The sequence below is a fragment of the Lacerta agilis genome, chromosome 11, assembly GCF_009819535.1.
Source record: "Lacerta agilis isolate rLacAgi1 chromosome 11, rLacAgi1.pri, whole genome shotgun sequence".
In the NCBI taxonomy this organism is placed as follows: Eukaryota; Metazoa; Chordata; class Lepidosauria; order Squamata; family Lacertidae; genus Lacerta; species Lacerta agilis.
The window spans coordinates 1,188,313-1,259,398 of NC_046322.1; the positions used below are offsets into that span (position 1 = coordinate 1,188,313).

The 71,086-nt window shown below is 50.6% G+C and overlaps 1 protein-coding gene across 1 annotated transcript; it reads right to left on the reverse strand.

Annotated features, from left to right (window-relative positions):
- Positions 1–10,297: 10,297 nt before the first annotated feature.
- Positions 10,298–50,538, reverse strand: PHF24 (PHD finger protein 24). The gene is made up of 8 exons (XM_033164673.1): positions 50,306–50,538; positions 19,401–19,779; positions 17,835–18,020; positions 16,766–16,844; positions 14,373–14,575; positions 13,928–14,094; positions 13,491–13,583; positions 10,298–10,641 (listed from the first exon to the last, which is right to left on the reverse strand). Exons 2-8 carry the CDS (start codon positions 19,773–19,775, stop codon positions 10,542–10,544), a joined length of 1,203 nt encoding a protein of 400 aa, XP_033020564.1. The 5' UTR covers positions 19,776–19,779; positions 50,306–50,538; the 3' UTR covers positions 10,298–10,541.
- Between the last annotated feature and the right edge of the window lie 20,548 nt (positions 50,539–71,086).

Here is a 71,086-nt window from a genome sequence, read left to right on the forward strand (position 1 = left end):
CTCCCACTCCCTCCCCTTTTCGATTCTTCCCCAACCGTGACTCTCCCCAAGTTTCACTGTCCACTAGGATGAATCCCTCAGTGGTTATATGGGAGTTGTCTCTGGGGTACCTCAGTGCTTCACGTTCGAAACACACTCTTGCCACCTTTGGGATCTCCCGCCCTGGGTTCCCAAACTACTGCAGCTTGCCTTCCCTTTTTGGCAACTGCGTGGCACTTTTGGCTTCCCTGCCCAGTCCTCTGTATGCCAGGAAAATAAGCCACCCGTTCCCTCTATCACAGGAAACCCTTAGTGCTTTTCCCCTCAGCCACACCTCTTGAGGCACTGACGCACTGCCACAGTCAGCGAACGTTTTAAGCACTTTTAACTTTATTAAGGTAACTTGAAAACATGGATGTCTTGAGTTAATACTGGTACAAATCTTCTAATATAATTCAGCTCAGTTATAATCTTTCCAGCATCCCGTTAGCAATGGTAATGACCTTTCCTCCCATTCCCCAAAGCCTAACCTCCCAGTTTCTCTTTCTAAACCTCCACACCTAACTGCCAAACCCCCAACTGCCTTTCAAGGTTCTTCCCCCTCCTTTTAGAATGCCAACTAGCTCCGCCTCCCAGGGAACACCCACCTAACATGGGAGCGATAGGTTAACCCATGATGAACCAGGCCTTATTCCGCCACATTCGTCCCACCCCCAAAGTCATTGCATAGGCATAGTTATACATGTATTGCGTCGGAGGAGAGAGAGAGAGAGGCAGGCAAGGGGACTGTTGCCGGCTCCGGCTCTTCCTCGGCGGCTCTCAGGCAGCCGGAACTGCACGCGGCTGCGGCAGCAGCTGCTGTTGCTGCGGCGGGAAGCGAGCCTGGAGTGGAGGGATGTGGGGCTTGGGACGAGGCAGGATCTTCGGCGTCTTCTCCGCTCCGGTCCTGGTGGCCGTGGTCTGCTGCGCCCAGAGTGGAGCCTCGGCATATTTTCCCATTGGCTCCACCCACTTTTGCTTCTGGCTCCGCCCACCAATGCCACGTGACTATCATAGGTGAGGCTGCTGATCCCTTATCCGAAAGTTGACAGCTATGGTGACAAGGATTTTTAAAATTACCACCAATCCCAAGATACAGTTCGGAGAACATCATCAAAACATCACTAAGCATCAGCACTATGTCAATAAAGGGGAGGGTTATACATGATTAACATAGTGGGTAAACAAGATGAACATATGGGGAATGGTTCTGGGCAAGATGTGAACGGGTGTTAAGGGTTGGAAGGAACTTCTTGAGCACCCCACTGGGAGGGAGAACAATAGTATCTTGGTCTGTATAGCTGCCAACTATCAAAGTCCGGAGGAAAACATTTGCCCAGAGAATTCCAATCTCACCCTTTGATGGCCTTACTGGGGTATTTCCGTGTTGAGCTCGTCCTGCAGAGGCTGCAGAGCCAATGCATTTCCCTGATGGATTCCCTTAAGGGCATCGCTCCGTACCCCAACAGTTTACTTGGGAGGAGACTTTGCTTAGGTGCCCCCCTGTAATTTCTGTAACACTATTTTTTAAAAATAATATTTATTAAAGATTTTTACTAAAGACATACAAAAAGAAAAACTCGCTTCGGAACACATATACTAATATTTCCATAACACTAGCCCAGGACTGTCTACACTGCATAGCTGTCAAGTTTTGGATTTGAAAATAAGGGATCGGCAGTCTCACCTATCCCGGGGACAGTCACATGTCAGTGGTGGGCGGAGCCAGAAGCAAAAGTGGGCGGAGCAGCAATGTAAACTCCAAGCGGGCTCGGGCTTGGAACGGAGCAAAGAGGAGGGCAGCCATGTGCTCCGCGCAATGGAGCTCCATTGTCTTCTTGTCTGATCCCATCAAAACAGGACAGGAAGCAGCAGCTGCTCAAAGGCAGCCAGGCTCCGCCCACCAGCTAACCCTATTGGCCGGCTGAGGGGCTCAGCGGCAACAGATAGGGGCTGATGCAGGGGGAGGAATACACCCCCCTGTAAGCACGGGAAACGGCTCCCACTTGCTTTGAGGGCTGAGGCTTTTCTCTCCAAGTAGACAAGGTCTTCCCACCCAGTCCCTGGCCAGCAGGGGAGGAGCTGCTTCCATTAAAAACGGGAAATTTAAGGGAAATAAAAAATAAGGGAGAGCAGCGGGAAACTGCTTGAAATAAGAGAGAATCCCGGGGAAAACGGGATACTTGACAGCACTGCTACACTGACTGGCATCCATGGCTCTCCAGCATTTCAGGCAAGGCGTCTCTTCCTGCCTCTGCCTGGGACATCTCTCATGTATGCTTTAGCTGAGGTTCCTCGTGGCAGGGGGTTTGGCGAGGTGTCCCTCAGGGTCCCTCCCAACCCTACAGTTCTAGGATTCTGCATGCAGAGCAGGAGCTCCCGCCTCTGAGAGGGCAGAGGCGCTTGTTAGATGAATGGGAGGCCTGCGGTGGAGAACAGAGACAAAGCAAGACTAAAGCTTAGCAGTGTTTAAATTCATTAGCATGAAACAATAGCGGGGAAAGGTGAGCGGAACGTACGGAGGTGTAACCAGATGAATGCGCGGAGAATTAAGTGAGAAGACGAGAAGCGATAATCGGTTGGAGCTGAGCAAGAGGAATACGATTAAGCAGGATATTACCATAGTCAACAAGAGAGAGTGATTGTGTAGGACTAGGTAACAAAGGAGATGTTTCAGAAACATGGCACATGGGATGGGTGGGGGGGGAAGGAAGGAAGGAAGGAAGGAAGGAAGGAAGGAAGGAAGGAAGGAGAGAGAGGCATGTTGTTTTTGCAGCAGAAATGACAAAAACGAGGCTCCTGGCGCCTTTAAAACCAGCAAATGCACCATGACATAAGCTGGTTCCCAAATTGGGCAGTACCACCCACTGGGGGGGGGTGAAGTGGGATTACAGGTGTGGGTGGGGCAGGGGGTGTCAGGGGGCACCAGAGGTGTCAATGACCATCGGACTGAAAAGCTGGTATCACTGGGTTGAGTTCATCAGTTTTGTTAAATTAATTAGACTGAATGGTTTTAATTGGATTTTGAATCAATCTGCAATTAATTGTTACTGCTTTGGATTTCATTGCCTTATTCTCTTGCTCAGTGGGTCATGCAAACTGCTCTTCTGAATGATGCTTTTTAATAGGGTACGGTGCGAAGCATGGGGGAGGAATCTATAGACCCATGGGGAGGGGCCCCTGGAAAGGTTTGGGGATCACTGAGCCAGAGGCCGTTTCATCACACCCCCACAGGCCACGAAAGCGTGTGCTGCAATAAGTGAGTTAGTCCTGAAGGTGCCACAAGACGTTTTCTCCTCCTCACACTGTACGTAAGGTAATAGGCATGATATTGCTCTGAAATCAAGCAACTGTTGACATGGGGAACCCTCGCCACTTGAGTGATCTTTTTTCCCAGTCACCAAAGGCAGAGGGGAGACCCCTGCCACTATCCAAAAGGAGAAAGAGGCCCACATCTCGACCAATAACCCCCTTGGCAGGTCAGTTCTCCAAAAACTAATCCCTGGTGTTCTGCATTCCTCTGGGGGGGGGCACTTTCTAACTTGCCAAACCATGCATTCAGGCGCCCACTTAGAATTTATTCAGTACTGCTTCTGCCGGATGTTAATTTTTACGTTCCTTCTCCAGACATCTGCTGCAAAGAGAGACTGGGGGAGCTGCCCTATATTATCCTGCCTCTCTGAAGTGCCTTCTCATGAAGGCCGCTCTTGAAATATTGACGCGTCTTCTGCAGCGCTTGAGGGTCCCTGGCGGGCCGTGATGGAAGAGGCTGCCTTCCTGGTGCCCTCAATGGTTGTGCTTCTTGCCTGAAGGCTTACGGTAGGTGCCGGCTGTCAAACCAGAAACTCCCTTTCAGTCCTGAGCAGTGCTTCCCCCCCCCCCCGGGTACCCATACACTGAAACATTTTGGGAATCTAAGTATGGCCTCATTGAGGGGCGGTATTTCTATACGGTTAGGAAAATGAGAGTACCCCTAAACATTAATTTTTTAAAGAAAAAAAGCACTGGTCCTGAGCACGTGACATGGGATGTCAGGGAAGAAATCTGGTTTCCCGGTGGAAGAAGGGGAGCTGACCGAGCTGTTTCTAGCTCTGGCTGTTCCTGCAGTCAATGTAGCCAGGCAAAAACACCAGATGAGGGTGACTCCCAAGGGCCACATAAGGATGGTCAGAGGGCCGCATTCGAAGTTCTCAGCTTTCCCATGCCTGCTTTGGGTGCTCTCCATCCTTGGAGCAGGAGGTGTAGTGGACCAGTTCCCAGGGCCAGTCGTGCTGTTAGGCAGCTGTCTCAGGTGTGCGTGTGCGTGCGCTAGCAACCCGTCCTGTACCCCCAGCCTGCCCCTCCATGTCCCATCATCCGCCTTGAAGTAATATTCAGCTCAGCCACTTCCAGGACCGTTCCCAGCTCTGTCTGCTGGCAGAGAGGAGAGTGTCAAGTTCTTTGTGGCCCCGGGCTGGCGTTGCACATGCATGTTCCACACCAGAGGATGACAGCGACGACATGAATGTGTGAATGAATCACGACAACGCCGCCGCCGCAGACAGAGCTTCCTCGGCACCCATCATCACCTCAGATGCAAGGAGGCTGCCCCGTGGGGGCCAGTTCACACATTCGGCTGTGAGTCATCAAGAGATGAGCAATGGCGTGGGACGCGCATTGATGCGCTGGTGCAGAGCTGCCTTTGGGAGGATGCTGGCCAGGAGCTGGCAAAAAGCTCTGGAATGAGTCTGAAGATGGGACTCTTTGTGGAAGATCCTTGAGGGTTGAGGTGGGATAACATCAGTCTGGACTGGAGTGGGGTGGGGTGCATATTCTGCTCCCATGGGCAGGGGCCACAATTGCACTGTGTGTCTGTCCATGTCTCAACGTCAGAGTTTCCTAGCACCGGGTGTAAGAATTGCATGTGAGACTCACAGGCCTGCATGCAAACCATACACTTCAGAACAATGGTTATCTATCTCACCCAAATATCAAAGTCCAAAATGTTAGCTTTGAGGTTTACCCTCCAATGCCAAGTTTCTAGGCCTCATGGCAAGGAGACGAGACTGAAAAGATATTGGGCCATGCCGAGTGAAATCCCAGAAGCTGGAGGAGGGAAAGGATTTTTGGTGGTGGGCCAGAGTTTTGGATGGCTCCTACCCCACCAGAATAAATTGTGCAAAACCCCTAAGGCTTAATGGTTCAACCCCCAGAATTGCGAAACTCAGGGAAAACTACGCAAAAACCAAACGTGCTCAATGTACATCATTTATTCAGATCACAGAATTAGGTTTCCTTGGTACAGAACTGAGCAGGAACAGTGGGAGGGCAAAGGAAGAGAGAGGAGTCTAGACTTCCTGCAGTCCTGCTCATGGCCTGACTCATCTTTGCAGAGTTCTCTGAAAAAGGCCCCCTAAAGATCACTGAATGAGTTTAAGAAACAAGTTCTGTGCAACTTGAGAGCTGTACGTCTGCACTGCAAGTGTTGGGCAGGTCCTTTGGCTTTGACCTATATGGCTACCTCTCTGGGATGCATTATTTGCAACATGGCCGATTCCTATCCTAAGGCGAGGCCATCCCCTCCAGTTGGCCTGGCCTTCTCTGGCTCGGGGAGGCTCTGCTGGGCAACCGTGGCAAAGTCCGAGTTGCCACCTTCTGTTCTGCCAAGTGCAGAGGGGCTTCCTCTGCAGCCACTCTCTGTGGGGAGACCTCTCTCCCAATATTGGAACCCAACGGGGGCTCTCCATTCAACAAAACTGGAGGGCGTTGGATTCAGAGCAGACAAGAAAGACTTCTTCACACAACACAAAAGTTAAAACCATGGATTTGGCTACCACAAGATGCAGCAATGGCCACCCACTTGGGTGGCCTTGAAAGCAGGTTGAGCAAATTAATGGAGGATAAGGCAATCGATGGCCACCAGTCCTGATAGTTCCCCGTCCTGTATATAGATCACCTCCAGGATTAGAAGCCATCAGCCTCTGTCCCTTCCGCTGGGCTTCCTGTAATGGGCATCTGGTTGGTCACTATGGGAGGATGATGCGGGACTAGATGGGGCCCCCTTTGGCTTGATCCAGCTGCAGCCAGCCGCTCTTTTGAAGATGGAAGGGAGAGAGGCAGACACCTTGAGGGGATTCATGCCCCCCTGCCATGTCTGGGTGCTGGGGGGATCCAGGGGCAGCCCGAACAAGAGAGGGGCATCACCAAAATACACGGCAGATGCTCATCGCAAAAGGATGGGAAATCCTGGCCACTGTATGTGTGTGTTGGATGAGGAGGGTTCTCTTTCAGTGGGTGCAGTTGCTTTGGCAGAGGGTGGAAGAGGGCTGACAAGCTGTCTTGCTTTCCCCAAGGTACTGTGGGATGTAAAACGCAGGAGCAGTCAAACACAACATTGCTAGAGTGGACATAGAAAGGGAACTCTAGGCCAGCCAGTCGGAACTCGCTGTCTCCCCTGGGCTGGGTTGGATTTCCTCTGTGTAACTGGAGATGGGTGTGGTCTCACCTGGGCAGGTTAACACAAAACCACAGGGACCAGACTCCATCTCTCTCTCTTTTAGACCACGCTCTCAAGAAAGAAGCTGCTTTGCTAAAATGCTGTCTTGGAGAACACAAAGGAGCTGTTTTCCCTATGGAACAGTCTCCTGAGTAAATGTTACTTTTACCAAGTTTAAGTTTGCCGTCTGGGATCCAATTGTGAACAGATGATTTCTCGTGAGTAAACGTTTTATGCTTTTATAGAAGACTGTGTAGTGTCTTATTTCGAGAGGGATTAATGGGGAAAATACCAGGACATTTATTACAGAGGTTTTAACAAACCTGAGCAAGCTATCTGCTGTGTGTGTGTTTAAAAAGGGGAATGAGAACTCTGCTAATTTCTGGGACTTGTAAACACAAGTTGGAATGAGATATCTTAAACAATAGATCCTCTCCTGCATCCCAAAACATTCCCACAGGTATGTCACATTTCTCCAAGTGGGTGGGGAGACTGGGTTGGCTTAAAGCCCTTGCAAGACGGCTCCCTAGAGGGGGGAGGCTTCCCCCAGGGTCCTTCCTGGCACTATTCGGCCATTGCTCTTCCATTGTAATCTACAAGCCGTGTTGTGTTCTTGCTGCATGTCTCTGCCCATGCTAGTAAGCCTGACTTGGCTGCTGTGTGAAGGGGTGGGGAAGGCCAGGTCACTGTCCTGATCAGCCACTGACGCTCAGTGCACGTTGGCTCTCACTTGGCAGGGATCCAGCGGGACCCTTCTTCCGGTGTTGCATGGCCCAGGATTGAGGCCGAGTTATATAGGAACATCCAACAGTGAGTCAATAACGTGGTGCAGCAGCAGAAAAAGCTAGTGCTATTCTAGGCTGCACCTACGGAAGTCTAGTGTCCAGGTCAAGGGAAGACACCGTCCTGTTCTATTCTGCCTTGTCCTGTGTCCAACTCTGGGCACCACAATTTAAGAAGGGTGTTAACAAGCTGGAAGGTGTGTAGAGCAGGGCAACCAGGGTGATCAAGGGTCTGGAAACCAAGCCTGATGAGGAACGGTTGAGGGAGCTGGGTATGTTTACCCAGGGCATCTTGAAGGCATCCTGATCAAGTTTGCAGATGACACCAAATTGGGAGGGGAGGACAGGATCACACTTCAAAATGACCTTAAGAGATTAGAGAACTGGGCCAAAGCAAACAAGATGAATTTTAACAGGGATAAATGTAAAGTACTACACTTGGGCCAAAAAAAAAAAAAATAAATTAAAAAAAATAAAATAAAGGCACAAATACAGGATGGGTGACACCTGGCTTGAGAGCAGTACATGTGAAAAGGATCTAGGAGTCTTGGTAGACCACGAACTTGACATGAGTCAATAGTGTATTGCAGCAGCTAAAAAAGCCAATGCAATTCTGGGCTGCATCAATAGGAGTATAGCATCTAGATCAAGGGAAGTAATAGTACCACTGTCTTCCGCTCTGGTCAGACCTCACCTGGAATACTGTGTCCAGTTCTGGGCACCACAGTTCAAGAAGGATACTGACAAGCTGGAACAAGTCCAAAGGAGGGCAACCAAAATGGTCAAAGGCCTGGAAACGATGCCTTATGAGGAATGGCTTAGGGAGCTGGGTATGTTTAGCCTGGAGAAGAGAAGGTTAAGGGGTGATATGATAGCCATGTTCAAATATAAAAGGATGTCATATAGAGGAGGGAGAAAGGTTGCTTTCTGCTGCTCCAGAGAAGCGGACACGGGGCAATGGATTCAAACTACAAGAAAGAAGATTCCACCTAAACATTAGGAAGAACTTCCTGACAGTGAGAGCTGTTGGACAGTGGAATTTGCTGCCAAGGAGTGTGGTGGAGTCTCCTTCTTTGGAGGTCTTTAAGCGGAAGCTTGACAGCCATCTGTCAGGAATGCTTTGATGGTGTTTCCTGCTTGGCAGGGGGTTGGACTGGATGGCCCTTGTGGACTCTTCCAACTCTAGGATTCTATGAAACAGGATAGTCACCTTCCAATATCTCAAGGGCTGTCATATGGAAGAGGCAACTAGCTTGTTTTCTCCTGGTCTGGAGGGGAGGACCAGAACGGATGGAATCAAGAGACAAGGAAGGAGATTCCGACTAAACATCAGGAAGAACTTTCTGACAGGAAGAACTCCTTGACAGTGGAGTGGGCTTCCTCGGGAGGTGATGGAAGCTCCTTCATTGGAGGTAAAAGCAGAGGTCAGGGCAGGGTGGCCTCTTGTAAGGTTTCCCCAGAGGCCATTAGCCGCTCTAAGTTAACGGAGTACAAGAGCAGAACATACATGGTGGCTCCACCTGCCTGTGTTCTTACTTACAACCCCTCTGGGGAGCAGGCACAACCTGCCAGCTTCCGCCCGCTCCATCTCAGAGTTGCCCCTGTAGAACTGGAATTAGCCGCCTCTGGCGACACCTGCTGTCTGTCTTCCTGTGTCCCAACCTACCAGTCCCAATGGGCATGACAGCTAGATGGACCCTCAGCCTGATGGACCCACACTCCAGGTGGTTCATGTAGGCTTCACTCTTCTCCAGGCTGAGTTATCGGGAGCCTTCCTTGGAGTAGAAATCACTCAAAAAGGGACAGAGGAAGCATGTTCAGTTTTGGCCAGAAGGTAGCTTCTCCCTGTTTTGCTGGTGTGCATCTTCTTCCTGGGATCATCTCCTAGAGATGCAGAAACAGGTCTCTGTGGAATTCCCCTTGCAGGGTTCCAGGTCCTTAAGGGCCAGGCCAGGATCCACCGCAGTGGCTGCAAATATGACAATTTGGTGGACAAAGAGTGGAGATTTGGGTCTAGCAAATGACTCTTTTTTGTGGTGATGGGGTTGCGCTCTGTCTAGCTAGCACTTCCATTTGCAGTTTGCAAAGGCCGCTACTAATGAGAGGTGAAATTGCAGGATCCTGCAGGCAGGCCATGAGCTTGGCACTCTCTCAGCTGGGCAAGGGCCAAGTTGTCCGTTTCAGTCTCTCTCACTTTCTCGTTTTTCCAATCTCGTTTGACACATTTCAAGAGCAGTTTGAGAATTGTTTGCTTTCAAATGTCCTCATGAAATTCCATCAGCATCTCAGTATGAACCTCCTTCCCTCCCCCAAAACACATTTTTGCAAAGCATCATTTATCTTTGTAAGGGGCTTGCTATAATATAGGCATGTATTCCTGCCTGCACATATTAAGTGGCTGGAGAAATGCATGGCGAAAATTCAGAGAAGTGTGAATTTGGAAGAACAGCTGTCTTTTGATTTCTCATATCGTCCAGGAAAGTCATGCAAGTTCAACTTTAAACATGAACTGAACAGATTTCCTCCCTCCCCATCGAAAAAGGAGTGTGTCATCTGCCTGTAGTTGGCTCCTCCCCTCCCCTTGCAATAGCTAATAACAAACTAGAATGCAACAGGGGACTTTGTGAGTGGGGTTGGTTTAGATGACCCTTGGGGGTCCCAAGCCTACAAGTCTATGATTCTGTGATTTCTAGACCAGGAGCCCAATACTGAGGCTTTCATTTTTGTCAGTGGCCATTCAGAAAGGTGCTGAGATGAGCAGATGCCCAGGACCCCTGGAACTTGGCTGCGATGCACAAGCTCCTTGGCCCTGCCTGCTGGATAATGAGAAGGCTGAGGAACGCTTGAGTTTTCTTTTGGCTGTAAGCAGGAGCTTGAGGTGCAGCTGGAGGATTTGAACTGTTTTATGAACTGGCCAACCTGGAAGTGCCATGCCTATGTTTTAAACCGATTGATTAAAAGGGGGGTGTCCCTACCCAATGATGCAGTCAGGGTCCTGCCTCTGGGTCTCTGTGGGTGTGTAGGGAGAGATTTGGAGAAGGGGGGGGGAAGGGAAGTGATGGGCAAAGGGGTCGACTGCTTTGCCCTCCATCATCGCCAATCTCCTGACTGTTTTCTGGCTTGTGTCGTTTGGCTGCTCCAGCAATAAATACGTTTTGCCCGTGTCAATCCAGATGGCTTGGCAGGATCGTGGAGACTTTCCTGCTCTTCCCAACAAGGCAAGTCTGTTTGTCTCTGACCGCCTGCCCCCCTTGCCAAGCGTGCCCCTATGCCAACGGCTTCAGGTGGATGGCAGGGCTGTTTGGCCGGGCGGCGAGGATGTAGATGGCGCTCTCTCGCAGGAAAGTAGGCCAGTTGATGGTCCGGCTGTGAAGGAAACAGAGGGAGGGAGGGAAGGAAAAGCTTAGCAGGATGGAGTCCCCAGCAGATGCCACCGGCCCAAGAGCAAGGCTTAACCTTCCCCTGGCCTGGCACCTCTGGCTGTTCTCAAAGGCAGCTCCCAGAAGCCCCAGCCAGCATGGCTATATGATGCCAGGGATGATGGGAGTTGTAGTCCAACATACCTGCCAGGCATGGGGAAGGCTGGCACAGAATGAAAAGGAGCCAGGCATGAGGCAGCCCAGCATGCCAGCTTGCCCTCCCCAGTGCTGTGACCTCCCAGAGAAAGCCAAAACCACCATTGCATGACGTAACTGGTGTGGGTGGGGCCAAGGGTTCCTGCCCACCCGGCTGTGAAGCTCACTGGGTGGCCCTGGGCCAGTCACTGCCTCTCAGCCTGACCTACTTGCAAGGTTGTTGTGGGGGGGTTCTGTGAGGGTGGTGGGGAGTTTCCCTTCGAGAAAGTGTCGGATCATGGCAATGAAAATAATGAATAGACTCGGGGGCAATAACACATCCCTGTTTAACACCTGACCCCACTGTGAATGGTTCACTTTGAGAGCCATGGTTATCTGCGCTAGAACTGGCCTCCAAGGTCACTTACGGACTCATGGTTAAATCTGTGTTTATGGAAGACAATCTTACTCGGTTATGAGGGATCGAAGGAGAAAGAAGGAGAAGGAGAAGGAGAAGGAGAAGGAGAAGGAGAAGGAGAAGGAGAAGGAGAAGGAGAAGGAGAAGAAGGAGAAGGAGAAGGAGAAGGAGGAGAAGGAGAAGGAGAAGGAGAAGAAGAAGAGAAGAAGGAGAAGGAGAAGGAGAAGGAGAAGGAGAAGGAGAAGGAGAAGAGAAGAAAGAGAACCTTGAGCTTCTTAGAGGAAAAGGTGGGGGCAGAAAGACAATAAAAAAGAATAACAATGAAAGCCCCCAGCAATGTGGGGGCACCTTAACCTCCCTGGGGAGGGAGATGTGTGGCCACACTGGCTTCTCAGCCAGCCCTTGTCTCCCCCCCCTTTTTTCCTCTTCCTCTTCCCATTCCCTCCCCCCACCCCCCCTCAATCACCCCCGTCCCGCCTTCCCCCTCTCCCTTGACTCTGGTCGCAGCAAGCAGAGAGTTGCTATTAAATTACTCCTCCACTTTCACCCACCTTTCCTCCAGAGGGCTCAAGGAGGCACACAAGGTTCTCTGCCTTCCCATCTGACCCTCACACAACAACCCTGAGAGGTACGCCAGGCTGAGAGGCGGTGACTGGCCCAAGTGAGCCAGCGTTATGTGGCTGAGTGGTGATTCGAACCCTGGTCTCTCCCGGGTTCTGTAATAGAATCAGTCATAGGATTAAGTTGGAAGGGACCCTGAGGATCATCTAGTCCAACTCCCTGCAATGCAGGAATGTGCAGCTATGCCATATGGGGATTCAACCTGCAATGTTGATGTTATCAGTTCCAGGCTCCAAGCAACTGAGCTACTCTAACCATTAGACCACACAGCCTTATTGTACTTGACTACCTCACCCTACGCCAAGGAGGAGCGGTTCTTGAGAGTCAAGTTTGCTCGCCCATCCATCTGGCAAGGGCCTGGGGAGCAGGCAGAGATGCCCGCCTTTTGCTCTTATGCCAATCTGCTCCAGGCCTGAGTGACAGTTTGTTGGCAGGCAGGCCTGGCGAGAGAGACGGCGATGGCAGAACCAGGCAGATGGTTGGAGAAATGTGTCGTTGCAGGATGGCTCCCATCTCATTTTGGATCCCACCAAGGCCTCGGCTCACAAGCTTCCCCCCCCCCGGCAGCCCCCTCCCAGCTGTGCTCCTCCATCACGCCCACCACTCCCCACCCGAAAAGGGAGTCATCTCCCCCCAGCTGGAAAGATGCTTAGGGTTTGCCTTGCTGCCAACGGTCGCCATGGAAACCTGGGAGCCCGAGCTCGGCTCCTAATGAGGCGGAGGGATATTGCAAGTGTTGGCACATCTCTCCAACATTTAGAAAAGTCAGGAGTGACATTACGGCGGTGGAAACTGAGGCAGGAGTTGGCGGCAGCAGTGCTTCCGAATACCAGTTGCTGGAAGCAAGAGGAGGAGAGAGTTGTCTTTGTGCTTGGTTCCTGCTTGTGGGTTTCTCACAGGCATCTGGTTGGCCATTGTGAGAACAGGAGGCTGGATTAGGTGGGCCATTGGCCTGATCCAGCAAGCTCCTTTTAGGATACTATGGGAGGAGTGATCGGGGAAGAACCAGGGGTGCCTGCAGAGAATTGCTCAAAGACTGGAGAACATAATCCAGTCTCCCTGAGCTCCAGAACCAGTATATGACCTACAGATGGAGGAACCAGAAGGAGTTGGGGATGTTTAGCCTGTAGAATAGAAGACTGAGAGGATATAGGATAGCCATCTTCAAATATCTGAAGGGCTATTATACGGAAGACGGGGTGAGATGGTTTCCCCTTGCTCCAGAGTGCATGATCTGAACCAGTAGATCCAAATGACAAGAAAGGAGATTCTGACCAAACATTAGGACAAACTTTCTGGTGGCAAGAGCCAGTTGACAGTGGAATGGACTCCCTTGGGAGGCTCTTAATCAGAGGTTGAAGGGCCACCTGTCAGGGATTATTTAGCTGCAATTCCTGCATTGCAGGGGGTTGGACTAGATGGCCACCAGGGGTCCCTTCCCACTCGACAATTCTATAGATTTCCCAGTCCGTGAGGCACCTGCAGTACTTTCTTCATCTGAAACAGTATAGTCTTAGCTGGACCCTGTCAAATGGTTCTTCTGAACTTGCAGACCCTGTTGAGGACTCTTCATGGCACCCTTTAAGGACAGGCTACCTTTCTCTGCCCGCTGACCTGCTTACCTTGGTTCCTCTGGCTCTGCATTCAGCAGCACCTGCTCCTGGCTTGCATTGCTGGCTGGGCTGCTCTCTGAGATGGGGCCCACATGGCTGATGCTGTAAGGGAGCAAAGGGAACCCCCAGGATTACATCACCCTCATGAGCAGCCTGCCTGAGGAAGGACTCTGGCCCCAGGTGCCCCACAAACTGCACCCGAAGATCACCTGTGGCATTGTGAAGATCATTGCAAGGGTGCCTCGCTTGGGGCGGGGGAGGCTTGGCCCCTCCTCCAGGTGGAGAAGACTTTGCAAAGGTGCCCCCAAATCCCAACAGGTTGGAGAAAAACCATGCAGACGCCCAGAATTCTCAGGCCAAGGGGGAGAGCTTCTGGCAAATGCAGGAGGGGTCCCAGCCAAGCCAGGGGAGGCTGTGACTCGGAGTGGGTGGGTGAGGATCTTTACCTGACGTTGCAAGAGGGCACCTCCTTGTGCCGCTTACGGAACCACGTGTGTTGGCTGCGCCGACTCTCTGCCTCGCTGATGAGCCCGTCCCCGTGCTGATCCAGCGACAAGAAAGTGGCTCGTGCCCGCTCTCTCTCTTTGCCCGTCAGCAGGCGGAGCAGGGCATTCTGTGGGGGGGGGAAGCAGAGGAGGAGCGTGTGATTACAGCATAATCTTCTAAGGGGCTTTGGCTGTGAGGGGTGTGGACTCAGGGTGTGGAAGGGGCTTTGCGCTCCTGAACTGGCCACCACGGTGCTCAGGAGGGATGCGATGGCTTGCGAGGCCTCGGAGAGTTGCTGCCAGTCCGAGGGGGCAGCGCTGGGCTGGAGGCACTCATGGACTGAATGACTCAACAGAAGGCAACTTCCTAGGTTCCTCATCGGAGTTACCTTTGAGAGGCACCCACCTGTGTCCGTGTTCTCTGCAGCTGCAGGACGGACTCATGGGAGAGGAAATCCACCCATTCGACGCGGCCTTTCTTCTCTGGATCCAGCGCTGAAAACTGCAGGGCGTCCTGGTCTTCCTGCTCCTCGCTGCTGGGCCGCTCGCCCTCTTGCTGGTTGGACAGCCGCTTGTAGCCCAAGAAGACATTCAAGGTCAACGCACTGTCTGTGGAGCCACCAGATGGGAAGAGTCAGTGGCGCTCTCTCTCTGCAGCTCCTCAACCCCTTGAGCTGTTAGCGCTGCCATGCTCCCCTCACAAGAATACAAAAAGAGCCTGCAGGATCAGGCCAGTGGCCCATCTAGTCCAGCAGCCTGCTCTCACAGTGCCTGTGGGAACCCAGCAAGCAGGATCTGAGGGGTTTCCAGCAACTGGGATTCAGAAGCCTCCAGCTGTGGAGCCCTCTCCTCCTTCATGCTTTTATCAAATCCTTTTTTAAAAGCCGACTAGCTTGGTGGCCACCACTGCCTCCTGTGGGGGGGAGTTCCATAGTTTAACTAGGCGCTGTATGAAGAAGGACTTCCTTTTCTCTGTCCTGAATTTTCCAACATTCAGCTTTGTTGCATGCCCAGGAGTTAGAGAGTTCTAGTGAGAGAGGGAGAAAGAAGAGTCTTTCTCTGTCCACCCGCTCCATGCCATGTATAATTTTTATAAACGTCTACCACGCCCATTTTCACTTGCCTTTTCTCTAAACTGAAAAGTCCCAGATGCAGCAACCTTTCCTCAGCCCCTCAACTGTTTCTGTTGCCCTTCTCTGAACTCCAACTCTGCAATATCCTTTTTGAGGTGAGGCAACCAGAACTATACCCAGTATTCCAATTGCGGTTGCACCACAAGTTTCCATAATGGCGTTACGATACGGCCAGTTTTCATTTAGTTCCCTTCCTAATGATCCCTAGCATGGAATTGGCCTCCTTTTTGCAGCTGCTGGACCCTCTCATAGGAGGGCCCCCAGCTAAGGGGAGGCCTCAGCCTTCAACCCAGCGACACACCTAATCCCACTCAAGACCCCCAGAATCATGGCCGGCCCAAGACATTTTGCCGCCCGAGGCGAACCTCCCTCCCAGCTGTGTCTCATTCCTGCAAACAACAACCCAGGATTTGTTTCACATGCACCCTCGCTGGAGGGCTGGGCAGGACATGTGCGGAGCGGCAATTTAGGAGAATGCACCAGCAGCTCCCCCAGCCCTGAATTAGGGGCAGGAGGGGGCAGAAAGCGTAGCCGAGAGTGTGGGATGTGAAACACGGGAGCAGTCAAATACAACTTTCCTAGAGTGGACATAGAAGGGGATGTCTGGTCCAGCCAGTCGGAAATTCCTGTTTCTCCTGGGCTGGGACAGACTTCCTCTCCATGTGACTGGAGGTGGGTGTGGCCTCACCTGTGCAGGTAAAACAAAAGCCCTGGGGCCTCTTCCTCTTTTGATTTCGCTCTTCAAGCAAGCAGCATCTGCTTAGCTAAAGATGCTCTCTTGGGACAAAGGAACCATCTCCCCTATGGGATAGTATCCAAGTGCATGTAACTTTTTCTAAGCTAAAGTCTGCCTTCTGGGATCCTTTTGTGAACAGATGTCTGTAAGTAAACTCTTTTTATACTTTTATAAGAACACTGTGTCGTGTCTTATCTTTTAGGAGGGATTAAGGGGAAAATACCAGGACAGTATTATTATAGAGGTTTTAGCGAACTTGAGCAAGCATCCGCTGTGTGTGTTTAAAAGGGGAAATGTAAACTCTGCTGATATTGTTGAACTTGTTAACACAAGTTGGAATAGGATACCTTAAACAATATGTCCTCTCCTGCATCCCTGAACATTCCCACAGAGAGAACAGGTGTGGGGTTGCTTGGTGACCCCTTTTGGGGCGGCCAATTGCCTCTCCAGCAAGGGAAGCGGGCTAGGACCCAGATCCCAACCCGCTAACCCTCTCCCATTCTGCTACTGAGGTGCCCACCTCACCATGGCTCCTTATAGAGCCAGCCTTGCCCACAGCAGTCTCCTCTTCCGCTTGCTACCGAGGCCCACCAGGCTCCCTCACCATCACTTCACCTTCCTCCATGGGGTGGTGCGGAGGTCTGGAGCAGCCTCCTGCCCCCCCCCCCATGAAAGGCGAGAATCCCAAGGATAGGTCATGGCGAAGGCAAGGCCTGTTGCTGGTGGGATCATGGCCACTGGCCCTACTCCTTGCTCTCCAGGTATTCCCCGTCCAAAGCTCAACTTGCTCGTGTGGTTTGGGTGAAGGGTTGGAAGCGGGAGGGCAAGAGACCGGCTGGCGTGGGTCCCTCTCTTCACACCTGTTTGCCTTTGCATGGATGGATGCATGACCCAGGAGTCGAGGGTGGGTCCGCAGCACAGGAGGCTTACCTGGGGCGACCTTGCCTTGTTGGAAGGACTGGAAGAGGCTGCTCATCTCCTCCTCGGTGAGGAGCAAGTTGAGGTTGTCCTGGGTGGAAGGTTGGGTGGGGTGGGGGGGGAGAAAGGAGCATGAGTCAGTTGCTGGGAGGCAGACTGGGTGGATAGGGATTTGCAGATTCAGAGTCCCCTCCCCGCTGCTGTCACTCCTTCAGTGTATGGTCCTCAAGGGTAGACTGCCTTCAGGCATGGAGGCTTCCTTTCACAATCATGGTTATCCTTTCCCTCTCTGTGTGGGTGCAATCCTCTCTTGGAAAGGGGAGGATATTAATAATGATGATGATGATGATGATAATAATAATAATAATAATAATAATAATAATAATAATATAATAAAATGTTATTTATACCCCACCCTCCCCAGCCAAGACCGGGCTCAGGGCAGCTAACACCAGGTATAAAAACAATTGGTTAAAATACAACTTAAAAACAAGATTAAAATACAACATTCAAGTGCAGCCTCATTTCAGTAGAAACTCAAATCAAAAAACTGTTTGGGGAAGAAAAGGTCAAATCTTCACCAAAGGCCAACCATCCAGACTGGTCCTACGTGGGCCAGAAAAAGGCAGGGAAGTCCCAAAAAAATAAAAAAAAAAAAACAAAACATAATTTTTAAAAAAAAAAAAAAATAGGGGTTCCAGCATCACAGAAAGGAAAAAGGAAAGAGGGGGAGGGGATCAAGTTGATTCCAAGCCAAAGGCCAGTCAGATCCCGCAGGGACACAGAGCATCCCACCAGGCCAGACGGAGCCAGTGTTGAAAAGGCCCTGGCTCTGGTTGAGGCTAATCTGACTTCCTTAGGGCCCGGGACCTCTGGGGTGTTGCTATTTATGGACCTTAAGGTCCTCCGTGGGGCATACCAGGAGAGGCGTTCCCATAGGTAAGAGGGTCCTAGGCTGCGTCCTAGTCATCTAGGGTAAGTGACCACCCCTCAGTCTAGGGACCCCCAGTTCTTCACACTGGAAAGCAAGACGTCTCCCTCCCCCTCCCATAGCACCCCAGGGCCCCCACCCGCTGCTTACGCAAGAGTAGCAGCTCCAGCCGGTCTCCGAATGGGCCGCCTCAATGACCTCGGTGGTGTTGTCCTGGGGCAGGAAGCCCATCCGACGGAGGCAGCCGTCGTGGTAGACCCTCGTGCACACGCGGCAGGGCAGGAGGCTGTCCGCTGTCCACACTTCGCACACTTCGCACGTCTCGTCGTTGGTCACCTGCGTGGGGAGGGGAGGAAAGGCTGAAGCCCTGAGCAGCTGCAGGCAGGCACCACCACGAGGAGGAGGTCACCCTCGGGGTGCCCTCCTCAATTCAGGAGCACCCATAGCATTGTAGAATCCTTCCCTAGTCCTGCAGCAGCAGAGGTGGGCGGGCATCTGTCAGGGATCCTTTAGCTACGATTCCTGCATTGCAGGGGGTTGGACTTGATGACCCTTGGGGGACCCTTCCTGGGGGGATCTCGAGCCAAATCACAAATGCATGATTGCTAGAAAGTCACAAGCAGGTGACTCTACGATGTTATAGCCTCTAAACTTTTGTGGTAGAAGGGGGAACAAAAGGAACTTAATATTTTTTCTGTCGCTGCTCTTTCTTCTTCTTACCAGCAATGGGCAAGGTTCTCTCTGGGCTCTCCTCCAAACTAGACTTTGGATGCCAACCTAGCAGTTTGAAAGCACGTCAAAAGTGCAAGTAGATAAATAGGTATCACTCCGGCAGGAAGGTAAACGATGTTTCTGTGCGCTGCTCTGGTTCGCCAGAAGCGGCTTAGCCATGCTGGCCACATGACTCAGAAAAACTGTCTGCGGACAAACACCAGCTCCCTCGGCCTATAGAGCGCGATGAGCGCCGCAACCCCAGAGTCGTCCGCGGCTGGACCTAATGGTCAGGGGTACGTTTACCTTTACCTTTTCATGTATGTTTGTAACTTTTAAGGATTATCGCCTGCTTGATTTCCATCACTGTACTTGCTGAATCCTGGCAAGACCTTTAAGTGAGTAAACTATATATTTTCCTGGTTTACTTAAACAGTTTGAGAGTGATTTCTTTGATAAGAAGGAACCAGGAGATGATGACCCAAGTCTGCCTAAACATCCTTGGATAGTAAAACTGCTCTAGAAAGTTAAGCAACCATGTCTTAAAAGCTTCTAGGGATAAGCTGCCCACAGATGGTGGTATTACTCTGCTGAAATAGGTACAGTCGTACCTCATGTTACGAACGCAGCGTGTTGCGTTCGTCACGGGATACGAATGCGCCAAACCCAGAAGTACCGGAATGGGTTATTTCCGGGTTCGGCAATTCGTGCATGCGTATACATGCAAAATGACACCACGCGCATGCGCAGAAGCGCCGAATCACACCGCGCACATGCGCAGACGTGGCGCTTCAGGTTGCGGACCTTTCAGGTGGCGGAATGGATCCCGTTTGTAACCAGAGGTACCACTGTATTTGCAGTCTTACACCCGTGAGAAAAAGAGGAAGGATAATTAATAAGTCAAATATCCTCTCCTCCTCATCTAAATCCACCCAACGCTTCCCCCCTGGTCTTCTTGCCCCTGCCCAGGGTGCTTCTCTCTCTCTCCCCCTGCCATGCTCTCACCTGCTCCCTCTGCTCCAGGCTGATCTCAATGGGCTCGTCATCCTGCTCCCTCCGCGTGGGGCGGGCAAAGGCTGGCGGCGTGAAGAAGGTGGTGCGGTCAAAGTCTTCGGGCTCCACCCCTCGCCCGTCCCGCAGCCTCTCCCAGGCCGCCCTGCGGAAGCGGCTCTCCTCCTTCTGCTGGAGTCCCGCGGAAGACCCCGCTTCCGATGATGCCTCCTCTTCTCTGAGTTCCTGCACCGTGTCCTCGATGGTGCCCCTCCGGCTGGTGGCCCCCTCCGACTTGCGCTCTCGCAGCCCGTCCTTGAAGGCTGACACGGCCAGGGTGACCTTCTGGACCTGCTCCACCGTCTGCCGCCTGGACATCAGCACCCCCATGGCTCTGTGGGGGGAAGAGAGGCAGCCGTGAGAAGGGGTTGGTACCAGTTGGGATTCTATGAGAGGGGCTAGCGGGGGGAGAGCTAGCCCTCCCAGCAGGCGGGTGACTGTGGGGGAGAGGTGGGGCAGCTGTACATGCAGGCTCCTCTGGGGGGTAAGAGGCGGAGGAGATCACTGCCCCCATACCCCAGTCCCAGAAATCCTAGAGTTGGAAGGGACCATGAGGGTCATCTAGTCTAACCCCCTGCAACGCAGAAATATTTTGCCCAGTGTGGGACTCGAACCCATGACCCTGAGATTAAGAGTCACGAGAGTGGCAGACGAAGATGGTGGAATATGCTGAACTTGCAAAACTGACCGGCAGAGTCAGAAACCAGGACGACTCAAGGTTTCAAAGAGATTGGTGTTAATTTGTGGATTATTTAAGATTGAACCGAGGAAGTTTGAAAACACTAGTAGGACTGGAATAAACCTTTGACATAGTTCAATAGATTGAAGTGGTAAAAACTGCGCAATGAGAATGGACTAGAAAACCTGCCGACGAGAGGGAGGGGAGTCGCAGCTCGGCAGAGCATTGATTTGTATAATTTATGTGTAGATGTTAAATTGGCTGTAATTTGATATATTTGAAAAATAAAAAATAATTATAAAAAAAGAGATTAAGAGTCACGAATGGATTCAGTCTCTCTTTTATAAATGGAGGTTGGGTGGCTATCTGTCAGGGATTCTGTAATTTCTGCATTGAAGCGGGTTGGACTAGATGACCCTTGGGTCCCTTCCATCTCTGCCATTCTTAATATTCCAGTGGGGCCAAAGACCTGGCTGACTGCTGTGAGAACAGGATGCTGGACTAGGTGGGCCATTGGCCTGATCCAGAAGGCTCGTCTTACATTATCACGCTCTCTTTCAGTGGAAAACACCAGATAACAGAATCTGGCCTCGGATACTGGTTGCAGAGTTCCCTTTGTATCCAGCAAGCTATCTTTTGAGATTCCTCGGGGTCCCTTCCAACTCTACAATTCTACAAGTCTATAAAGTTGTATCAGCAGCTGCCTTCAGTCATAGCCTAGTGACTGCCACCATTATCCCAACACAAGGGAGTCTTCTGGCATTTCAAAGGAGATTTAAATCTCCTTTCCAACAGGCTGAAGGCGACTCTTATCCACAAAATCTGAGGCTGCAATCATCTGCTAGTCTTCCAGGTGCCACAAGGCTCTTGCGCGATATTGAGCACTGATGTCTCCCTGGCAAGGCTTGCTCTCTCGCAACTTCACGTGCCTGTCACCTTAGAGGTCACCCCTGCATCCAGAGGACAAGGCAGGCCCCCCCTGAGATACAGTATTGTCTGCTCAGAGCCATCATCTCATGTTCCCTACTTCTTGAAACAAACAAACAAACAAACAAACAAACAAACAAATGCCTTAAAAATGAAACAAGGAGCTCCTTCTCCAGACAATAGCAGCGTCACTTGTTTAACCTCTTTTTCTTTTTGGCTAAATGACCCTCTTTGCTTCTTTCAAAAGAATTGAGCATTGCTGGGACTCTATTCTTTTATGAAAAATACTGAAAGGTGGGGAAAGGCTAGTTTCTCACCAAATGACTGGCTAGAATTGTGGCCCTGTACCTCAAATGCCACAAGGCCTGGAGACTTGGTTTGCTAAAGTAAAGCATTTTATAAATTAATCCAATTTATTTATTGCATTTATACCCCACTTTTCTCTTCATGGAGCTCAAGATGCTAATAATAATAATAATAATAATAATAAATAATAATAATAATAATATATTTATACCCAGCCCTCCCTGGCCAAAACCGGGCTCAGAGCAGCTCTCCCACTCCTCTTTAAACCCCACAACTACCCTGTGAGGTAGGTTTTGCTGGGGGACAGTGACTTGCCCCCAAAGTTACCAAGTGAGCTTCATGGCATGTGGGGATTCGAACCCTGGTCTCCCACACCCTAGTCCAGCACTCTAACCATTATGCCACACTGGCTCTCTGGTTAGTATGGAGCCTCCAGTTATCATGGATCATTCAGTGGGGCAAGTGTCCCCCCTCCAGACACATGCAACAAGCCTTTCCCAGTCTCACCCCCTCCCACTCTGGGTCTTTTTACTCCTACTTTAGTCACGTACTGGACATGACATGCTTCTGTTCTCTCTCTCTCTCTCTCTCTCCCCCCCCCCGATTCCAAGGGCAGGGGGTGTGGGGCATAGACAAAACAAGGACAATGGTCTTTTGGATACCAGAAAATAAGTTCTGTCCTTCTGGTGGCGCAATGGCTCAGTGCATCCGGCAGTTAGCCAGAAGGTTGGTGGTTTGAGCCCACCCAGGGATGGCTGTGGGCAGGGTTCCTGCACGGCAGGGGGTGGGACTAGATGCCCCTTGGGAGTCCCTTACAATTTTACAGTTCTAGGCTTCTATGAAATAGGGGTGGCTCTCCTGCCCAGCAAGGCACTGAGACCTGAAAACAGTGGTCCTCATTTGCTTGCGGGCTCCCTGCCCCCCCCCGTTGAGCTGGGATCACACCTCCCCCCCCCCCAGTACAGGAGATGCTTCCAGCGATGGGAATAAAATCCACATGGCTTAGGGTCCAATGCCAGGAAGCAGCTATCTTCCTGGTTAATGATCCATGATCGACCTGCCGATATGCAAATATATACCACACACCTAACAAGGATGCGCTTTGTATTTTTGCTTTTGCTGGTGCCAGCCTCCCCCCCCCCCGGACTCTCATGCAAACCTGCAGAACTTCCAAAGCACCCCCACCCAGGCCCTTGCAGAGCCAGGCAGAGGCCCTGGGCAGGTAGATAATGTGCCCCCCCTCTTTTACCCTGGGGATCTCCGAAGTCTTATAAATAAATAAGTATATAAATAATTTTCACATTTTCATGTACAATAGTGCTTTTTTAAAAATACATAGGGGAAAAGGATTATTTTAAGTATTTACATTTAAATAATGGTGAGCGATTGTGAATATGCTGACCGAGGCCCCCTTTGGAATCGGAGGCCCAGGCCAAGTGGCCCATATGACCCCCCCCCCCTGTTTGGGCCTGCCCCCACCCCAACGTCAACCTTATGGAAAGTTTCCCTTCCGGGCTGAAATACTCGATTCATTTGCAATCATGCAAACAGCTTGCACAAGATGCCCCTCCCACATTTGGCATTCCCAGACCCTCCCCACCCCCTCCCTCTCTGCTAGCTGCGTTGCATTTGGGTGTTATTGATTCCGTCTCCTGTTGCCAGGGTAACCCCGGATCCCACCCCGGGATTTGACAGGTGAACCATATGCCGGCTCTTGTCTCTGCTAAAAACCGTGCCCCCTCCCCATTTATTATTATTATTATTGGGAGGTGATGTCTGTTATCGATCGCTGGGTGAGCAAGGCAAACTCTCTGGCCTGATTCAGCTGTGCATTTGCTGTCCTGGAACACAAACCGACATTCAACATGACCATGGCCTTGTTCCAAAATGTCATGGAAAGTGAAAATGAGGTTGTAGATTAAACTCTCTCTCTCTCTCTCTCTCACACTGATAAGGAACTTCCAGCCGCCACCTTCCCCCCACCCGCGCAGCCTCCTCGCGGGACTCCCGCGCTTCCAAATGCGGGACCTGGAACGCCTCTTTCTTCTCTTGCCCCCCCCCCCGACGATGAGCGGGTACCCCACACACACATATAAGTCGCACAAGCACCACATAAACCCTCGCGATGAAGGGTTCCCCAAAACCCCAAATCTGCGTTCCGAAAAGCCCCTTGAAAAGCGCTCCTGTCAAACAGCGCTCCGTACGTGCTCCATTTCTCAATGAACGGCAAACCCACCAATCAGGAGCATGCATTCAGCTCAGCCTGCAAAATGGAACGTTCAGCTCAGCTACTATGATTCAATCATCACCTTCACGCTTGACTGAACGCTAAGTGGGTATTGACAGGCCTCCCTGCTGCGAGAACAATGGACCGAAACCAAATGTATCAAGTTTTGTTGTTGTTGTTCGTCGTTCAGTCGTGTCCGACTCTTCGTGACCCCATGGACCAGAGCACGCCAGGCACGCCTGTCTTCCACTGCCTCCCGCAGCTTGGTCAGACTCATGTTGGTAGCTTCAAGAACACTGTCCAACCATCTCATCCTCTGTCCGTCCCTTCTCCTTGTGCCCTCCATCTTTCCCAACATCAGGGTCTTTTCCAGGGAGTCTTCTCTTCTCATGAGGTGGCCAAAGTATCAAGTTTGGGAAACTATTAATTATAACTGTTACATTGTTGCAAGTGGACTTATTTAGACTGTGGGTGGCTGTCTGACAGCTCAGACAGTAAAATAACATAAAAATCAATATCTCAGCAATGCATTATCCGATCGGCTTGGTTCTAGTGTCTATCTGCTCCTTATGAATAACCTTTCTAACCCCTCGGTCCCCGCCATCCTCCGATCATCAGAAGTATATTATTTCGATACTGCATAATTTTTGGACTCTCCACTCAGTGGCTTTTCATAATCCCTTAAGCAGCGAGTCACGTCCTCATCCAGCTGCAAGAGGAAATGCACCCCTCCCAGTAATCCATTCAAGCACCCATCCATCAGTTACCATGGCAGCAGACATCCTCCTAGGAGTTTTCTATTGTCCTGCCACAGTGGAAACTTTCAATGTGTATTACACCCACCCTAGATCCATTTACCGGTTCCTGCCATCCTTCCTGTTATGCAAAACTTGTTTTTCCTATATGTAAATCCCACTAGACCTCCTCTCCCTCCTCCCATTTCTGACGTTTCTGTGATGTATTTCGCTATGTATTCTGGGCAATGGCGGGAAGTTTTAAAAGTCCGGGACACCCTTTGTTCGGGGTTCGGATCCTCCTGAACCTTGTTGCGCAATAAACTCCTTTGCTTTTGCTCCAATCTCCGGCTGGTCTCCATTGCCTCCGCAGCGAACCACGGGCTTCCTCCGTAGGACCGGGAGCTGAGCCTCCTCGACCCGGTAATTTCCGTAACAGTCTTGGTGCCGAAACCCGGACCTGCGTTCCTCCCGTGGTGGCCGGGACCCCATCGAGTCTTCAGCCGGCATCGGGACCCTCTTCTCCCGTGGAGACCCATCGGATCCCTGGCCATCCTCCGGGCGGTAATTGCAGGTCTCAAGGGGAGCCAACCGGGGAGCAAAGGCAAAGTTCAGCCGGCTTCGTCTCCAACGATCCAGCGGATCGCGGTGGAAGACGCGTAAGTATAATCCAGTGCACTGGTGATTGGGGGAGGGGGGAGGTAAGCCTGGCAACCGCAATCTACTGCTCTCTTGCCTATCATTTCTTGCCTGTCTCTCAGTCTGTCCCGTGGACTGCTGCTCAACTCGAAAGGGGAGTCCTGAGCTCTATCTCTTTTTCTCCAATACCCAGTCAGCCGCCCCGTTAGCTGGTCTAACGAACGCAAGGGACTGGGCTCTTTTTCTACTTTGCCAGCTGCCAAGGGGCAAAGGACTTCTCTGCACTATCCTAAACCTCAGCCGCCCCGGTCGGGCCATGTAAAACACGCTGGTCGTGCGTGAGCCCGCTTCCGAACGCAAGGGAGGTTTTTCCGGACCGTTTAACTCTATTTAAAGGGCTGCCCGATCTGGCACTGCAGTGGCAGGCGTCCAGTAGGGTTCCCTTCCTAGCTGTTAACGATAGGCAGGAGGTTGCCAGGTGGGGGTACCCTGTAATGGGTGGAAATGGGGGTTGAGAAATAGGAATAGATGAGAAGAAATGGAAGAGAAAGGAAGAGGAAAAGGGAGCTCCAGGAAAAAGGAAAGGAAGAGGTAGTTTAGAGTAGATCCCCCTGGTCAGCCGCCCCGCTAGCCGAACTAGTGAACGCAAGGGACCAGGCTAGATTATTGGAACGTTGTGTACTGTACTTTGCTTATGTTAAGAACCCCCCTGTCCCACTCCCTTAGTGAGAAACCCCGACTTACAAAGATACCTTTCCCGTCCCTCCTTTCCCAAAAACCCCAGGTTCCTCTTAAACCCAAGGAACGATGGGTGCCAAGGCTTCGAAGCATGGTCGTACTTCCACTGGGAAGAAGGCTTCTCAAAAGCCTTCTTTTACCCAGCCGGAACCGACTCTCCCCTCGCGATTGTCATGAGCATTGGAAGATAATTCCGGACCATGAGATTTTGTCTAGACAGAAGCTGCAAGATCTTTGTAGGAATTCCTGGCCGTCTTTTACTGAAAGAGTGCCATCAGAACTCCGCTGGCCACCGAGGGATCCTTCCATCAGGATCAACTAAAAACCTTAAAGAAGCTCTTATTGGAGGAAAAGCCTCGTCAGCTTGATTATCTGGAGACTTTCGAGGCTGTATCCCAAGTCCTTATGACTCTAAACCCGTCCCCAACGCTCCAGATGCCCGTGATTAAACCTCCTAGAAAGGATCCTAAGAGACCAAAGGAAGGTCCTGCGCCACCCCCCTATGAGGATCGGGCCCATGACACAGGGACCTGAACATGATGCTAGTCCCAATAGCCAAGTAGTGGCTCAGGGTGGCCAATTACTGATTCATCCCCGCCGGCCAGGGAGGGATTTTAGTGGTGCCCGATGTGCTTGTGGGTCCTGACTCTACTCCAACTCCTGTCAGCGACCATGGCACCTTTCCCCCATCCGCTCTCCGGCAGTCTGTCAAGGAAAGTACCAAAGGAAAAAAGGGAAATAATCACCAAGTAGCCTCCTTCCAGATGCCACTGAGGGCTTTCCCCATACCACCGACAGACCCGGATGGGGCCCCACGTATGATCTATGCCCATCAACCCTTCCGTACGGCCGATCTGATTAACTGGGCTAACACGATGCCCTCTCTAAGAGACGATCCTGACAAATGCCATAGGCAAATATCTACTATCTTCTCCTCACATCATCCTCTTGGACTGATGTCCACGTACTCTTAAATGCCCTATTCAATGAGGCTGAAAAGGCTGACATCCTCAGTAAGGCGGAAGAAGCCCTAAATCAGGAAAACTACCAGGAAGGAAGACCTCAAGGGTGGGGGGCCCTGACACCTAGAGATCTCCGTATTGAACCAACCCTGCCTGGGACTACAATACCCTAATGGCATCTGGTGCCTGAACTTGTTTAAAAGGGCCATCCTAGATGGCATCAAGGCTTCAGGGCAGCGCTCAATAAACTGGACTAAGGTTCAGACTGTAATACAGGGACCGAATGAACACCCTTCGGACTATTATTCTCGGTTGGTGGCGGCCATAAAAACGTGGGGTGGAATAGACCCTGAAAATCTCACCACGAGATAATAGTAAAGGGTTTCTTTAAGGACCAAGCAACATCAGACATAAGGAAAACTTTGAATCTCCTAGTGGGTTACGACGGAAACCTTAGTGAGATATTATCAATTGCAAAATCCGTCTTTAACAATCGAGACGAAAGAAAAGGACGGACACCAGGGCAGAGGAGAAGAGGCAGTGCTTGCCCTCAGTATGGAAACCCCTTGCTTCCCAGCTCCAGGGTTCCCGGCCAGGGGAGGAGGCAGGGGGCGAGGAAAAGGGGGAGAAGTGAATGAAAGCCCATCCATGCCACGACCCTGGGGCCCATCCACTGGCCTTTGTCACCTGTGTTTTCAACCAGGGCACCTAAGACGAAACTGCCCATATTTATACCCGGGGAGCCATGGTGTGAAGCCAACTCTTACCCATTCCCCGGAGGAAACTCACCATACTCCACCTTTCCTTCGCACCCTCCTTGGGCCCAGGGTTATGAGAACCAGCAAATGGTGCCAACTTACCCCCAAGGGAATTGGCCACCCCAAGGCACCCAGGTCTCGGTGGCCCAACCAACCGCAGAGTCACACCCTCCAAATCCTTCCGTTGCCCCTCTGCAGCTCAAACTGACCCGCAATTCGTTCAAGCCCCTCCTTCCGACTTGAGAACATAAGGATGAGCCCCAACAGGACCTTGAAGCCCTTCCCCTTTGGACTGCGCTCAATTCCCACCCCTCGTATACCCGGGGTACAGCCCACCGTACCCCAGCATCGCACCCCAGTTCCTGTTCCTCGTACCCCAGCACCGCACCCCAGCATCGCACCCCAGTTCCTGTTCCTCGTACCCCAGCATCGCACCCCAGCATCGTACCCCAGTTCCTGATCACCGCACCCCAGCATCGCACCCCCAGTTCCTGTTCGTCGCACCCCAGCATCGCACCCCAGCATCGCACCCCAGTTCCTGTCCATCGCACCCCAGTTCCTGCTTCACCATTCCCGAGTCCCCGTACATCGTTCCCACCGACCATTTTCGGACTTGCCGCTATTGACAGCTTTTGACAGCTGTTTGACAGTTCTCCACATTTTCGGACTTACCGCTTGACAGCTTGCCCTATTCTGACTGCTTGCCGTTTGACAGCTTTTTGACAGTTCTCCACATTTTCGGACTCACCGCTTTGACAGTTTGCCTTATTCTGACTGCTTGCCGTTTGACAGCTGTTTGACAGTTCTCCACATTTTCGGACTTACCACTTTGACAGCTTGCCTTGGTCTACCTGCTTGCCGTTTGACAGCTGTTTGACAGCTATTTGACAGCACACCCTGTCTCCTCGTTGGCCACCTTTGACAGCTCGCCAGTGTGACTACCTGCCACTTGACAGCCGTGTGACAGCTCATCATACTCTCCGATCAGCTGGCTTTTGACAGCCCACCGTGCCTGCACCCGATGTTGGCATCCAACCATGACCGGCCCGCTCTCCCTGAGTACGACCAGCCGAGGCGCGTGGGGAAGGTGAGTACCAAGTCTCGAAGGTGTAGGTTGTGGAGAAAAGGATTTGTGGTTCTGCGAACCAGATACAAATCTTATCTCCAATGCGGGACTGATAAGGAAAATTCCAGCCGCCACCTTCCCCCACCGCGCAGCCTCCTCGCGGGACTCCCGCGCTTCAAATGCGGGACCTGGAAGCCTCTTTTCTTCTCTTTGCCCCCCCCGACGATGAGCGGGTACCCACACACACATATAAGTCGCACAAGCACCACATAAAACCCTCGCGATGAAGGGTTCCCCCAAAACCCCAAATCTGCGTTCCGAAAAGCCCCTGGAAAAGCGCTCCTGTCAAACAGCGCTCCGTACGTGCTCCATTTTCTCAATGAACGGCAAACCCACCAATCAGGAGCATGCATTCAGCTCAGCCTGCAAAATGGAACGTTCAGCTCAGCTACTATGATTCAATCATCACCTTCACGCTTGACTGACGCTAAGTGGGTATTGACAGGCTCCCTGCTGCGAGAACAATGGAACCGAAACCAAAATGTATCAAGTTGGGAAACTATTAATTATAAACTGTTACATTGTTGCAAGTGGACTTATTTAGACTGTGGGTGGGCTGTCTGACAGCTCAGACAGTAAAATAACCATAAAATCAATATCTCAGCAATGCATTATCCGATCGGCTTGGTTCTAGTGTCTATCTGCTCCTTATGAATAACCTTTCTAACCCCTCGGTCCCCGCCATCCTCCGATCATCAGAAGTATATTATTTCGATACTGCATAATTTTTGGACTCTCCACTCAGTGGCTTTTCATAATCCCTTAAGCAGCGAGTCACGTCCTCATCCAGCTGCAAGAGGAAATGCACCCCTCCCAGTAATCCATTCAAGCACCCATCCAATCAGTTACCATGGCAGCAGACATCCTCCTAGGAGTTTTCTATTGTCCTGCCACAGTGGAAACTTTCAATGTGTATTACACCCACCCTAGATCCATTTACCGGTTCCTGCCCATCCTTCCTGTTATGCAAAACTTGTTTTTCCTATATGTAAATCCCACTAGAACCTCCTCTCCCTCCCCATTCTGACGTTTCTGTGATGTATTTTCGCTATGTATTCTGGGCAATGGCGGGAAGTTTAAAAGTCCGGGAACCCTTTGTTCGGGGTTCGGATCCTCCTGAACCTTGTTGCGCAATAAACTCCTTTGCTTTTTGCTCCAATCTCCGGCTGGTCTCCATTGCCTCCGCAGCGAACCACGGGCTTCCTCCGTAGGACCGGGAGCTGAGCCTCCTCGACCCGGTAATTTCCGTAACAGTCTTGGTGCCGAACCCGGGACCTGCGTTCTCCCGTGGTGGCCGGGGACCCCATCGAGTCTTCAGCCGGCATCGGGACCCTCTTCTCCCGTGGAGACCCATCGGATCCCTGGCCATCTCCGGGCGGTAATTGCAGGTCTCAAGGGGAGCCAACCGGGGAGCAAAGGCCAAGTTCAGGCCGGGCTTCGTCTCCAACGATCCAGCGGATCGCGGTGGAAGACGCGTAAGTATAAATCCAGTGCACTGGTGATTGGGGGGAGGGGGGAGGTAAGCCCTGGCAACCGCAATCTACTGCTCTCTTGCCTATCATTTCTTGCCTGTCTCTCAGTCTGTCCCGTGGAACTGCTGCTCAACTCGAAGGGGAGTCCTGAGCTCTATCTCTTTTTCTCCAATACCCAGTCAGCCGCCCCGTTAGCTGGTCTAACGAACGCAAGGGACTGGGCTCTTTTCTACTTTGCCAGCTGCCAAGGGGCAAAGGACTTCTCTGCACTATCCTAAACCTCAGCCGCCCCGGTCGGGCCATGTAAACACGCTGGTCGTGCGTGAGCCCGCTTCCGAACGCAAGGGAGGTTTTTCCGGACCGTTTAACTCTATTTAAAGGGCTGCCCGATCTGGCACTGCAGTGGCAGGCGTCCAGTAGGGTTCCCTTCCTTAGCTGTTAACGATAGGCAGGAGGTTGCCAGGTGGGGGTACCCTGTAATGGGTGGAAATGGGGGTTGAGAATAGGAATAGATGAGAAGAAATGGAAGAGAAAGGAAGAGGAAAAGGGAGCTCCAGGAAAAAGGAAAGGAAGAGGTAGTTTAGAGTAGATCCCCCTGGTCAGCCGCCCCGCTAGCCGAACTAGTGAACGCAAGGGACCAGGCTAGATTATTGGAACGTTGTGTACTGTACTTTGCTTATGTTAAGAAACCCCCCTGTCCCACTCCCTTAGTGAGAAACCCCGACTTACAAAGATACCTTTCCCGTCCCTCCTTTCCCAAAAACCCCAGGTTCCTCTTAAACCCCAAGGAACGATGGGTGCCAAGGCTTCGAAGCATGGTCGTACTTCCACTGGGAAGAAGGCTTCTCAAAAGCCTTCTTTTACCCAGCCGGAACCCGACTCTCCCCTCGCGATTGTCATGAAGCATTGGAAGATAATCCGGACCATGAGATTTTGTCTAGACAGAAGCTGCAAGATCTTTGTAGGAATTCCTGGCCGTCTTTACTGAAAGAGTGCCATCAGAACTCCGCTGGCCACCGGAGGGATCCTTCCATCAGGATCAACTAAAAACCTTAAAGAAGCTCTTATTGGAGGAAAAGCCTCGTCAGCTTGATTATCTGGAGACTTTCGAGGCTGTATCCAAGTCCTTATGACTCTAAACCCGTCCCCAACGCTCCAGATGCCCGTGATTAACCTCCTAGAAAGGATCCTAAGAGACCAAAGGAAGGTCCTGCGCCACCCCCTATGAGGATCGGGCCATGACACAGGGACCTGAACATGATGCTAGTCCCAATAGCCAAGTAGTGGCTCAGGGTGGCCAATTACTGATTCATCCCGCCGGCCAGGGAGGGATTTTAGTGGTGCCCGATGTGCTTGTGGGTCCTGACTCTACTCCAACTCCTGTCAGCGACCATGGCACCTTTCCCCATCCGCTCTCCGGCAGTCTGTCAAGGAAAGTACCAAAGGAAAAAAAGGGAAATAATCACCAAGTAGCCTCCTTCCAGATGCCACTGAGGGCTTTCCCCATACCACCGACAGACCCGGATGGGGCCCCACGTATGATTCTATGCCCATCAACCCTTCCGTACGGCCGATCTGATTAACTGGGCTAACACGATGCCCTCTCTAAGAGACGATCCTGACAAATGCCATAGGCAAATATCTACTATCTTCTCCTCACATCATCCCTCTTGGACTGATGTCCACGTACTCTTAAATGCCCTATTCAATGAGGCTGAAAGGCTGACATCCTCAGTAAGGCGGAAGAAGCCCTAAATCAGGAAACTACAGGAAGGAAGACCTCAAGGGGTGGGGGGCCCTGACACTAGAGATCTCCGTATTGAACCCAACCCTGCCTGGGACTACAATACCCTAATGGCATCTGGTGCCTGAACTTGTTTAAAAGGGCCATCCTAGATGGCATCAAGGCTTCAGGGCAGCGCTCAATAAACTGGACTAAGGTTCAGACTGTAATACAGGGACCGAATGAACACCCTTCGGACTATTATTCTCGGTTGGTGGCGGCCATAAAAACGTGGGGTGGAATAGACCCTGAAAATCCTCACCACGAGATAATAGTAAAGGGTTTCTTTAAGGACCAAGCAACATCAGACATAAGGAAAACTTTGAATCTCCTAGTGGGTTACGACGGGAAAACTTTAGTGAGATATTATCAATTGCAAAATCCGTCTTTAACAATCGAGACGAAAAGAAAAGGACGGACACCAGGGCAGAGGAAGAGGCAGTGCTTGCCCTCAGTATGGAAACCCCTGCTTCCCAGCTCCAGGGTTCCCGGCCAGGGGAGGAGGCAGGGGGCGAGGAAAAGGGGGGAGAAGTGAATGCAAGCCCATCCATGCCACGACCCTGGGGCCCATCCACTGGCCTTTGTCACCTGTGTTTTCAACCAGGGCACCTAAGACGAAACTGCCCATATTTATACCCGGGGAGCCCATGGGTTGAAGCCAACTCCTTACCCATTCCCCGGAGGAAACTCACCATACTCCACCTTTCCTTCGCACCCTCCTTGGGCCCAGGGTTATGAGAACCAGCAAATGGTGCCACCTTACCCCCAAGGGAATGGCCACCCCAAGGCACCCAGGTCTCGGTGGCCCAACCAACCGCAGAGTCACACCCTCCAAATCCTTTCCGTGCCCCTCTGCCAGCTCAAACTGACCCGCAATTCGTTCAAGCCCCTCCTTCCGACTTGAGAACATAAGGAGAGCCCCAACAGGACCTTGAAGCCCTTCCCCTTTGGACTGCGCTCAATTCCCACCCCTCGTATACCCGGGGGTACAGCCCACCGTACCCCAGCATCGCACCCCAGTTCCTGTTCCTCGTACCCCAGCACCGCACCCCAGCATCGCACCCCAGTTCCTGTTCCTCGTACCCCAGCATCGCACCCCAGCATCGTACCCCAGTTCCTGATCACCGCACCCAGCATCGCACCCCAGTTCCTGTTCGTCGCACCCCAGCATCGCACCCCAGCATCGCACCCCAGTTCCTGTCCATCGCACCCCAGTTCCTGCTTCACCATTCCCGAGTCCCCGTACATCGTTCCCACCGACCATTTTCGGACTTGCCGCTATTGACAGCTTTTGACAGCTGTTTGACAGTTCTCCACATTTTCGGACTTACCGCTTTGACAGCTTGCCCTATTCTGACTGCTTGCCGTTTGACAGCTTTTTGACAGTTCTCCACATTTTCGGACTCACCGCTTTGACAGTTTGCCTTATTCTGACTGCTTGCCGTTTGACAGCTGTTTGACAGTTCTCCACATTTTCGGACTTACCACTTTGACAGCTTGCCTTGGTCTACCTGCTTGCCGTTTGACAGCTGTTTGACAGCTATTTGACAGCACACCCTGTCTCCTCGTTGGCCACCTTTGACAGCTCGCCAGTGTGACTACCTGCCACTTTGACAGCCGTGTGACAGCTCATCATACTCTCCGATCAGCTGGCTTTTGACAGCCCACCGTGCCTGCACCCGATGTTGGCATCCAACCATGACCGGCCCGCTCTCCCTGAGTACGACCAGCCGAGGCGCGTGGGGAAGGTGAGTACCAAGTCTCGAAGGTGTAGGTGTGGAGAAAAGGATTTGTGGTTCTGCGAACCAGATACAAATCTTATCTCCAAATGCGGGACTGATAAGGAAAATTCCAGCCGCCACCTTCCCCACCGCGCAGCCTCCTCGCGGGACTCCCGCGCTTCCAATGCGGGACCTGGAAGCCTCTTTCTTCTCTTTGCCCCCCCCCGACGATGAGCGGGTACCCCACACACACATATAAGTCGCACAAGCACCACATAAAACCCTCGCGATGAAGGGTTCCCCAAAACCCCAAATCTGCGTTCCGAAAAGCCCCTGGAAAAGCGCTCCTGTCAAACAGCGCTCCGTACGTGCTCCATTTTCTCAATGAACGGCAAACCCACCAATCAGGAGCATGCATTCAGCTCAGCCTGCAAATGGAACGTTCAGCTCAGCTACTATGATTCAATCATCACCTTCACGCTTGACTGAACGCTAAGTGGGTATTGACAGGCTCCCTGCTGCGAGAACAATGGAACCGAAACCAAAATGTATCAAGTTTGGGAAACTATTAATTATAAACTGTTACATTGTTGCAAGTGGACTTATTTAGACTGTGGGTGGGCTGTCTGACAGCTCAGACAGTAAAATAACATAAAAATCAATATCTCAGCAATGCATTATCCGATCGGCTTGGTTCTAGTGTCTATCTGCTCCTTATGAAATAACCTTTCTAACCCCTCGGTCCCCGCCATCCTCCGATCATCAGAAGTATATTATTTCGATACTGCATAATTTTTGGACTCTCCACTCAGTGGCTTTCATAATCCCTTAAGCAGCGAGTCACGTCTCATCCAGCTGCAAGAGGAAATGCACCCCTCCCAGTAATCCATTCAAGCACCCATCCATCAGTTACATGGCAGCAGACATCCTCCTAGGAGTTTTCTATTGTCCTGCCACAGTGGAAACTTTCAATGTGTATTACACCCACCCTAGATCCATTTACCGGTTCCTGCCATCCTTCCTGTTATGCAAAACTTGTTTTTCCTATATGTAAATCCCACTAGAACCTCCTCTCCCTCCTCCCATTTCTGACGTTTCTGTGATGTATTTCGCTATGTATTCTGGGCAATGGCGGGAAGTTTTAAAAGTCCGGGACACCCTTTGTTCGGGGTTCGGATCCTCCTGAACCTTGTTGCGCAATAAACTCCTTTGCTTTTGCTCCAATCTCCGGCTGGTCTCCATTGCCTCCGCAGCGAACCACGGGCTTCCTCCGTAGGACCGGGAGCTGAGCCTCCTCGACCCGGTAATTTCCGTAACAACACCACACACACCACACACGCATACTCATACTGCAAAGTCTTTGGGAGAGTCTACAATGGAGATCAGATCCCAATAAATTGCACGATATTGTTTAAAAATCTTTGACCCTTGAACACTATTATACTGTTGTGGGTTTTGGAAGGGGGTCAGTCTGGATGATGCCCCGAGCCTCCTCCAGTTCTTGGGGTCCTGTACCCAGGGAGGGTCAGAATCAAGCAGAGGAAGGTGCCGAACTGGTCAGACCAATTTCTTTGTAAGGCATTGTAAGACAATGGCCTTAGCCCGTGACTTAGGTGTACTCATCACCATCACAAAAGTTTAGCCAAGAGTTACGTGGCCGTTTCCGCCAGGTGAATGGTGGTTGGGGCATTCCTCCATCCTGATCTCCTATCCGCCAGGTAGGAGAACATTATCCAGGGTGGGGTGTGTGAGCTGAGCTGGAAGCAGGCCGGAAGCTGGAGACACTGAGACATGCTTGATCTCTGCTGGATCCAAAGCTGTGTCTGATGGAGAAGATCTGCTGGAGCACTAATGCTGTAAACCCCTCCATCTGTGGACAGCCCAGCTGTTAAGAGCATGAGACTTAATCTCAGGGTCATGGGTTCGAGTCCCACCTTGGGCAACCCTCCCTGCATTTCAGGGGGTTGGACTAGATGAACCACATGGTCCCTTCCAACTCTAGGATTCTATTCTGTCTTACGCTCAGGTAAATAAAACTATGCATCTCAAAGACACCACAGTCTCTGCTGACCTTCATTCCAAGGAAACAGAGCCCAGGTAAGTACCCGGAACCCCTGAAGATGGAGGTGGCATGCAACAGGATTATTTCACAACTCCAAACTCCGTAAGAAAATTTCATATTTCTCATGCTAGTCTGACAATGTTATAAACAGCCACAGTCAAATCCAAATCAGTGAAGTGAGTAGGTAGACAGGATCCCCCCACCACAGGGTCGCTTATGGAGTAATCTTACTTACTCAGATGACAGCCCCACTGTGTTCAGTGGGATTTACCCCATGGTAAAGGGATTGCAGCCTCCGAGGAGCAACCGTGGAGCATTGCCATCACAGGCAGGAATGCAGGTGAACTGAGCCACCAGTTGGAGGGTTTGCAAAGGATACAGGTGATCCTAAAAGGGCAGGGCTGCTAGGCAAACTGAGCCATGGATGGGACCAGGGGGAATCTGGGCGGGCCCTGCCTGTGACTGGTGACTGCGCCTGCCAATCAAGCGATGAGCTCCTCCCCTTGCTCCCAGGTTGGTTATAGAAAGAGAGGATGAAATCCACCCCAATGGAAACTGGGTAAGTGGTGGCTGACCCCTAGATTTCATGAGTGCTCTCTGCTTAATTGGAGGGGGCTTTACTTAAGTGGCACTTCCAAAAACCCAGCAACAACTTCTGGCACAGAAGATGGGGAAATGTCACAGCACTGGGGGATTAGGAGAACGGGGAGTCAGAGGGGACGAGATAGATGTCCTTGGAATTGGGCAAGGCATAGAAAAGGTGGACAGAAAAGATTTTCCTCTCTCTCCTAACACTAGAACGGGAGAACTCCCAATGAAACGGAATGCTGGAAGATTCAGGACAGATAGAAGAACGTCCTGCATCAACTCAGCACAATAGCTAACCTATGGAACTCCCTCCTGCAGGAGGCAGCGATGTCCACCAATTGGATTTCAAAGAGGATTGGACAAATTCGTGGAAGTGAAGTCTATTAGTAAGGATGGCTGTGTTCTGCTTCTGCGGTCGGAAGCAAAGCTTCTGAATACCAGCGGCTGGGAACCATGGGAGGGGAGAGTCCCACTTTTGTGTTCGAATCCTGCTTGTGGCTTTCCCTTTGGGGCACCTGGAGGGCCATGGTGAGAGCAGGAGGCTGGACTAGATGGGCTACAGGCCTGATCCAGCAGCCTCTGCTTCTGTCCTTAAGTGGGAACCTCACAGAAAAGCCTTGCAGGCAAACACTCACTTATTGTGTAGAACTTATACACCACTGATTGTAAGATAAGAAAAACCCATCTCAAAGCGGTTTACAGAAAGATAAATCAAGAAAATAAAGAAAATATTACAAATATAGTTTAAAACATACAAAAAAAAAACCATTAAAACGTTGAAACAGTTCAAAATGACCCTCAGCTTTCTAAGAGTCTGGGTTGGCTTGTCTAAACAGGAATGCTTTTAGCAGGTGCCAGAAGGAGTCCAGTTAAGGCTCCTGCCTGATATCAAGAGGCAGGGAGTTCCGAAGTTCAGGTGCTGCCACACTAAACGATTGCATGCTGACAAATGCAGAACGGGTATTGTGTTATTATCACCTGTAGTAGTGCCAATTCCTCCAATTCTCTTAAAAAACGCTGCTTCCCCTCACTCTAAACCATGCCTGTGGCTTGCTTGGGTGCCATCTGACAGCTTTCTATACTGGGGAAATGGGTGGCTGCAGAAGATGGAACAGATATGCTCCCATTTTGGTGGAGGCATGGAAAGGCAGAAGGGGAAGCAGCTGGAGATGCCAGGGAGCATTGGGAAAAGAAGCCTCCCTGCCAAGGAACCCAAGGGGCTGCATCTCAGTGGCAGAGGTTCCATGTTCAGCCCCCTAAAGATGGAATTGCCAGGGGTTGGACTAGATGACCCCTGGAGTCCCTTCCAGTGCTACAATTCTACGATTCTGTGACTGACTGCAGGGAAAGACCCTCCTCCGCCTGAGACCCCGGGGAGCTGCTGCCAGCCAGGGTAGACAACATGGGGCTGGAAGGACTAGGACTCGGAACCGGAGTAATCCAGGTCCCTTTGGGGTTGTTGCTCTGCGATCTCACAAAACCATGCACTTCCAAACAGTTCATGTAGGAACAGAAGGTTAGTTAAGTTGGGTGATTGATTCAAATAGCATGTAAATCTAATTTCTCACCATTATAATCACAAGAGCATAAGGAGAGCCTGCTGGAGGGATCGGGCCAATGACTCATCTAGTCCAGCATCCTGTTCTCACAGCGTACAAACAGATGCCTCTGGGAAACCCACAAGCAGGATCTGACCACAAGAGAAACTCCCCCCTCCTGTGGTTCCCAGAAACTGGCATTCAGAAGCATCACTGCCTCCCAACTGTGGAGACAGAGCAAAACCATCCTAGCTAGTAGCAATCCATAGCTCTCTCCTCCTCCATGATTTTGTCTAATTCTCTTTAAATCCATCCAAGATGGTGGCCCCCACTGCCTCTTGTGGCAGGGAGTCCCGCTGTTTAAGGATGCACTGCATGAAGAAGGACTTTCTTTGTCCTAAATCTTCCAACACTCAGCTTCATTGATCTAGGACAGGGTTTTCCCAAACTTTGGTTTCTAGCTGTTTTTGGACCGCAATTCTCACCATCCCTGGCCACTGGTCCTGCTAGCTAGGGATGATGGAACCGTCTCCCTTGGGAGGTGGTGGCCTCTCCTTCCTTGGAGGTTTTTATGCAGAGGTTGGATGGCCGCCTGTCGTGGATGCTTTAGCTGAGATTCCTGCATTGCAGGGGGTTGGACTAGATGACCCTTGGGAGTCCCCTTCCAGCTAAAACAACTATGTGATTCTGTAATTCACTGAATGTCCACGTGCTCTGTTGCTGAGTGTGAGAAAATCTCTTCTCTCTCCAGTCGGTGCATAATTTTATAAACTTATACCATGTCGTCTCTTGTTCAGCTCTTTCCCTCCACTAAAAGGCACTTCGGTGCAGCAGCACACTGTTGTGTTGGAAACAGGAAGAGTACATAATCCTCATCTCTCTTCCAGAGCCCAGCAGAGATTCTGTGCGCTGAATAACAGGTCCCCCGCTGGGATGGGGGGCCAACCTGATCTCTCTTCCTTCCCTAATTAATGCATTTCTTGTCTCTCGGTGGAGCTCTAGCTGCGAGCTTAATCTGGCTCTCAAAAGCAGGTCTGCAGTCAGAACAAAGCGAAGACCACAATTATTAATAATGGAGCTCCAATAAGTGGAGTTTGTCATCCGGGCGCTCTCTGTGGTAGCTTCAAAGAAAATCTGGAGCAAAGTTGGGGATTTTGTGACGTCAGGAGCTTCATATGAGACCTGCCGAGTTTGATGAACGATCCCTGTAGCCTGCCGGCTGAAGACAGAAAATCCGAGAAGCTGGGATGGGAGACGGCAACAGCAGCCCACTCCTGGTGGCAGGCCCCAGCGGCCGGTACTGGGAGGTGGACTGCCACTGAACATGGAGTTTCCATCTAGCACTGGGTTTAGTAGCCATTGATAAACTAATCTTATTCCACAGACTGGCCGCCTAAGTCACACCCACATCTTGAAGAAGTGAGTTCCAGAGGTTACCTGTGCACAGTGGGGAGGCGGTTTTCCTTTGACCTGCCCTAAATCAGCCTCTGACTCCTTTTACCTGTTGAGACGGTGCAAAATGGGACATCTTTGTCCGCTGGGTCACCTTTGACCATGCAGGAAACAGGCAAGGCCCAAGTGGTTACGAAATTGCTCAGCTTTGGGGACATTAGGCAGTAAACTCAAAGGGAAAACTGGTTTTAGCAAACAAGGAAGGGAGGCCAGGTGCGTGAGGGGTCTGCAGGTGGCGGCCTGGAGCTGGGCATGCGGAGAGGAAATGCCGCAGGCAGCCTGCGGGCTGAATCAGTTTCAAGTCAGCTGTGGCCCTGTGTAAATTCATAAAGGACGGAGGCCTCCAGACACCCAGGCAGCCTGCAAGCTTGTCTGAGTCACTGATGAGATGATAATTACATCAGACACCTGTAGGGGACTGGGGGGGGGAGGGGAGGGGAGGGGGGCTTGTTACAAAGCAAGGAGAGAACAAAGAGAGTCCATCCCTGTTTAAAACTGGATCAGAGAGGAGGTTTTGTGCAGACATAGACCCCCCCCCCCTTATGCTGGTTTTATATACTGGAAGGACAGAGGAAGCTACAATTAGGGGAAGGGCTGAAACTCAGTGGTAGAGCACCTGCTTTGCATGCAGAAGCATGGAATCGTAGAGTTGGGGGGGACTCCCAAGGGTCATCTAGACCAACCCCCTGCAATGCATGAATCACAGCTAAAGAATCTCTGGCTGGTGATCATCAAACATCTGGATGAAGCATCCTTATGCACGGCAAGGAGAAAGTGGCTAAAGAAACGTTTTGCTCCTTCTCCAAGAACTCCTGGATTTCCAACAAAGCCGAATGTTGCAGGATCCAGACAGACTTCTTCACACAATGCAGTTAACCTGCGAAATTCTCTGCCACAGGCTGCCAAGCTGGACAGCTTGAAAAGGAGAGAGAGAAATCCATGTGGAATAAGGCTATCAAAGGCTATTGGTTGTGACGCATATCTGCTATCTCCAGTACTGGAGGCCATGTGACTCTCAGTACCATTTGCTGGGGAATTTATCAATTTTTATAGGACTTATTTCATAAAATTTATCCACCGCTTGACTCTGAAAAAGAAAAACACCCTCAAAGTAGCTTTCAAATAGATAAAACAAGGAAACCAAGAAAGAATTACAACAGTACTTAAAATGAAATGTAACTTAAAATGCTGTACTAAATCAGATGAAAATGACCCCAGTTTCTAAGCACATGGGTGGGCTTGTCTAAGCAAGAAGGTTTTCAGCAGGTGCCAAAAAGACGGTAGTGAAGGAACTTGCTTGATATCAACAGGCAGGGAGTTCCAAAGGGCAGGCGTCACCATACTAAATGGAATGCCACTGGGAGAGTTGGTCTCCTGTCCTGCTTGCGGGATCCTGCCTGGACATTGAGGTCCAGCGCCGAGGGCCTTCTGGCGGTTCCCTCACTGCAAGAAGCCAAGTTACAGGGAACCAGGCAGAGGGCCTTCTCGGTGGTGGCGCCTGCCCTGTGGAATGCCCTCCCTTCAGATGTCAAAGAGAAAAACAACTACCAGACTTTTAGAAGAAATCTGAAGGCAGCCCTGTTTAGGGAAGCTTTTAATATTTAATAGATTACTGTATTTTAATATTCTGTTGGAAGCCGCCCAGAGTGGCTGGGGAAACCCAGCCAGATGGGCGGGGTATAAATAAATAAATTATTATTATTATTATTATTATTATTATTATTATTATTATTATTATTATTATTATTAAGTTGGTCCCTTTTCCAAAGAGGATGCCCCCTTTGTACCGATGCGGGAATCTCTTCTGAGGGGATTACGCTTTTCATGCAGGGGGTCATGCAAAACATGGGGTGGGGGTGGGGAAGGGAGACCTTTTAGCCCAAGGGTCACGTTCCCTGGTGGGCTACCTTCATGTGTGGTGCATCTCATGCCAGTGATGGGGAGGGCGAGAGGCAAGAGGCAGTGGAGCCACAGAAGTGGCCCTGAACATTAAGCAGCAGGCTGCATCTTGGTCATACCAAAAGCCAAGAGATTTTGTACCTGCTCCACCCCAATGTCACATCTTCGCCTCTCTCTGTCCAGGCAGGAAAGAGGTAGGATTACAGGTCCAAGAACACATCCCAGCTGTGCCAAAGCACTTGAGAAGGGCGTGCAAGAGGAAAGAGGAGAATCCCAAGGGTCAAATGGAGAGCCCTCTTCCCTCTGTGTTAAAATGATCTCTGGCAGCCAGGGTGCAAAAGACATGCCAGTCAGAGCAGAAAATAGGTAAAGGTAAAGGGACCCCTGACCATTAGGTCCAGTCGCAGATGACTCTGGGGTTGCGCCGCTCATCTCGCTTTACTGGCTGAGGGATTCGAACTGCTGACCTTCTGATCAGCAAGCCCTAGGCTCTGTGGTTTAACCTGCAGCACCACCCGCATCCCTGAGCAGACAATACCAGCTGCCTTTTAGTGAGAAACAGACCCCTGGGGCCCATCTATCGCAGCCTTGCCTCCTCTGACAGGCAGCAGCTCCTCAGTGCCTGAAGCCAACAGAGGCGACCATCTTTCACGGTAGATTGTAAGCTCTTTGCGGGCAGGGGACTTTCCTTTTAGCTGCCATTGGGCATTTAGCACCATGGGCACACTGGTGGCTGTCTGTATACCAGTTCCACTCCTATCCTGCTATTTACCACTGTATACTCCTACCCCTACAAACCTGCATTGCAGGGGGTTGGACTAGATGACCCTTGGGTCCCTTCCAGCTCTACAATTCTATGATGATTCTACTACTGCTAAAAACAACTTCCTAGTAAAAACCAGCATGCAGCCACCCTTCTGGGCCGGAGAGGCAGGAGGGCAGAGAAGCTTTACCGACTGCAGAGCTGCTTTTGGTTTTGCAGATCCTGTCCGGCGGCTGTGCCACTTTCCCCCTTCTCCCTTGCCTAGAAGTATTATGATGAACAATTGCAGCAAAACGACCCTCCATCAAATTAAAGCACTCCAAAGCCGTGCTGGGAGGCTGCCAGCTGGGCTGCGCTTGGCGTGTGCCTACACTCCTTAATTCATAAATCTCAGTGGCTGGCGAAAGGCTTGCCAGCCAGGGCGAGTTCCTCGGGGGATGGCGTGTGACTGCGGGTGTGTTGGCACACAAACAGGAGGATGCGTGCACAGAAGCCCAAGCAGATGGGGCCCATCCCCCGCCCTCTTTGCTCCAGCCAGCCACAGACTCCAAGGGGAAACCCAGGACGCAGGTGTGCTGTGGGCATCAAAGTCACCTGCATTTCACCTCTACCTGCAGCTGCAAAACCATTCTAGAGGCGGATGCCTGTAGCTGAGAAACAGGGCAAGGAGTTCCTCCGAGCCCAATGACTGCAGTGCGCCAGAGAGCTTGAAACTCTGGAGGAGAGCCCCTGCCAGGCAGGGTTAACCCATCTCAGGTGCCTTCGTATATTTCTGTCCAAGTCCCAGGAATGCGTATGTGTGACTAGAGGCACAACCGTTGCCCTTCCCTTGGCATGGGAAGGCAATTGCACCTAGGCTGCTGGTTGTGGCCTAGCCAGTGGTCAAGGATGCCGAGCTGCAGTCCAGCAACATCTGTGGGGGTGGGGGACAAAGGATCCCCGCTTTGGAACAGAAAAGCGCAGGAACAGGAGATGATCCAGGTTGCAGGATGAGGCAGAAAGGGGCCCACTGGGTCCAGTTTCCTTTTTCTGCAATACCCCCAGAGGAAGCCCACAAGCAAGACACGAGTGCCAAAACAGGCAATATTGCCCTATCGCCTTCCACTCAGATGCATGGTGATTGCAAAGGCTGGTGTCTATCTCTGTTGCCAACACACTTCCCCCCTGAAGTCTCAGGGCAGACTCCAGCATTTCCCACCAGACAGGGATTCTTTAGCTGTGATTCCTGCCACCACAGGGGGTTGGACTAGATGACACGTGGGGGTCCCTCCCAACTCTACGATTCCAGGGTTCTGTGAAAGCAACAAACCCACAGGCAAAGGCATGCAAATGACTATGGGTTGCAAAGGAGGGAAAGAGTCTGCCACGCCTCTTTAACAGGCTGTCTGCGGCAGTTCACAAGGAATGGATCAACGCTCTCTCTCCCAGATTGCAACCCCAAGACCCACCACCCCTTAAAGCTGCTTCTTGTGGAAAGGAGCGGGGTAAGTGGGTGGGATCTTAAGGAATTCTGGTTGCATGTCGACAGCCCCTCCCACCGCAGCATCTTCAAGAGAAAGGCACTGTTGTAAAGCAGAGAGAGAGAGAGCAGCTTTCCTAAGACTTTAGGGAAAGGGACTCAGGAGCCTGAAAGCTAGTCCAGTTCATAGAATCACAGAATGATGGAGTCTGAAGGGACCCCGAGGGTCATCTAGTCCAACCCCCTGTAATGCAGGAACCTCAGCTAAAGCATCCATGACAGATGGCCATCCTAGGGTTGCCGTATTATGAAGAGCAAAAAGAGGATGCTATGAGAACTCTCATTTTAAATACCCCTACTATATGTAGGCTATAGAATCTGTGATATATTGCTGAGGGTGTGTGTGGGGGGGGGGGGGACAGGAGAAGCAATTCTTCAACCAACCGTTATGTCTATGTCTCATTCAGAAAGTACAGCCAGAGGCATTATGGCAAATTTAAAAAATCCACCTGGATAGAAATTTTACCCCTGAAAAAGAGGACGTATCCTGGGATAAGAAGACACATGGCAACCTGACATCCAACCTTTGCTTAAAAACCTCCAGTGAAGTAAATTCCACCCCTGACCTCTCTGCTGCTCCACCACCCTCCTTGCCCATCCGGAGAACTCCTCCTCCTCCTCCTCCTAGCAATTCCACCCTTCTCCCCTTGCTGCCCCACATGCTTCTGTGGCAGGTGCCCCTCCCTTCCCTTAAATCCATCCTCAAAATTCCCCTTTGCTGAGACACCTGTGGCTCACTTTCTGGGTTGTATCTGGTGCTAGCGCTGCTCAGAACAGACACACCAAATTGAATGAGCATGACTAATGTAGGTTCATTCATTCCAATGGGTCTACTCCTCAAATTATACTGGAGTGAAGATGGAGGCTTTGCAAACACCACACACCCTCCCCAAATAACCTTGGGAGTTGTAGTTCACCCCCAACAGAGCCACAGTTCCCAGAATACTTGGTTGTGTGTGTGTGTGTGTTGGAATAGGCTTTAGAAGTATGGTGTCTGTGCAGTCAAAGTGTAGGTAAAGGTAAAGGGACCCCTGACCATTAGGTCCAGTCGCGGACGACTCTGGGGTTGTGGCGCTCATCTCGCTTTATTGGCCGAGGGAGCCGGCGTACAGCTTCCGGGTCATGTGGCCAGCATGACTAAGCTGCTTCTGGCAAACCAGAGCAGTACACGGAAACGCCGTTTACTTTCCACCGGAGCGGTACCTATTTATCTACTTGCACTTTGACATGCTTTTGAACTGCTAGGTTGGCAGGAGCTGGGATAGAGCAACAGGAGCTCACCCAGTCATGGGGATTCGAACTGCCGACCTTCTGATCAGCAAGCCCTAGGCTCTGTGGTTTAACCCACAGCGCCACCCGGGTCCCTTAGCCAAAGTATATGGAATGGAAAAGAACCCAGGTTTTATTTGCTAGTCTCTCCTCTTCCTCTACTGCCTCACCAAGTGTTGGGTGCTGGATTGTAAGCTCCTTGGGGGCAGCGACCAGTCCTCTTGGGCTCTGTGAAGTGTCCGGCACTCTTATGGTGCTGTTTAAATAATACCCCATAATGAAGGCAACACTTTGGGGTTGGCCATTTGCAGCACACATTTGAATAATGTTAGGGCAAAAACCGAGAGAGGATGAATGGTATCCTCCCATGAATTGTCTCCCAGGAAGCTGGAGATGAATGGACCGTTAATTTCAGAGGCAGCCGAGGGAGCTTGATTCGTGGCCTGCTTTTATTCCAGAGCTTCCATTGTCTTTGCAAACTGATGTTTTTTGCTGCAAGAAGCCAGCTGGCACACAAAGGGACGAGAGCCGTCTGCAGTTTGGCTCCTGACACATCCAAGAAACCCAGCGACAATATCTCACCCACAAAGATTCTAGGTCTCTGCCTTCCCAAGGGATGGAGCTGGCACCTTCCCATTGGCTCTGTGCTGGTAGCGGCTGCACCCAACAGGTGCAGTTCCCCGGCCACGCAGGTGTACTGATGCGTGCCGTACCTGTTGGATTTCTGCCCGCTGTGGAGCTGTCCAAAGCATAGAGCTTCACTTGGCAGCCTTGTTGAGAAGCAGGCGTGTTTCCTGGCACTGCTGGATGACTTGGGAATAAAGCCAATGGGGTCATCCCTGGTTGTTAGAGGTGTCTCGTCCCAGCAGGCTCCTGCCTGCCAGATGCGATCCAGGTTTCCCTCAAACCAAGGTTTGTGCAGCACTCAACAACCGGGTCACTTGGTTGGCAAACTGCATGATCAGCAGGCCAAGGGGACTGGGAGGTCAGAAGAGAGAGAGAGGGGGGGACCAAATATAGGGGGCACCAGAGCCAACGGCAGGCATAGGAACATAATTCCATAAGGCTGACCAAAGTGAGTAGAGCTGTCCTAACGAAGCTGCCAGATGGGCGGGGTATAAATAATAAATTATTTTATATTATTATTTAAATTATATGTCTCCACTGCCACAGGTCCCTGCTTGGGATTCAGACTGCAATAGTATTTTAACTTGTGTTGAGGGATCTCATGTATGAATGAGCCACTGGGTCACATGGAAATGTGTGTGACCTGCTCTGATCCCTGAATTGGAGGGGGTTCGGCTGGGTGATCATTGGGGTCCCTTCCAACTCTACCGTTCAGTGATTCTATGGCCAACCCACAGAGGCAAAGGACAAAAAAATTGCATCTAGTTCAGGAAAGAGAGTTCAGGACACCCTGTCTGCCCCACTGTCACCCAACATCTTGATTTGACTCGGGCCTTGAACCTGAGAACATGTGAAATTAGTTTTGTTGAGGTTCCTTTAATTGCTGTTAAGGAAAATCTGGTGAATGGGCTTCCCTTATCTTGCACTTTCAGGTCTTGTAATCAGTGTTTGAAGGCCACTGACCTGGCCACCAGCCAAGTAGGTCACTGTGATCTGGCCACCGGTCAAGGGTGTGGTCATTCTTTGGGTCTATTAAGAGGGGGCTGAACGCTGCCTCTGCCAGATGGATGCTGAGCTCTGTGCTCCATGCTTTGAGTTGGACTTTCTTCGCATTTGTAGTCTGAAGCTTCTACTTGGGATCATGGGGAATCCTGTATATACAGGTGAAACTCGAAAAATTAGAATATCGTGGAAAAGTCCATTTATGTGAGGAATTGTTTTCATTAGCTACTGGAGTTTAATATATGAGATAGACTCATGACATGCAAAGCGAGATATGTCAAGCCTTTATTTGTTATAATTGTGATGATTATGGCGTCCAGCTGATGAAAACCCCAAAGTTGAAATTGTTAATTTGGGGTTCTCATCAGCTGTACGCCATAATCATCACAATTATAACAAATAAAGGCTTGACATATCTCTCTTTGCATGTCACGAGTCTATCTCATATATTAGTTTCACCTTTTAAGTTGAATTACTGATAGAAATGAACCTTTCCACGATATTCTAATTTTTCAAGTTTCACCTGTAGTGAAACTGCCTTAATGCTTTGGACGTGTCAGTAAAGGACTGAACAGCTGGAAGAGCTGGAGTGTGACTGAATTTCTTCCAGCACAAAACTGCACTGCCACAAACCTACACGCTTGGGGAGCGGCACACGCCATACGCCAACGAGTTTATCACCAAGGGTTAAGCCAGGGGTCAGCAACCTTTTCCAGCCGTGGGCCGGTCCACCGTCCCTCAGGCCTTGTGGTGGGCCGGGCTATATATATATATATATTTTGGGGGGGAATGAACAAATTCCCATGCCCCACAAATAACCCAGAGATGCATTTTAAATAAAGCACACATTCTACTCATGTAAAACACACTGATGCTCGGACCATCCGCGGGCCGGATTTAGAAGGCGATTGGGCCGCATCTGCCCCTGGCCTTAGGTTGCCTACCCCAGGGTTAAGCAGAAAAGGGCCTCTGAGCATGAGCAGGGTCCTTTCCTCTCTCAGCTGAGAACCACAGCATCAGAGATTAAGATGGTGGTCCTACGTCTTGCAGGAAGAAGAGCTTCCTTTTACCCAGCCTGAATCTTCCAACCTAAAAGATTCACAGCAGAATCTGATCACATTTCAAACCTCCCCTTGAAATTGATAGCAAGCTTCTCCCCTTGTCCTCCCTTCTCTTTCCAGCACCCACTGGAAGATAGCAAAATTGATCGCTGCAAATGTGATCGACTCAAGTGCCTCAGTCCTGTCACCTAGGAGCCATACCCTGAGATTTGGGAAGCAATAGGTACTCTGCACTTGCTCCGGTGCTCTCTCTTAAGACCACTTCCCTTCTTTATTCTTTCTTCTCTGTTTTATTTTACCCACCACAAGCCTGATGAGAGTCCTGGTGCCCCAAACTGGCCTAGCTCTGATAAGGTGTACCTGAGGTTTAGCTCTCCAATCAAGCCAAGAAAAAAGCCCTCTGGAACCAGTGTTCTTTAGTGCAGTAAATGTCCTGAGATGATAAACTTTGGGATCGATGGAAAACTGTTAGCTCTTTTAACACCTCTTTTTAAAAATAGGCAACCCTGTCTATTTTCTCTGGCTGGCTGCCTGGAACGGAACACAGCTTTCCAATGGGATTTTACCTGTGGTTACATCCTGTACCTTGGAAGCATCTGTTTCTGTGGCTGCAACTTAAAACACCCTTGGCCTTTTGAGCTGCAGTATCACATTGCTGGCTCCTGTTCATTTGTTCTGCACCAGCCCCCTTCCCACTTTCCTTGCAAGTGCTGCTGCACAGACGGCGATCTCTCACGTTATGTTTGGGCACCTGGCTCTCCTCTGTAGCATAACACACTTCACAAGTGTCTCCGGTGCACGTCACGTTCTGCTGTCTGCACAGCTGTCCTGTTGGGTGACATCATCTATTCTCACAAAGGAATCCCACACAAACTGTCTATGGATCAATGTGGTACCTTTCCCTACAACATTCTGCTTCTGTCTCCACTCTTTGGTTTATTATAATTATTATTCTTTATTAAATATATATACTGCCTGCAAGTCTCAGGGCAGTTTACAGGATAAAATACATAACAAAAACAACCCAATAACCCCGCCAACGCATTTTAAATGGGCATAGGATGTCCATCAACAAAGGCCTGGTTTGCTCCATCAGGCTAAGCTCCTTGCATCCTCTTTACCCAAACGTGTGTGGCACCCAGTCATCTTTCCCTGACCCCCCCCCTGGTGACATTGATACCCTCACTGGTAATCAGGACCCTGCCTTGTCTCCTGTACTGGCCCCACTCCACCTGGCCACCAACACAGCATTACGGTAATTCCTAGGGGGCTTTTCTTCAGGCACAAATATCTTTGGATCCCCTGTACCTATTGGATGCAGAATTATATTACTGTATTTCCATCTCCCTGAATTCTTCATTCACCAGGCAATGAGAGACATGTCCTTTGGTGAGTCTGCAGTTCAGAAGTGTGTGTGTGGGGTGTGTTTGTGTGGTGTTCTGTGTGCTCCTGTTCTCAAAACAAGCAACTGCTCCTTCAAATAGAATGATGGGGTTTTCATTGATTTTTTTTGGCCACCAACGTGAAGTATGGGAAGGAAAAGATAAATCTGAAGTGCTGCAGACTCAGGTCAGAAGGCTGCTTGGCTGGGATGTTGGCCACAGATCAGGCTCTGTGTATTCGGGGTGTCAAGGAGCAGAGTTAAGGCGTTGCACCCATTCACACAGAATTAAGGCGTTGCACCCACTCCTACCTCCAACCCCTGAACTTCGCATTCCCCGGCTGCATAGCCTTTACACCCAGAATTGTTTTCTTTTGATGTCTTTCTGTGGACCAGACAAAATGCAATGGGTATTGAGAGAGAAGCAGGCACCAACTCAGGCTGAAGGTTTGCTCTGCTCGGTGTCCTCTCCTGTGTGGGCACTTGCCTTTTGGGGAAGGGCCATAGCTCAGTGGATAGAGCACCCGCCTTGCATGCAGAAGGGCCCAGGATCAATCCCCAATAGCATCTCTAGGTATTTGGTGGGGGTTTCCTTGCCTGAAACCATTGCAGAGCTGCTGCCAGTCAGTGCAGGCAAAATGAGCTAGATAGACGAATGATCTGACTCAGCGTAAGGCAGCTTTGAACCTCTTGCACCTGCCCAGGATGCTCAAGGCCACCTGCCATGGAAGGTTTGCCCACACGGGCACCACTCTGGTGCCCTCTTTTCTTTCAAACCAAGCAGCCCTATGACCTGGGAAGCTTTGAGGGGGTGGGGAGTAGTGGTTAGCGGCAGTGGAAGGTGGATTTGGGGCTTTTCTAGGCGAGTGACAATGCCTTGCGGGGAGGGCTTTGAGAGGGGGGGCTTCATTTCGGATGGCAAAAGGCATGCGGCCCCAGCTTCTCAACTCTGCCCACGGCCAGGAGCGCTGCAGTGCCCGTCTGACCAACAGAGCCTGCATGTGAAGCCGGCAGCAGCCCGCCCCTCGCTCACCTTGACCAGCCGCTCTTGCGTCACAACAAGGGAGCCTCCTCCACCCCTTCGCACGACACATTGCAGGGGCATGTTCGTGCCACTTCCCTCTCGCAGCAGCATGATGCCAACCTCAGGCCAGAGATGCATCTCAATGATGCAGCCCACCCAAAACTCAGCCCTATCTCCCCGCGACCCACCCAGTCTGCACTGCTCCTTCCTAGGAGAGTTCTCTGCTTTTGCAGTCTGTGCGACACCCAGCATGCAAAAGAACCCACTTTCCATTAGGCTAACGATTATTACTTTGGAAGTGCAGCCGGGGGCATGACGATGGTCAAATGCGGTTTTGGTTTTTTTAAAGGTCCCAATCCTGGTCAGTCCCTGGAGCCAGAACAACATCCATCGCATCTCCCACCTCAACCGAAGCATCCTTGATCCCGGGGTTCCTCTCTGGACCAAGACTCTCCTTAGATAGCCCTGACCCCTCACTTTCCCGTAGGCACTGGGTCCCACCTGCCTTCCAGAGACCCCTTGAACAGCGCTCTCCCACACTGTCTGCAGCGCAGGGCTTCCGCCAAACGACCCTCCCCAGCTGCCCTGTTGCTATCCGCTCACCTGAGGTGGTCTGCCTCGGTTCCACCACCTAAGAAGTTGCCCACTCCAAGCCCATCACCGTGGTCGCCCTTGCATTGAGAGAGGCGCCGCCGCCGCACTCCTCGGAGATGCAGGCTGGGATGGCGAGGCTGGTACCCAAGAGGAGGGATGCTGCGCTCTCTCTCCAGGAGATGCAGGGCGGAGAGAGAGAGGGCAGGGCGGTACCCCGGAGGAAGAGTCCCGGAGCGCTCTCCGAGGATAGGAGGAAGAGGAAGCAGCAGCAGTAGGAGGAGAGGACAGCCTAGGAAAGGAGCCGCGGCGGGCAGGCTCCGAGGACGCTGGTACCCAAGGACCGCTCTCTCTCCAAGGATGCAGGAGGGATGCAGCGGCGGGCGGCGTGAGGGATGCGCAAGGAAGGGAAGGGAGCCAGACCACCAACTCCGCCTGCTCCGAGCTCCCTGCACCAGTCAGTCACCAGCCTGCCTTCCTCTCCTCCCGCCTGAAAGGAAGCTGCTTTTGCTGGGAAGCACTAATGACACCCGCCCCCCCCCCCGTCTCAACCCAGCCCCTCCCTGAGCTCCCTCATTTCGCTGAGAACTGCGGGTTCTGCGCCAGTTCTCTGCCCGCCGCCGGAGAGGGAAAGGCAGCTTCGGGCGGGCTCCGCTTCCAGCAGGACAAACACTCCCCCACCCCACTCCGCCCAACACGCACCACGCCTCCTCCTCCTCCAGCCACAGATCTGTCTAGGCTGTTGCCCCAGTCTGGAGGGGGCTGGGAGGGGAGGGGATGGAGCTACATCCTAACTCCCACCCGCATGTTGTCAGTCAGGCTCTGGCAGAACTGTGGCCTGGGAGGTGGGAGGGGGGGCGGCAGACTGCAGTGCGCGGCGCCATGTGGCAAGAGAAACCCCCTCCCCTCCGTGGAAGGCACAGCTCCATCCTCCTGCGTGCCTGACTGGACCATTTCTGCAGCCCTGGCCTTGGGAGAGGGTGGGAGAGGGAGGTGTCCCTGCGATTTTGAAAAGGGACACTCGAAGCCCAAGCAAGCAGCCCCCAGGAATCTCCCCAGGCCACTTTGGACACAGTGTTTGATTGGCAGAAGCCATCCTTTCTCAGTGGGGCAGAACTTACCCGCCTTGTGGGATGTGAAACACGGGAGCAGTCAAGTACAACTTTCCTAGAGTGGACATAGAAGGGGATGTCTGGTCCAGCCAGTCGGAACATCCTGTTTCTCCTGGGCTGGGACAGACTTCCTCTGCAGAGTGACTGGAGGTGGGTGTGGCCTCACCTGTGCAGGTAAAACAAAAGCACTGGGGCCTCTTCCTCTTTTGACTTTGCTCTTCAAGCAAGCAACATCTGCTTAGCTAAAGATGCTCTCTTAGCCTCCAGCCAAGAGAGGACAAAGGAACCATCTCCCCTATGGGATAGTATCCAAGTGCATGTAATTTTTTCTAAGCTAAAGTCTGCCTTATGGGATCCTTTTGTGAATAGATGTCTGTAAGTAAACTCTTTTTATACTTTTTATAAGAACACTGTGTCATGTCTTGTCTTTTAGGAGGGATTAAGAGGAAAATACCAGGACAGTATTATTATAGAGGTTTTAGCGAACCTGAGCAGCTTCCACTGTGTGTGTTTAAAAAGGGGAATGTAAACTCTGCTGATATGTTGAACTTGTTAACACAAGTTGGAATAGGATATCTTAAACAATATATCCTCTCCTGCATCCCTGAACATTCCCCCACCCCTCCTGGTCAAAAAGTTGGGGAACATCTCTCTGTGTGTGGGCCTCCTGATGGAGTTGGACTCCAGCTTCCACTCCTTGCCCCCCAGCAGCCAGCATGGTCAGAGGAATGATGGGTGTTGTAGTTCCGTAATACCTGGAGAGCCTCTATAGATTCCCCCACCTCAGGGGCTAGAGCTTAAGTCAGTCTCAACAGCTTGCCAATTCTAGTTGTGAGTGCATTTGGTGGTGAGCGACTCACACGCTGCACATGGTCACCTGTGTGGTATTTTATAGCTAGCTCTGGCATCAACAAAATATTCTGGGATCAAAACCTGGCTAAGATCAAACTCCTTCCTTCTGGCTCTCTTTTGTCCTTGCCTTGTTTAGATTTCATTTTTAACAACCCAGCCTTTCTCCAAGGGTCTAATGATTCCACCTCCGCTCACAGCTTGGTAGGGGGTTGGACTGGATGGCCCTTGTGGTCTCTTCCAATTCTATGATTCTATGAGAGGGAGTGCCTGGCTCAAGGTCCCCTTGTGAGCTTCATCATGGAGAGGGAACATGGACTCAGGTCCCTGCAGCCCTAGGCTGACATCACACTCCACTTCCATTCTGGGGTGTGATCCTGTCCTCTTTGAGCTGAGAATGAAAATGTTTCTGTAACTAATTCTGGATGAGGTGCATGGCAGCTTCCTTTGGGCTGGAGGACGAGGTGGGGCTGGAGTTTAATGCCACATACATGCAGCAGAATTACAATGATCTAATGCTTTGCTGCAGCTGAGAGGAGATGTAGCAGATGTTGAAAGAATATGAGTGATCTGTAGCACGGGTAATTATAATATTAGTCACTTGTAAAGAACGAAATCAATACGCAACAGGATTTGTTCTAGAAGACAATGCTTGGACAATGGATGTGTATATAAATATTGTCATATGTTTGTATGCTATAATAAGAGACCTGCTGGATTAGGCCAGTGGCCCATCTAGGCCAGCATCCTGTTCCCACAATGGCCAACCAGACGACCCTTTTGGGAAGCTCAGAGTGTGAAGAAGAAGAAAGAGTTTGGATTTGATATCCCGCTTTTCACTACCCGAAGGGAGTCTCAAAGCGGCTCACATTCTCCTTTCCCTTCCTCCCCCCCCAACAAACACTCTGTGGGGCGAGTGGGGCTGAGAGACTTCAGAGAAGTGTGACTGGCCCAAGGTCACCCAGCAGCTGCATGTGGAGGAGCGGAGACGCGAACCCGGTTCCCCAGATTACGAGTCTACCGCTCTTAACCACTACACCACACTGGATCACACTGTGAGAGCGGCACTCTCTCCAGCTGAAACCGCCAGCAAGTGGTATACAGAAGCGTTATGCTTCTGGCTGCCGAGTAAAGGCAGGAGGGAAAGGGCCAACATGGAATGCCTCATGGATCAGTATCTCAGCCTTCGCAGTGTTTTATTCCTGGGGATTTTATATCCAGTTGCCCTGGGTTTGTCATCGGCTAACACAGCTCTCATAGAATCCTAGAACTGCAGAGTTGGAAGGGACCCCGCCCACCTTGAAGGAACCCTGGCAGATGGACACCCAACTTTTTGGGTTTTTTAAACCTTCCAATGAAGGGGAGTCCACCCACTTCGAAGGGAGTCTATTTCATGGTTTAGTTGCAATCTCCTTTCTTGTAACTTGAGAGCCAGTGTGGTTGTAGTGGTTAAGAGCGGTAGACTCGTAATCTGGGGAACCGGGTTTGCGTCTCCTCTCCTCCACATGCACTGCTGGGTGACCTTGGGCTAGTCACAATTCTCTGAAGTCTCTCAGCCCCACTCACCTCACAGAGGAGAATGTTAGCCGCTTTGAGACTCCTTTGGGTAGTGATAAAGCGGATATCAAATCCAAACTCCTCCTCCTCCTCCTCCTCCCTCCTCCTCCTCCTCCTCCTCCTCCTCCTCCTTCTTCTTCTTCCATTGGTTTGAATTCATCCTATTCTGCAGAGCAGCTGGAAACAAGCTTGCTCCATCATCCACATGACAGCCCTTCTTCAGCTGTGACTCTTACAGGTATATCACGTCTCAGCCTTCTTTTTCAAGGCTAAACATACCCAACTGCCTCAACCATTCCTCATACGGCTTGGTTTCCAGACCCTTGATCATCTTGGTTGCCCTCCTCTGCACACCTTCCAGCCTGAAGCTCCCTGTCCCAGACTGGTTTGTGGCAGTGGAGAATGAGATGGTCCCTCTAGCAAAGGCACACAGGATGCCTATAAACGGGCAACTGAAGACTCCAGCAAAGTATCTATGTGCAATACAGTGAAGTTTTAATAATTTCTTGGAGCCCTCTGTTCATAACCGCATGAGGCAGCTGTTTCCTCCGCTGACAGTTCTCTGGAGACCCTTATTAGCAATATCTCCCTTGCCACAGCTTTGCTTGTTTATCCCCTCCGCCCCAACAAAAATATTCCCTGACATCTCCTGCCTTTTTCGCCATTTAATTAAGATTATGGTGAGGGAGGCAGCCGTCCCCTCTTGGTTCAGCCGGGCAACTCTCATCTGGTTTGCAGAATCTCTGCTCCAGCCCATCATCACAGCATCCAGGCAGACGGGCAGCTAAAGATGAAGGCAAGCTGTGGGCAAAGATCAACCTCTCTGATGTAAACCCCCCCCACTCATTCCGGCTGTGAATGAAACAGGGACTATTAATTAGTTTGCTTTATCTCGCTTTCTCACCATGTTCCTGCTTGTGGTGACTCTCGCTCTCTTGCCGACGACAGGGTTCTTTGCTCCTTGGCCAAAGGGGATCTCAGAGCCCAACTCAAACTGGCAATGTGAGGAGCAGCAAAACACATCGCCAGCCCATCTGGGCTGTGCCTCTTTCTCTCCAGGCTGAAGGCTCAGGTGATGGGCAGGGAGCAGGTGGGGTGGAGGGAAGGGACAAAGTTTATACTGCCCTTTTGGGATGGGTCACAGCAGCTCAGTGGCAAGGACACCTGTCTGGCATGCAGAAGGTTCTGAGACCATTGCCCAGCGTCATCTCCAGGTAGGGCATGTTTAGCCTGGACAAGAGGAGGCGGAGAGGTGACTTGATAGTCATCTTCAGGCATCTGAAGGGCTGTCAAACTGGAAGAAGGAGCAAAGCTTCATTTTCTGCTGTTCCAGAGGGGAGGACTCAAACCAGAGGCTCAAATGACAAGAAAAGAGACTAACATTAGGAATCTCTTGCTGGTGGTAAGAGCATTTCAACAGTGGAATGACTCCCCTGGAACGGGGCAGACTCTCCTTTGCTGGAGGTTTCAGACAGAGGTGGGATGGTCCTCTGTTGGGATCCTCTAGCTGTGATTGCAGGGGTGGGGCTAGATGACCCCTGAGCAGGGGTGTAGCAAGGTAATTGCTACCGGGGCAATTTTTTTGTCACCCCCCCCCCAGGCATGGGAAGGTCAGGTGGTACCCGGTGCAGAAAATTTCTTGTCAAACCCCCCCCCCCCCAAATTGATTCCCCCCCGCAAAAATGGTTTACATTATTTCATATTTCTTACAAAGGAATATAACAGTAATAATAATAATAAACTTTCTTATATCCCACCCTCCCGGCCAAAGTCGGGCTCAGGGTGGCTAACATCAGATACATAACATTGGTATAAAATCAAACAATAATTAAGTTACCTCCTAAAAACATCTCAAAATCAAATTAAAGTCTAATTAGATGGCTTTCCACAGGGTTAGGGTTGGGAACAGGAAGTGTTCTCTGAACTGAAATTCAGCTTTCATGACATAGGAAAACCGCCAAGTGAACAGCTGTTTTGGTGGAGGAGGGTCAAGATATTAACCGATATGCATGAAATTTCATATATAGCTAATAATCCCTAGTGTAGTAAGATAAGACCTTTGGAGCAGGCATTTAAAAAAAAAAAATTCAAAAAAAATTCCCCCAATTTTTCCCCCCAAACATTTTTTTCCTTCATAATTTGTCACCCCCTCCATTATGGAACCCGGGGCGGCCCCCCGTCCCCCCTTTGCTACGCCCCTGCCCCTGAGTTCCCTCCTAACTCTATGAGGCTATTAAAAACCCCAACCTTTTACTGGTTTCTGGGCCCAAGGCAGGGAGCTTGTCTTGACTTACAAAGCCCTAAGGAGTCTGGTGGCATCTGAAGTGCCCACGACAGATTCATCCTCAGAGCCCCTTCTCTGCGGCCTCCCTCCTCATCCCAACTTGCAAGGGTCATTAGTGTCCTTTTCTCTTCATCTCACCACATCTTAGCTGGCGTTTTATTATTTCTTACTGGCTTATTTGCTCTCCTGCTTTCTTTCTGTTTTTTTTTTTCCTAAAAAGAAGGATCCGTACCATCTTCATTGAATCTCCTGCCAGCTGCCCTGAGGACCCTTTGCATTGAAAGCGAGGGTCAAATTCCTTAAGAAAAACAGAGACTGAGAGCAAATGGCAGCCTCCTGCCCTGCAAAGCGAGACCAACCTCTCTTTAGCAATTGCAGAACCAGCTGGCCTTTGGCTGCGGGTGACTGGCGCGCGAGATCTGTTGCCTGTTTGTTTACAAGAAAATGTCTGTGCCAACAGCTTGAGGGGCACCGGGGCTCGCTGTGTTCCTTGCTGCTTTGAATTTTAATAAAATGCAGCTTGAGGGTTGGTGATTAATTCGAGACAAGGTTCAGACCCTGAACTTATTCTCAGCCCGAAGAAGAAAGCACATTTGAACGTATCCTGTCTGCGTGCATCTTTTCCGGGCCCAATTCAAAGTGCTGGTTTTGCCGTATAAAGCCTTAAGCAGCTCAGGACTGCAGTACCTCAAGGGCCTCCTCTTTCCATATGAACCTACCTGGACCCTGAGATCATCTTCTGAGACCCTCCTTGTGTGTCTTCCTCGAGAGGTCAGGAGGGTGGAAACACAAGAACAGGGCCTTCTCTGCAGTGGCTCCCCATCTGTGGAATGCTCTCCCCAGGGAAGTTCGCCTGGTACCTTCATTATACACCTTTAGGCGCCAGGCAAAAATGCTTCTTTTAAACCAGGCCTTTGGTTGATCTTATTGACATCCAACATCTTTTAGAATGTGGCTTTTTTTTTTTGGGGGGCGGGGGGTATTGGGTTACTGCTTTTGGTTTGATTTTATATTATATGTGGTCTTGTTATGAACCGCTCTGAGACCTCAGGGTAGGGCAGTGTATAAGCTGAATTAACAACAACAACAACAACAACAACAACAACAGGGTAACCCCCCACCCTTAAAATCTTGGCTTTAACAAGGGAGGTGAGCTGCGGGGAACTGTGGCTGTCCGGTGACAGAAATGGACCCCCAGGCTATTGCAGAGTGAGCTACGCCAGTTGGTAACTTGCAGGCCAGGGGACATGCATCTACTTAACACCTTTACCTTTCATTTTGCAAACCCTTCGACTCAGGGTGATTTTAAATTTTTACTACCCTTATTTCCATGCATCCCTCTGTGCTATTTTCCAGTGTATGGACAAGATTCTGTTCAAGGTTGTGCCCCAGACAATCTGCTCTTTTGGGGCCTTCAAACCATTCCTTGTTTCCTGGACACTTCCCCCCATAACTCTACCGAACCGTTCAAAGTCAGGTAAACAGCAGATCCTCCGGTGGTGAGGCTGCCAAGGAGGGAAGCCTCCTATCTGTGCCACTGTTTGGAAGTGTTAACTGCTGCATCATGCCTGCTTAGAGAAAGCCCCCATCCCTCCTGCCTGCCAACCCTTTCTTTGCAAACAGCCATTCCTCCACCTGTACCATAGGCTTTGAAGTGGTTGTCAGCACAGAAGGTTTTCATAGCCGCAGTCCTGTTTGTAGCTGAGGCCCTCCTTCCTGCCCCTTCTCCCTGCCAGTGTGATGCTCTGAAATCTTTATCTGGCGAAAAAGCTTCCTACCAGCTGACTGTACCTAATGAATGTAGAATTAGCTTTGGAGCTTGCTGGCTCAGCAGGGCCCAAGAATCTGCAATCAGGCCTCACTTTTGGTCAGCCAAGAAATGGAAGCTGCAGAATGCTAAGAAGCCACCGACAGGGTGGGGAATGGTGGGGCTGTTTTGGGGGTGGGGGCTGCAGTTTGAACCACAGAGTGTTCTGAATTCTTTTGCCACAAGAGACATGGATTATAATAAGCAGGGGCAAGCGTACAGGAAGCACACCTTTCTCCCCAAATGCACAAATGCATTCACTCGCCAGACAAAATCTTCTGTTGGAAATGTATGCGATCACAAGCCCTGTCTTTGCATACAAAATATAGAAAATGGTGATAGCTGTTGCAGCTGATAGTGGCAGAGAGGCTGAAGAAGAAGAAGAAGAAGAGTTTGGATTTGATATCCCGCTTTTCACTACCCGAAGGAGTCTCAAAGCGGCTAACATTCTCCTTTCCCTTCCTCCCCCACAACAAACACTCTGTGGGTGAGCGGGGCTGAGAGACTTCAAAGAAGTGTGACTAGCCCAAGGTCACCCAGCAGCTGCATGTGGAGGAGCGGGGAATCGAACCCGGTTCACCAGATTACAAGACTTCCGCTCTTAACCACTACACCACACTGGCTCCTGGAACTGGGGGTCCATCATTGAATTGGTGTCCGTAGAGAAGCCATTCTCCGAGCCTCAGTCTTTTCCTCTGCAAAATGGGGGATAACAATACTGACTGCTTGTATGACTTGCAACTAGATAATGAATGTGCAGCACTGTGAATACCCTATAAGCATGATACAAACATTCCATTTTTATTTAGCAAAAGTGTATAGTAGGCAAACTTTGCAATAAGAAACATTGTGTGTGCAATTTTGATAATTTGGTCACCGGAAATTCAGTGGGAAGCTGGTCAACTTGCCCGTTTCATAGAGGAACTGACTAATGAATTTGAGGAGTCATGTACATCCCATGCATGAATCTGGAGGTGTTCCAGGCAAGTCTGAAAGGGTGGCAGACTACACAGGCCTCTCATTCCTGCTAGCACCATGGACAGATCCTCCTTCAGGTTTCACTACAAGTGGAAAAATGGACCACTCGATCTCACTGTGTAATTTCATCAGACTCACAGACTTGACTCAGAACTTGAACTCTTACTGCAGATAGAACATTTCAGGCACACCGGGGGGGGGGGGAACCAACCCACCCTTTCAAAATACAAACTTAGCACCCCAGGATTTTTTTTCCCTACGGAAAGACTGTTACAGGCTTTTTAAAGTCTTCCACCCAAAATCACATAGGGAAGCAATCATACCTTGCAGTGTTACAATCATTTACTTAAAGAAAGAGAACTCTGAATTTATTTATTTTTTTGGGGGGGGCAGTAGCCATCAACAGCTGTCTCTTCTATGAATTTGTCTAATCCTCTTTTAAAACAGTCTAGGTTGGTGCCCCCCCCTGCTTCCTGTGGGAGGGAGTTCCATAGTTTAGCCACGCTGCATGGTCCCTTGCTGAGCTGGGGCAGCTGTGGTGGTGCGGGGGACATGGTGGAACCTCATCCTTTTGGAGGCACCCCAAATAAGAAGAGGGCTTGGTGGGTGGCTGTTGGGATAGATTTGGGTCTGGAAGACCCTGCCTTTGGGAAGAGAAATGGGCCTGGAGAAACTGTGGGTCCCAGCACCACGCAGAAGAGAATATGGTGGCGATCTTCAAATAACTGAAGATGGAAGATCTTCCACATGGAAGATGGAGCATGTTTGTTTTGCTTCTCCAGAGGGGAGGACCTGAACCAATGGATTCAAATGACAACAAAGGAGATTCCAACTAAGTATTAGCAAGAACCTTCTGGTGCTAAGAGTTCTTTGGTGGTGGAGTAGACTCCCTCCTTCATGGGAGGTTTTTAAGCAGAGGTTGGATGGCCTTCTGTTAGGGATTCTTTTGCTCCTAACTCCTGCTTTTCAGGGGGTGGGACTAGATGACCCTTGGGGGTCCCTCCCATCTCTAAGATTCTATGATTCTTCCACCCTAAGAGCTTCAGCCTGCCAAAGCCTCTTGCTTCTTCCCGGGCACCCAGTGCCATGGAAACGCCTGCAGGCAGTGGGTGGCAAGGAAGCGCAGCATCAATTCGTGGCAAGACGGGGCTGTTTTTTGCAAATGCTCCTAATGCATCAAAGCCACAAGCTTCCTGGTGTCCGGCTGCACAGCCACTCCAGAGCGAGCCAACTGGCTGGAGATGCAGAAATCCCTCCCTTCAATCATGCTGCGAGCACTTAGGATGGAGGTTGGCGCCAGCTGGACAGGAGTCAGGGGAGAGGGATAAAGATGATCAAAGGACCGAGGATGGGGTGGACAGGGCTGGCTGGGATATCTGGCCCAGAGACAATAAGCAGGGTGAGTGGAATGGGCCAGATAGGGAGATGGAGCCCAAATTCCTTGGTCCCAATGAGCAATCTATGCTGAGACAGACCTTTGGCTTTTCCCAGCACATTACTACCAACTCTGGCTGGCAGCTGCTCTCCAAGGTCTCGGACCAAATCATTTCCAAGGCCTGTCCCCTCTCCTATATGCTAACAGCAAATTGGTTCTCCCCTCCAAATGTGCCCCCCATGCAGTCAAGATGGCACCAGCAAAGAAATGCAACAAACAAATAGCAAAGAGAACCCACACAAGTGACGCTGACACAAAACCCACACACATACACTAAGTAGAAGAACTGAAGCATTGGCACCTGACCCCACCCCACTCACCATTCCCCTCTCCTCCTCTTTCCCCCCTTTCCCCCCTAACCTAACACTGCATACAACGCTAATGTCTCACACCAAATGAAACTGATCTGTAAACGACACAACTTGAAAAAAGAGACAATGCATGTATTTTTGTAAATTAAGAAATCTTCAATATATTTTAAAAGATGGTGCTTCTTCGCATATTTATACCCTGGGACTCCCTCCCACAGGAGGCAGGGTGCCCATTAACCCAGGTGGCTTTAAAGGAGGATCAGACAAATTCATTGGGGGGGGGCTATCGATGGGCTACTAGCCAGCATGACTATGCTCTGCCTTCAAAGTTGGGAGACAGCGATACTCCTGAATATCAGTTTCTGGAATCCAAAAGAGGGGAGAGTTGCTCTTGTGGTCGGATCCTGCTTGCTAGTTTCCCACAGGCACCTGGTTGGCAACTTTAGGAACAGGATGCTGGACTAGGTGGGCCACTGGCCTGATCCTGCAGATGCTCTTTGCTGATTCAGATGTTCTAATCCATGCACAAGAAAGAAGAGTCAGAACATTCGATGAAAACCCAGATTTTGCAGAAGAACAGAAGAGTCTTCATTGGGAAAAATCTCTGAGAGGGGCCCCCACCCACCCACAAAACCCCCAGCCCAATGAAGACTGAGCATGCCATATTTATCATGGAATGACTGGCAGTGGTAGAAAGAGTAATGGAATGGAGGAGTATCCTGGAAGAAGGGGTCCCGTCTGGCTGCTTGGAACCATAGGAGTCCACACCGCTGCTACATTTTGTTGAGAGCCCCACCTTTGAAATGCAAATCCCAGTTAGTGGGACCTGGGTGCTCTTCCACTATGCGGCCGGCACCCTCCCCCCTCTACACTTGGGGACAAAGCCCACAAGATGACGGTCACCTCTGGGCAGTCGGGCAGGGACAGGTATCTCTTGTTTGGCAGCCTGATCCATCAGGGGTGTGCTTGCTCTGATGTTTCCCTCCCCTCCCTCCCAAGAAGCGTTTGCCCTGGCCCCTGCTGGAGTAGGGAGAGAAATGGCAGTGGGTTCATATTACACAGAAGGGACATTTCTACGACAACGCCGTGACACATCAGGAAAAATTTCCCAAACTGTAAGTGCATTTCAGGAATGAAATAGATAAGGAGGGCGAATGGGAAGCAGAGAATCTCTTCTCTTTTGGGGGGTTTTGTGGGTCTTTGATGGAATACTTTCCCAGCTGAGAAATATGTGGGGGCTGCATCTAGGAGAGCCATTTGCCATGGTTTTATTGGGGTACCTCTGCACTGAAGAAATCTTTCCTTGCCCCTGAAGAATAAACCTCGCACCATGGATACCGCAAGCTGAATTATGCCAACCTTAGGTATTGTGCAAATTACACATAATCACAGGTACATTTTCTCGTTTGGTATCGCTTCTCCTGCTTCATGGAATACATTGGGGGGGTCTGTCTGTCTGCTGACCCCTGGAAATGTCCCTGAGTGCTAGCTTTGAGGCTTTGACACACACACACACACACACACACACACACACACACACCACCATGTATTACCCGCACACTTTCAAGAATATCCCCTCCACCACAAGGACTAGAAACTTAGCCTTCCATCCTTTTAAACAGAATTGAACTTCAGATGCTGAATTCTGTGCTCAGTCCCAGCTTTTCCTGCTCTTACAAAACACCCCCAGCCTTGGTTTTTGCTGCTGGTGCCAGGTTTGTGTGTGTGTGTGTGTGTGAGAGAGAGAGAGAGAGAGAGAACACTATGCATTTCATACTCTCCACATGATCCCCTCCCCGTGCCCAGGATGGAGTGGTTTATGGTCTTGCTTGTAATGTTGCATATGCTCTGTAATGACACGTTCCAGCTTTGCCTCTCCGGCCGGAAGGAATGGAAATGAACTCCCAGCAACGAGCATCATTAATGTTCTCATCTTCACTGGAGGGTGGGAAGGTCTACGCAGATAAATGGGGTCACCCCTGTCTGGAGCACCCGAGCGTGTTAATGCAGGCCTTGGCACTGAAAGCAACCCGTGGCTTCAGGCTGGAGCGGGACGTGGGAGACGCGCACCGGGGGTGCTGCATGATCCCCCGGGGGCTGCTGAACCTTTCTTGGTCTCTCCAGGGGGCCGGAGAGGCAGCCTTCTGCCGCTGTTGTTGCTCCTAGGAATTGCATTGTATGTGCGGTCTGTTTGTCTGTTTGTCTGAGGGAGGAGGTGATAGCTGCTGCTGTACAGACAATGACACTGCTGAGCCGGGAGAGATCCATCGCAGAGCTTAACATATTGTGGAGAGCTGTGCCGTGGTGTTATGCAAAGCGAAGCGCGTGCCCCCCCTTCTCTTGCGAGCAAAATGTGTTATGAATATAGCTTTGAATACAGGCCAAAATCGCAGGAGCCCAAGCGGTGCCCTTTAGATGTCATTGGGCTGCAGCTTCCACCCACCCCAGAGAGCATGGCCCCTGCTCAGAGATGATGGGTTGCTGTCTGTTAGCAACCTCTGGGGGCACCACGTTGGCAGCCCCTGAGAGAACCATTTTTATTTTTTTTGCTACACTTCAAGTGGCTGCTGTTAATCGATATGGTCCCCACAGGCCTTGGGCTTGTCTGGCTTAGGGGATACTGTAGAATTGAAGGAACCAAAGCTACGGTAAATGATCCCCGACAGGGGAGAGCCAGCTTCTGCTTAGAAAACCCCAAGGAAGGAGAGTCCACCACCTTCTGAAGGAGTCTGCTCTGTTGTAGAAAGCTCTTCCTAATGTTTAGTCAAAAACTCTCTGGCTGGAAAGCTGAATCCATTGGTTTGGGTTCTAGTACCCTCTGGAGTAATTGTATTGGTCCCTAATTCCTACAGGACCCCCCCCCCAATCATATGGCATTTTCTCCTGAACTCAGCCCGGAACAGCTCTGTGGGGTTGCTGCTGCTGTTGTTTTTACAAAGCAAGCAATTTTTTAAAAAGACAATAGGCAAATTGTTTAGAGAGCTGTTGAGCAGTTAAATACGGCATTTTAGCATCTAATTGCCTCCCAAGCTTTTATTAGTTGTACTATTGTTTCCGGGGCGCCCTCGTGACTTTTAATGCGCCTTTATTTGTGGGCACTGTTGAACCTTTTCCTTGCCCAATGTGGGGCCCTCTGGATGGGCACCAGGTAGGGCAAGGCTGCCCTGTAACCATTTTGGAATGCTCCCTGATTCACATCGGGCAGGGGGAGGAAGCTCCACTCCAAGCTTCAGATTTTGGTTCATGCAACAGGGAATTGTGTGTGCTCGTCTCTGCAACTCTGCACTGCCTGCTGCTCCCAGGCCTGGATAATATGTTTAGCCCGGATAAGAGGGGACTGACATGAGATATGATGGCCATCTTCAAATATCAAAAGGGCTGTCACATGGAAGATGGAGCAATCTTGTTTTCTTCTGCTCGGGAGCATAGGGCTGAAACCAATGGCTTCAAGTGACAAGACAGGAGATTCTGGCTCAACATCAGCAAAAACTTTCTGACAGAAAGAGCTCTCTCAGGAAGTTGTGGAATCTCTTTCACTGGAGGTTTTTAAGTGGAGGTCGAATGGCCATCTGTCATGGATGCTTTAGCTGAATTATTGCATTGTGGGGTTGGACTAAGACAGGATCGGCAACCTAAGGCTCATGAGCCACAAGCGGCACACGGGGGTCGTTTAACCAGCCCATGAGCCAGCCCCAAACTGAGCTGCCTGCTTGGCAAGTCCCTGCGCGCTGTGCTAAACCGGCACAGCGCGGAGCGGGACTCACTTTTGCTGCGCCGGAAATCGTGTCTGCACAGACGCAGAGTCGCCTGGATAGCTCAGTTGGTTAGAGCATGGTGCTGATAATGCCAAGATTGCAAGTTCAGTTCCCATATGGGACAGCTGCATATTCCTGCATTGCAGGGGGTTGGACTTGATGATCCTCAGGGTCCCTTCCAACTCTATGATTCTATGAGTTCTATGAGTTCTATGAGATGCCAGACATCACGTCTGCACAGACACAGACACTGGAAAATGCGGGCACGTGTGCTTATACACACACACGATCTGGCCCATGGAGGGATCTCTGCTGGAGTGAACTAGCCCAGGTGGGGTAAACCTTGCCGACCCCTGGACTCAGATGACCCTCAGGGTCCCTTCCAACTCTACAATTCTATGATGCTACGAAGAAGAGCCTGCTGGATCAGGCCAATGGCCCGCCTAGTGCAGGATCCTGTTGTCAGATTGGCTAACCAGATGTTCAGGGAAACCCACAAGTAGGATCGAGCACAAGAGCCCCCCCTCCCCTCTTGTGGTTTCCAGCAGCTGGGGTCAGAAGCATTGCTGCTGGAGGGCAGAGCGTTGCCTGTGGGATGTAAAGCACAGGAGCAGTCAAACACAACATTGCTAGAGTGGACATAGAAGGGGAACTCTAGGCCAGCCAGTCGGAACTCGCTGTCTCCTCTGGGCTAGGTTGGATTTCTTCTGTGTAACTGGAGATGGGTGTGGTCTCACCTGGGCAGGTTAACACAAAACCACAGGGACCAGACTCCATCTCTCTCTCTTTTGGACCACGTTCTCAAGGAAGGAGCACCACTGAGATGCTCTCTTGGCTTCCAGCCAAGTGATCACAAAGGAACTGTTTTCCCTTATGGAGTAAATGTAAATTTTACTAAGTTTAAGTCTGCTGTCTGGGATCCAATTGTGAACAGATGATTTCTCGTGAGTAAACTCTTTTTATACTTTTATACTTTTATACTTTTATAGAAGACCATGTAGTGTCTTATTTTGAGAGGGATTAATGGGGAAAATACCAGGACATTTATTACAGAGGTTTTAACAAACCTGAGCAAGCTATCTGCTGCATTTGTGTTTAAAAAGGGGAATGAGAACTCTGCTAATTTCTGGGACTTGTGAACACAAGTTGGAAGAGGATATCTTAAACAATATATCCTCTCCTGCATCCCAAAACATTCCCACATTGCCATTGTGGCTAGTGGCCTTCAATGGCCCACTCATCCATGAATTCATCAAATCTTTTTGGGGTTTGTCTAATCCCACAGGAGGCAGTCATGGCCACCAACTTGGATGGCTCTGAAACAGGATTCGTGGGATTCATGGAGGAAAGGACTCCTGATGTCTACTAACCACAATGGCTATACTCTGCTTCCATAGTTGGAGGCAGCAATACTTCTGAATCCCAACTGTGGGAAATTCCAAGAGGGGAGAGGTCTCTGGTGCTTGAATCCTGTGAGAAGAAGACAGTCCATTAACCTGTTCCTGCAAGGCTCTTGTTTTCTTGTGTTTGCTCCATCTTATTGCACTGGCTACCAATAAGTTTCCGGGCCCAATTCAAAGTGCTGGTTTTGCCGTATAAAGCCTTAAGCAGCTCAGGACTGCAATACCTCAAGGACCACCACTTTCCATATGAACCTACTTGGACCCTGAAATCATCTTCTGAGGCCCTCCTTTGTGTGCCTCCTCCTCAAGAAGTCCGGAGGGTCAACATAAAAACAAGGCCTTTTGTGCAGTGGCTCCCTGTCTATGGAATGCTCTCCCCAGGGAAGTTCGACTGGTGCCGTCATTATACACCTTTAGGTGCCAGGCAAAAATGTTCCTTTTTAACCAGGCCTTTGGTTGACCTGAGTGACGTCCTATACCCTTTTAAAATGTGGCTCTTTTGGGTTATTGTTTTTATTTTATATTGTGATCTTTTCTGTGAACCACCTGGAGTACTGTGTCCACTTCTGGGCACCACAGTTCAAGAAGGATACTGACAAGCTGGAACGTGTCCAGAGGAGGGCAACCAAAATGGTCAAAGGCCTGGAACCGATGCCTTATGAGGAACAGCTTAGGGAGCTGGGTATGTTTAGCCTGGAGAAGAGAAGGTTGAGGGGTGATATGATAGCCATGTTCAAATATATCAAAGGATGTCATCTAGACGAGGGAGAAAGGTTGTTTTCTGCTGCTCCAGAGAAGCGGACACGGGGCAATGGATTCAAACTACAAGAAAGAAGATTCCACCTAAACATTAGGAAGAACTTCCTGACAGTAAGAGCTGTCCGACAGTGGAATTTGCTGCCCAGGAGTGTGGTGGAGTCTCCTTCTTTGGAGGTCTTTAAGCAGAGGCTTGACAGCCATCTGTCAGGAATGCTTTGATGGTGTTTCCTGCTTGGCAGGGGTTGGACTGGATGGCCCTTGGGTCTCTTCCAACTCTAGGATTCTATGATTCACCCTGAGACCTCTGGGTATAGGACGGTACATAAACAAAACAAAACAAAACAAAACAAAACAAAACAAAACAAAAAATAAAATAAATCTTCCATGTGTCATCTCTTCAGATATTTGAAAGTATCTATAATATTGCCTGCCAGTCTTCTCCTGAGCCTTCATTTCCCCTGTGCAGCCCTGAGCCTTCTGCTCTGACGGTGACCTTACAAGCACTGTGAAGTTCTTCTCCATCTTCCTGGTCTCTGAGCAGGAATCGCAGCCCCTTAGATAAGTGCTGCAGACCAGACATGTGAACCCAACGTGATGCGTCTAATAAATCAACAGCCGTTCAACCGGCCCATCCGACTGCCAGCTCCTTGATCCATCATCCATCATCCCCCCCCCACCAATTAATTAGCCTTTGTCAGCCTTCGATTCTTCCCTACTCAGGCTAATAACAATAATCCTAATGGATGCTATGAAATTTGTGCTGCCTCAAGGCAAATAAAGCCTGGCAATCCTGACTGTGGAGCAGAGCAAGTCAGGGCCAGTGCAGAGAGAGGAGGCCTGCACATTCCATATATCCAGATGATGCTTCTGGGCGCATCTGGAGAAGGACCTGCCTGGTGAGAAGGGGAGTGCCTCTCATGACTGCAGGTGTCCGGGATGGTGCTGGGCAGACCTTTGCCCAAGTGCCCCCTAAAGAACCCCAAAGAGCAACTGTCCTTCAGAGCCAAGCAAACACCAAAGGCACACCACAATGCGCAGAGGAAACTAGGGACTTTTCATTGTTAGATCAGGGGCTCCGAAAAACCTTCTCCAGCTGGTTCTCCTGCTCTGGTTAAAATCAGCTCCAGATAGATGCTCTACATTCCCAGGGATTCTTACTTCAGTTGCTCTGCCACACCCTCCGTGTCCAGTATGTGCATCTTGCACCCGTCTGCAGAAGTCTCATGTCCAGAGTAAGGGAAGTCATAGTCCCACTCTATTCTGCCTTGGTCAGTTCCCACCTGGAGTCCCGTGTCCAGTTCTGGGCACCACATTTTAAGAAGGAGATGGACAAGCTGGGAGGTGTGCAGAGGAGGGCAACCAAGATGATTCAGGGTCTGGAAACCAAGCCTTACGAGGAATGGTTGAGGGAGAAGACGAGACAGAGGTGATAGGATAAATTGTACCCCTGACCGTTAAGTCCAATTGTGGATGACTCTGGGGTTGCGGCGCTCACCTCGCTTTACTGGCCGAGGCAGCCAGCGTACATGGTCATGTGGTCAGCATGACTAAGCCATTTCTGGCAAACCAGAGCAGTGCATGGAAACACTGTTTACCTTCCCGCTGGAGCAGTACCTATTTATCTACTTGCACTTTGATGTGCTTTCGAACTGCTTGGTGGGCAGGAGCAGGGACCGAGCAACGGCTCACCCCGTCGCGGGGATTCGAACTGCCAACCTTCTGATCGGCAAGCCCTAGGCCCAGTGGATAGGATGGCCCCCTTCAAATATCCGAAGGGCTGTCCCATGGAAGAGGGAGCAAGCTTGTTTTCTTCTGCTCCGGAGGGTAGGATTGGAACCAATGGTTTCAAATGGCAAGAAATTAGATTCTGACTCCACCTTAGAAAGATGTTTCTGAAGGCAAGAGCCATTCAACAGTGGGGCGTACTCTCTTGGAAGGTGGTGAACTCTCCTTCATTGGGATGTTTTGAAACAGAGCTTGGATGGACATTGGTCAGGGATTCTTAAGCTGTGATTCCTGCATTGCAAGGGGTTGGACTAGATGACCCTCGCGAGCATCTTACAGCTCTAACATTCTGTGGGATGTGAAACACGAGAGCAGTCAAATACAACATCGCTAGAGTGGACATGAAGGTTGTCTCAGTCCTCCAGCCGGAACTTCCTGTTCTCCTGGGCTGAGACAAACTTCCTCTGTGTAACTGGAGATGGGTGTGGCTTCACCTGTGCAGGTTAACACAAAAACACAGGGACCAGACTCCATCTTCCTCTTTTGGATGATGCTCTCAAAGAAGCAACATTGCTAAGATGCTGTCTTGGCTTCCAGCCAAGAGAGGACAAAGGAGCTGTTTTTCCCTTATGGGACAGTCTCCTAAGTACGGTACATGTAACTTTTACTAAGTTTAAGTCTGCCTTCTGGGATCCTTTTGTGAACAGATGTGTAAGTAAACTCTTTTTATACTTTTATAAGAACACTGTGTCGTGTCTTACCTTTTAGGAGGGATAAAGGGGAAAATACCAGGACAATACTATTATAGAGACTCTAGCGAGTCTGAGCAAGCTATCCACTGTGTGTGTTTTAAAGGGGAATGTTAACTCTGCCGATACAGTCATACTTCGTGTTGCGTACGCTCCATGTTGCGTACGTTCGGGATGCGCACTCCTGCATGCCAGAAGTGTTTTCCGGAGCGTGCGGGAGCGCAGAACGCTTCTGCGCACTTCGAGCATGCGCAGAAGCGCTCAAATCGCGTGACTTCTGGTTTTTCAGGTTTTTATTTTTATTTTTACATGTGTTCGAGTTACGCACGCCCGCGTTATGCACAGCGACCTGGAACGGATCACGTGCGTAACCCGGGGTTCCACTGTATTGTGGAACTTGTAAACACAAGTTGGAATAGGACATCTTAAACAACATATCCTCTCCTGCATCCCTAAACATTCCCACACATTCTATGAAACTGTCTCTGTTCAGTCAGGATGGGGTGACATCCCAGGCCAGTCCCACCGTCTGCTGCTCACAGCTTCCGTTTCCCATGCTGACTGTACTGTAGCTGAGCCTGACAGCCACACAAACCAACATGGGGCAGGAGAAGGTCATGTTGAGCTGGGTCTCACTGTCTGTGAAGTGCAGCTGTGGTGGGTCAGAGGGGCAAAGTGCAGCCCTAGCAGGACCACCTTGGCTACGTTTCCGAGCACAATTCAAAGTGTTGGTGCTGACCTTGAAAGCCCTCAATGGCCTCTGCCAAGTAGACCTGAAGAAGCGTCTCCACCCCCATCGTTCAGCCCAGACACTGAGGTCCAGAGCTGAAGGCCTTCTGGCAGTTCCCTCACTGCGAGAAGTGAGGTTACAGGGAACCAGGCAGAGGGCCTTTTCGGTAGTAGCCCTTCCCATCAGATGTCAAGGAAATAAACAACTATCTGACTTTTAGAAGACATCTGAAGGCAGCCCTGTTTAGGGAAGTTTTAAATGTCTGATATTTTATTGAATTTTTAATATTTTGTTGGAAGCCACCCAGAGTGGCTGGGGAAACCTAGCCAGATGGGTGGTGTATAATTATTATTATTATTATTATTATTATTATTATTATTATTATTTGCTTTTCCAGCATTAACTCATCACAAGTGCTTGTTGGAATGAGACCCCTCACAGCACCATGGAGACTTTTCACTGCTCTTATTCTTTATTGACTACCTTTATAACGTAAGAAAGATTACCAATAACAGTTCTACATCCTCCCCAGTTGTTTTTCAACTCTCCTTTTTAAAGCAGCAGGTTGGGCGAGACATTATCTCCAACGCTGCCGTTCCAAAAGCTCCTGAATAAAGCCCACTTTTCAATAAATCTTCCCTCCAGCTCCCGCCTGGTATGTTGCCTTGAATGCCAAGGCCATTTGCCTTATAGGTCCTAACCATCCTGACATATATCTCTCAGAAAGAGCTGCTTTGTGGCTGTGGTCACGTCCCTCTCCAGGTAATGGAAGCAATAAAAAGAGGAGGAGGAGGAGGAAGCCGGCAGTCACGTGAGAGCTCCTAAGTCACAGGGTGGCCCTGCAAACGGGAAACTCAGTCTGTAAATAACCAACTTGGCTCCTGGCAATCCTTCAAGGAGACAGCACAGCCAGCCACTAACACCCCAGCTGCTTTAAAATAGCCCCAGAAATTCTTAATTGCTATCTATCTATCTATCTATCTATCTATCTATCTATCTATCTATCATCTATCTTTACCGATTTTGTTCTTTGCCCCTCTCCCAGTGTCTATAGGTTCACAACCTAGATGCATAGTGTGCAACTTGCATGTCCAAATGGTGAGAAGGGGTGTGTGCGGGGCGGGGAGGGGGCGTTCCTCTCCTGGCCTCCCACAACTCTCATGCAGAACCCTCCAAGCTCCTCTTATGTGAGTCATGGTGGTTGTTGTTGTTGTTTTTCACTTTGACCCTTGGCCTGTGTTCTGTGCTACTCATGAGTAAAGCTCGACAGGGGATGGGGAATAAATTAAACACAATGGACCAAATTGTGTGTGTTTGGACATCTCCAGTGTAAAAGAAC

Bases quoted from the DNA above. Each gene is read 5' to 3' on its own strand.
- PHF24 (XM_033164673.1), bottom strand. From the start codon at position 19,775: ATGGGGGTGCTGATGTCCAGGCGGCAGACGGTGGAGCAGGTCCAGAAG. The intron at 14,095-14,372 runs GTGGGTGCCTCT...CCCCCCCCACAG, and splicing joins TGCAGAGAACACGGACACAG to AATGCCCTGCTCCGCCTGCT. The intron at 13,584-13,927 runs GTAAAGATCCTC...GCTCCCTTACAG, and splicing joins GTGCCCTCTTGCAACGTCAG to CATCAGCCATGTGGGCCCCA.